General features: G+C 38.4%; 1 protein-coding gene across 9 annotated transcripts; it reads left to right on the forward strand.

Annotated features, from left to right (window-relative positions):
* Positions 1-11,164: 11,164 nt before the first annotated feature.
* On the forward strand, positions 11,165-54,461 carry ZFC3H1 (zinc finger C3H1-type containing). Of its 9 annotated transcripts, none has more exons than XR_005104288.1 (35): positions 11,165-11,927; positions 15,761-16,180; positions 19,112-19,176; positions 19,428-19,626; positions 19,832-20,058; positions 21,634-21,757; positions 23,387-23,484; positions 24,463-24,666; positions 25,342-25,506; positions 29,161-29,298; positions 29,701-29,819; positions 30,157-30,303; positions 30,877-31,051; positions 31,242-31,373; positions 32,073-32,621; positions 32,705-32,814; positions 34,121-34,252; positions 35,369-35,490; positions 36,067-36,168; positions 36,534-36,650; positions 37,543-37,726; positions 39,439-39,625; positions 40,050-40,241; positions 42,226-42,463; positions 43,600-43,705; positions 43,783-43,981; positions 44,454-44,548; positions 45,500-45,610; positions 48,216-48,320; positions 48,417-48,582; positions 49,299-49,399; positions 50,537-50,638; positions 51,229-51,268; positions 53,070-53,257; positions 53,427-53,502. XR_005104288.1 is itself a non-coding variant. In XM_037387672.1 (35 exons), exons 1-35 carry the CDS (start codon positions 11,180-11,182, stop codon positions 53,750-53,752), a joined length of 6,120 nt encoding a protein of 2,039 aa, XP_037243569.1. In that variant the 5' UTR covers positions 11,165-11,179; the 3' UTR covers positions 53,753-54,461. The 9 variants fall into 9 exon arrangements, 5 of the variants coding, with proteins under 5 accessions (XP_037243569.1, XP_037243570.1, XP_037243571.1 ...); XM_037387672.1 differs by lacking the exon at positions 53,070-53,257 and adding an exon at positions 53,615-54,461 and having other exon boundaries at positions 53,427-53,489; XM_037387673.1 differs by lacking the exon at positions 53,070-53,257 and adding an exon at positions 53,615-54,461 and having other exon boundaries at positions 19,118-19,176; positions 53,427-53,489.
* Positions 54,462-60,948: the final 6,487 nt, after the last annotated feature.

Here is a 60,948-nt window from a genome sequence, read left to right on the forward strand (position 1 = left end):
CTTATTTATTGCCAACCGTCTCTTCGGTACAAGTTGTAGGACCTGCTGTCCTGACTCGCAGACCTGTACTTGCATAGGAGAAATCAGCTCCCCTGAAGCAATCTGTGTTTACGCTGATTCCTGATATGCCTTTAGGGCTGTGCACAACTGTGGGCAGCTCTGGAAACAGCTCAGCTTCTAAACATCACCCAGTACTCCTATTTGAAATGGCTGCGATGTCAACGCTCTTCTGCAAGCATTGCTATTACTATCTCTTTTAGCAATTGTGAAATGCTAAACTCGTGTTTTTCCTTATGATGATATTGCACAAGAAAATGCCTTAACTGATCAATCAGCAAAGCCAGAGGGCCTTTTGGCCAGCACGCTCCTCAACACACTCTCATCAGCCTTTCCACAGAGCAGTCACCGCCTACTTCTCTTTCAGAACTGCCTGTTTTACAGGACCCAGCCCCAGGAGATGAAAAAGCTGTTTGGCTGTGCCAGTTACACCTCGATTCCTTGTGGCAGTCCCCAGATGGCCACCTTGTTGCAGCTCAGGTTCTCCTCCCTTACCTGGCTGGTGTGACCCACCTGGTGGCTCACACCAGCAAGCGGTGGGTGTCTGCAGCAGTACGACAAGATTGGTTTGCCCCAGATTTCTCTGTAAGGTCAAAACCAAGGTTGCAGCACACCCAAACCCATGGGCTTCCTTTGTAAATTTGTACATGGATTTTATACAGCTGTCCAAATGCTGTAACTAGAAATACATACCTGTAATCATAAACATTTCCTCAGGATGGGTAGAGGCCTACCCATGCAGAAACGGAAAAAAAATTTTGAGAGAATGCCTCATTTTGGGATACCTTTTGTACTACACAGCAATGAAGATATTCATTTTACAGGACGAGTTGTCCAGGGGGTCTGTAAAGCCCTAGGAATCTAACAGCATTTACACCATGGAGCTGATGAAAGGAAGAATTCTGTTTAAGAAATATACTGGCCAAAATTTGTGAAGAAACAAAATGGCCAAATACTTTACCTTTGGCCCTTATATACATCTGTGAATAAAACCCACGCACTATCTCCATATGAAGTTGTAATGGTAAAACTCGTAAGGTTATGCATGCCCCACCTAAGCCACCACATAAATCCAAGCTATAGATAACCGATGATGTTACATTGAATTACTGCGAGACTCTAAGGAAATGTGTGAGGACTATTCACTCACAAGTAAAAAAAATCTTCTAGAACCTGCCTGTGAACACGCCACTACTGGGAACCTGTGGACGTGGGTCTACACTGAGGTGACACACAGATGACTCAAGATTAATAGAATGGAACCCATAAAGACAGTCTGTCCTCCAAGAGCAGGAAGTTTTTACATCCTCACATAAAATATTAAAATACCTTTCTTCAGTTGGCCTACCGTTATGCTAAAGACTTAGATGTTTCAAAATGTTGGGTGTGTTCCCATATCCCTCATCACTCTAGTGAAGGTGTCACCATGCTTCCTATAGCATGTAATCTGTCAGTAAAAAGACCAGTATGGAATCTCCAGAGGGCAGAAATTCCTTGTCCAAGTGTCCTGGTTCCAGATGGGATAGAGTTAATTTTTCTTCTTAGTAGCTGGTGCAGTGCTGCATTTTGGATTTAGTATGAGAATGATGTTGGTAACAAATTGATGTTTTAGTTGTTGCTGGGTAATGTTTATACTAAGTCAAGGACTTTTCACTTTCCAGATGGCTGGAGGGGCACAGAAAATGGGGAGGGGACACAGTCAGGACAGCTGACCTGAATTGGCCAAAGGGATAAACCATACAATAGAACATCATGCTGAGTATATGAACTGGGGGGAGCTGGCCAGGGCCTGCGATCGCTGCTGAGGGATCGGCTGGGCATCAGTCAGCGAGTGGTGAGCAGCTGAATTGTGCATCACTTGGGTTTTTCCCTTTTGATTTTATTCCTCTCTCCGTCCTTCTCATTACAATTGGTGGTGGTTGTTGTTGTTATTATTATTATCAGTAACAACAATAATAATAATACATTTTCTTTTGTTTCAATTATGAAATTGTTCTTCTCTCAACCCATGAGTTTTACCTTTTCCCCAGTTCTCCTCCCCATCCCTCTGGGACAGGGGGAAGTGAGTGAGTAGCAGCATGGAACTTAGTTGCCAGCTGGGGTTAAACCACGACGCCAAGGTCATCCCCACTGACAACAAATGGGAACTGATCCAGGTTGATCCAATATAAATGTGCATGAAGCTCCAGCTTCTACCCACCTGGGATTAGTTGCCCCTGGGAACAGTGGTTACTTAAAAGCAAATGCAACATGCTACATGGGACAGAATAATTGAACCAACACTATCAGTTTTCAGAATGATAGTAGACATTTATTTGATAACTTACAGAACTGTGAGCTGACATTATCTTCTATGCATTCTTCCTTGGGAGCCTATTTAATTCATGGTACTTTAGTATACCTGTGGCTCCCATGGGACTGGTTTGGATCATGTTATATTTGGTATATAACCTCAGCTGTTCAATATTTGTCATCTCTCTCCTGTGAATATTCTCAGAAAAGGCAAGCTATCTCAGACCCTGAAAAATATGGGACTATTATGCTTCCCATGTATGAGGTGGCAAGAACCATTAAAAAAATTGGGTTTTAGCTATTATTTGAAGCAAATAGGTAGTAACACTGCAGATTCTTCTTAGAAATAATGACTGAAATGACCTCTAATTGTACAGTCACCCTTCAAAACAGGTTAACACTTGACTTTATGCTGACTCCTAAACATCCACCTTAACTGGAAAATAACGTTTTATCTCTATCCCAGACAATTCTGAAACCATCTGTGATTTGAGTGAACACATTAAAAGAGGCGGCCAAAGCAAAACAACCCAATAACTGGAACCTTTTCTTAAATATGTTATCACAGAGGTGCTACCAACACCACTCAGCTCTGGCCAGTGGCAGGTCCATCTTGGAGCCAGCTGGAATTGGCTCTGTCTAACATGGGGATGGCTTCTGGTATCTTTTCACAGAAGCCACCCCTGCAGCCCCCCTCCTGCTGCCAAAACCTTGCCACATAAACCAAATACAATGCAACAACAGTGAAACTGGTTTACTTGAAAAGCTTTTGTCAAAATACCCATGAAGTGAGGTAATACATTCTGTAGTATTTACACTTGAGAAATTGCTATTTAAGTAATATATGGAATTCACTTAAAGTAAGATGGCAAGTAATTTATTTCCTAGCTAACAAAATGCAGTCTCACTTATCCAGAAGTACTCACAATTCTGAAGGACACATTAAGATAAACTTTCTGTCATGGTCAAAAAGGAGGTTATTACTCTTATGTCCTGTGTCTCCAACAGCTCAAATCTTCACTTGTGACAGTAGAAGTAAACAAGCACCTCTTTTAACCCTTCATCCAAAAAGATGTTTTATAAATGCTGTTTTTAAGGTTGCAACAACTAAGTTGTAACTTGGTGTCCAAGACCAATTTTGTTCTGAGTATATGCTGTAGGAAACACTACTTTAAAAATGTTTATATTGAGGAGTTTTAAGAACTGAGGAACACTGCGGGACGTGATAGGATATTGCTTCTGTATGTTTCTAAAGTGCTTTTAACAAAAAGAAAGGTATTGTACCTTGATGAAGATGAAAACACTATAGTACAGTTTCACCCACCTCATTGGGGAAAAAAAAGTCTCATGAAATTAATGTGAGGTTTATTTTTTCCACTTCTTTCTCCTTCCAACATTTTGTTTGCAATCCAACCCATGGCAGTATTTACTTGCCAAATATGAAAGGTACAGTGGCTTATATTATTTTAAATCATGCTTATTTGAGCCCTTAGTTTCAGATTTTCTGTTTTAATGAATATTTGAAGTATTTAAAAAGCATTTAGAAAAAACATGAAATGACCAAAATAATGGAACATGTTGCACTTACTCATCTATATATATAGCTGCTTATCTTTCAAAGTGTAAAACATTACCACAGACATTTGATCTGTTAAATATCTCTAACACAAAGTTGGCTGTAGCATCCACATACTATAAATAATGACTGTCTTAATCTTTTATATCAAGATTAATTAAACTCCAAGATATTTTTATCAGCAAAAATACATGCATATGGTAGAACGGGAAATTAAAGGAAAACACTACAAGATCTTTCTAGTTCTTTATTTTGTTCAGCCATGTACATAGTTTAAAGAATTAAGGAACACCAGTCATCCCATCAATGGGTAAAAAAAGCATTACATACCACAGTCTTTGGGGTTGTTCTGATTTTGGCTCGGATAGAGTTAATTTTCTTCCTAGTAGCTGATACAGTGCTGTGTTTGGGATTTAGCATGAAAATAATGTTGCTATCACACCAATGTTTTAGTGGTTGCTAAGTAGTGCCTACCCTAAGTCAGGGACTTTTTGGTTTCCCGTGCTCTGCCCAGGAGCAGCTGCACAAGAAGCCGGGAGGGAGCAGAGCCAGGACAGCTGACCTGAACTATCCAGAGGGATTTTCCACACCATAGAACATCATGCTCAGTGTATAAACTGGGGGGAGTTGGCTGGAGGCTGCCAGATGCTGCTTGAGGACTGGCTGGGCGTCAGTCAGTGGGTGATGAGCAACTGTATTGTGCATCACTTGTTTCTCTTGGATTTCATTCCTCTTTTTTTGTTATCTCCCTTTTCACTACTACTACTACTACTACTATTATTATTATTATTATTATTATTATTAACTTTATTTCCATTATTAAACTGTTCTTATCTCAACCCATGGGTTTTACCTTTTTCCAATTCTCCTCTCCATCCCATTTGGGGGGTGGTGTGGGGGGTGAGTGAGCGGCTGCGTGGTACTTAGTTGCCAGCTGGGGTTAAACCATGACAGGTTAACTTTTGGCTAGATGTACAAATACAATAAAAGCACAAGCTTCAACTACACCACCAACTCGACAGAAAAAGCCAACAGTCGTCTTTGCTTTAAAGAGGGCATGAGTTCTATGGTTCAGTTTCTGACCTTGCTTGCTTACTTCTCCTCAACATGCCATTCATTTCTGTGAGTCCTTACAGAGAGGCTTGTGTAGAGTCTCAAGTAGCAATGCAGGATCCTCAGTTGTAAGCGTCTGGCGATAAAGGGTGCTGAGGTTCCCTAGAGGAAACTGCCACAAACATATAACAGGAGGAAGTTAAGTGCTACTTGAGTAAGTGTGTTCCATATGAAGTTATGTGCAGTGATTGTGTTCCTAAAAATAAAGCCTCTTCCAAAAGAAAAACACCTCTTGTGTGGACTTTGGGAAAGACAGAACTCACAGAACCAAGCTCTTCCATCAGACACTATCACTGCCTGAGATGAAAACCTAAAATCACATTTTAACACCTTGTGGATTTTGAAGAAGTAACTTTTCATTAATAGTAACTAATGAAAAAATTACTTTTCATTACTAGTAAAAGAAAAAGAAGTAACTTTTTCATTACTAACTGACAGGTACTGAATAATTAAACAGATTTTTCTCATCGCTGACGTGGATGTCTGAGAGCACATCAATGTGACTAATTCATATTTTATCATTAATTCACCATAAATACCAAAATAAAGATTACAGAACATTTTTGATTTGAAAAGCTTTTATAGTCTTCTGCAAAATACCTCATTTTAATCTCCTATTTCATATAAATACCTCATATTTATATCTTGTATTTTTAACTCATTCAAGGGAAGATTCCTTAAAGCATTTAAGATAATTTGCTCAGATCTATCTCTTGGTGAAATATAATTTGATTTTAAGCTTCTGATGAGGCAAATATTTTGATCTATCATTGTGCAGCTCTGCCTGCTGTTTGTGTGATTCTTTGTTCTTTTTCTCAATCTTACCATCTCCTCTAATTTTTACTTCATTTTACTTCATTTAATCCCTTATGTATTTTTTGACACCCCCGCTGCAAGTCATGGAGTGTGTTTACAATCCTCCTTGCCAATCTTCTATTATTTTCCCACAATGTAATTCTCAGGAATTCAAATACAATCTACACTATTTCGGCAGAATGCCTTCATCATAAAATTTGATGCTCTCAAAACCTATGAAGAAGCGTTTCACAGTCACACACTTTGTCCTCACCATTTCCCCCAATTCAATTTTTAACTGCTTCATGTTTTCTTGACTAGAAAAAAAAAATTCCTCATTATTTAGAGTCCGTAGTATTTAAAATTATAGTTGCTTGAATACCGAGAAGGTGACAAACAACAAAAAAAGGTATTGAAGTCTCTTAGTTCCAGAAAGGTTTATTGTAGTGCCATAAAAAAGTTATTACAGTTCAACCTGTCAGAAGTTTGGGTGGGAAAAACCAGGGAGTACAAATAAGCACTAACTAGTAGCACAGGTATACATGGTGCATATAGTTTATGTATCCAGCTGTGCTGGGTTGGCCCTTGCCAGCAGCTAAGCACCCACACAGCCACTTGCTCACTTCCCCCCACCAGCAGGATGGGGGGTGAACAGGAGGAACAAAAGCAAGAAAACTCATGGATTGAGATAAAACCCAGGGTAACAGGTGAGGCAAAGAGGAAAAAAAAAAAAAGCATCGCAAAAGGAATGACTTGCCACCTCCCATAAGCAGACTGATGCCCAGCCAGTCTGAGCAATGGTAAGCCTAAAGACAACTCCCCTACCATGCTTCTTCCTCCGCTGATTTTTAGTGCTGAGAATACATGGTTTGGAATGTCCCTTTGGCCAGTTTGGGTCAGCTGTGCTTCCCCATCTCCTGCCCACCCCCAGCCCACTCGTGGGGGAATGGGCAGAGTCGAAAACAGAGCGAGCCCTGAGGCTGTGCAGTCAGGGCTCTGCCACAGCCAAAAGAAACGTAACCCTTGTTTAGCCACAGACCCAAAACAGAGCACCATATGGGCTGCGATGAACAAACTCCATCGCAGCCAGACCAAATACACCAATACAAGTTCAATTTAATGTAAAGTGAATTAAGCTTAAACTTGGCTAGCTTGTCTTGGTATCAGATAATTGTAATTGACACTTAAAAAGCAGGAACGGAATAAAAATAATCACATATTTAGCCTCAGCCAAACACTACAGTACCAAAAGATGCTGAATGACTTTTATGTTCTGAAATGTGTCCCAGTCCTTAAAGCTCAGATTGTGCTGCTGAAAAACAAGCACACTTGTAAGCATTTAATTTATGTGGTAAACATGTTACTGATTTTCTAACTCAGACTTTGAAAATGTGATTTTTTTAAAATGTTTTATGGACCAGAAATGAGGCCACCTAAAGAAAAAATGTCACTGAGACCACTAACTCCAGTATTGTTTTACAACTCTGGATAAAGAGCCAGAGACACACATCATGAGGGAATGAGAATATGGTAATTTTTTGTGTCAGGGACACTCAGACTTTTACAGAAATAATACTGCTAGGATTAGGATAGCTGCACTAATGTTGTAGTTTACATTTGCAAAATATGCAGATGAGTCTTAGTTGCATTAAAGTTGTGTGACCACCCTGTGACCTTTGGTATTTATTTTTAAATACAGAACTTGTTACCAACTGCACCAGCTGAGTCCTGAGTTGCAGGAAGAGATCTTGAAGATACCTTTTAAATCCAAGAGTCTTATCTGCTTACGTACACAAATATCAGTAATTTAAGTACATCTTCACAGACATGCTATTTCTCTAGTGCCTTTTTGCCCATGTCCAGAGGTGCAGGTAATATGCAGGGAACATGATAAAGAATAAATCAAATTCTGTACTCCAGTATTAAGCACATGCTTTCCTGTATTTTAAATTATTCCATTTCTACTTTACTGAAAACATATTCAGTATTTGGCACAAAAATTTGTTCTCCAGCAACAATACCATCTCCTTTAAAGGCATACAGTGAAATGCAGCCAAGATTTTTTTTTTTTACTTTGTCTTAAATTTACACCTTGCAATGAAACCTCACAAAAACCTCTTCGTCTATTACCCATGCCATAAGGAAGGAAATTTCCTAATGTTTTCTCCCTGAATGGCAGCTCCCTCACAGTTTTTGAATGTTTATGTCCTCTTGTTCAAATGTGTAGACACCAAAATCACCAGATGAACACACTTTTTACACATGACATTTTACTCCCTTTACAGAAGAGAATTTAACACTATTCATTTCCCTGTTTATTAACAGTGATGAATAGAGTTGATGATTCCACTTCTTCCTGAAAATGTAGACATCAAATTACTTCCCTGATAACCCTAGACGAGAGAAAAAAAGCAGGCAGTATCAGATGACTGAAATAAAAGAAGGGACATATGATACCATAGGATATGCAAAACCACTGGAAGGTTCTCAGGATCTTCTTTTGTAGATGGTTAAGTATCTCAGCCAGAAATTTGTAATACAGATCATATAGCATTGTTGAATAAATTCAGCACACTTGTTGGACGAACTGTAGGCAAACACACAGTAACAATCTAGAGTGGGAATACCCACAGCAGGTTAATTTCCCATAGAGCTGCTGCTTTTTTGCAAATGCTTTACAGTTCTATAAACATATTCCTTCCCACTCTAAAAGATGCGGATATTTATTTCCTACTGGTGTGTGAAAACACTTAGAAATAAAGGTAACTGTACAAAGGAAACTGGAACCAGATACATACAAGGCTCTGGGATGTCCAAGTAGGCAAATGTCTACTGAGAGGGAAATTTCTGCAGCTTAGATGTAGTGATATTAAAAGTTCCTTATAACTACAGCAGGTCAGATTTCAGACACGGACAGAGACATCTAGCATTGTTTAAGAAACCTGTCTGACCTCCAGTTGCTACTTCAGAAAGTTTTCAGTAGGTTCATGTTCCTGTTTCAGCTGGGATAGAGTTAATTTTCTTCTTAGTAACTGGTACGGTGCTGCGTTTTGAATATATGAGAATAATGTCGGTAACACACTGATGTTTTAGCTGTTGCTAAGTTGTTACACTAAGTCAAGGACTTTTCAGTTTCTCAGGCCCTGCCAGTGAGAGGGCTGGAGGGGCACAAGAAATTGGGAAGGGACACAGCCAGGACAGCTGACCCAAACTAGCTGAAGGGATATTCCACACCACAGAACATCATGCCGAGTATATGAACTGGGGGGAGTTGGCCAGGGCCTGCGATCACTGCTCAGGGACTGCCTGGGCATCAATTGGTCAGTGGGTGGTGAGCAGTTGTATTATACATCACTTGTTGGTTTTCCTTTTGGATATTATTCCTCTCTCTCTCACTCTCCTTTTCATTAAAGCTGTTGTTATTATCCTTGTAATATTTTATTGTAATTATTAAATTTTTCTTCTCCCAACCCATGAGTTTTACCTTTTTCCTGATTCTCCTTCCCATGCTGCTGCAAGCGTGGGAAGTGAGTGAGCAGCTGTGTGGTGTTTAGTTGCCAGCTGAGGTTAAACCATGACAGTTCTGTGTCATATTTGTCGATGTTTTTAATACTGTGTGATATGTAAAATAGTGTAAGCCACCAATGAAGCATGATTTCTAGAGAAAACATCTATTTGAATAGAATAATTGATACAACACACTATTGTAGTATGTGGATACCTGTAAAAAAGGAAAAAAAAGCAAACTTGTAACTTGCTTCATTCTTCTTCATAAATGTTAATAGAATCCACACAGTTTTAAACAGAAGAAATTAGAGAAATTTAGGATGTGATATACAAATTCTGGTACTCTAACCAGAGTTTTGTATGAAGTCAAGTCACTGGAACAGTATCTGTTCTAAATCATGTTGTTTGTCCAGTTAGGTCAAAACAAGAGGATGCAAAGCGTTTTGAGCAAAGAAAAGTAGGTTTGTTTAGCACAAGCGATGCCTTCTAAAAAGTTCAAATCAAGTCTTACAGGGTTTTTCTTCGTGACTGACTTTACAGTATCACATTTTGGACTTTACAAAGCATATGCATTATAGACTCTCCCTGTTCTTGTTGGATCTAGAAAATCTAGAGAGAAAGGCAAAGAAGAAAAGTAAATAGCAGTATGATACTGAATTTTATTTTTGGTATTTGTGCTTTTGTAGCACACTATTCACAGAAAAAAAACCTCCTTCATAATTCACCCTCAAGAAAGGCACAGAAAAAAACCCCTTCATAATTCACCCTCAAGAATGGCACAGAAAGACAGTCTATCTCCAATTTGGACGTCCATGGCAAGTCTGCTGATATTTAGCACACATGATAATTGCAAAGAAAATCCCAGGAGCTGTGCTATTTTTGGAAGTCAAGTTTTAGGTGCTTTCCAGGACTTTGAAAGGCTTTATTTAAAATAAGGTTTCTCCTTTTCCCCAAGAAAACCATTGGTGCTCACCTGACAACACCCTGGTATTATGTGAAGTCCCTGAAACAGACAAGGTAGCACCAGAATACTCAGGTGAGTGAAACGAAAACAAATTATTTAAGCAGTTTATGTCATTGCTTTATCCCCTCTGATGCTTTCACTCGTGTCACAGAAACCGTTAGGGCCAATCTGAACTTCAAAGCAATCACCTGCCAGGAGAACTTCCCAGAAACATCCCTCTTTAAAATTTTCACAGCAGTTTTAACTACTGGGAGGGAGCTGGTGGGTTAATGATGCCTACCAGGGTGCTGGGCACCGCCAGAACAGCCGGTGCCTTTCCTTTAGAAGCCTGTGCACCGACTGGGGGGCAGCAGGACACGCCCCCCCCCCCCCCCCCCCCCCAACGGAGAAAGCGTCTGTGGCTCGGGGAAACCAGCACCCACATGAGCACCTGCTCCCCAGCAGCGCTGTGGTTGGCTTTGCGCCGGGCGATGCTAAAGGAAGTTGCCATTGCCACTCGTGTTCCAGCGAGCAGCGTAGCCCGCCGACATGCAGCCATCCACCACCGCTTCACCGCCCCACCCCTCCAGCCAGCTCGCTTCCCTTCAACAAGATGGCGGCCTTCCCACTCGCCTCCTATACCGACATGGCGGGTCGAACCCCCATTGGCGCTCGCCCCCGCCCCCGCCCCGCGATAGGCTGAGCCGCCGACTTTCCCCGCCCCCTGCCTACACAGCCGCTTCCCGAGTTGGAAACTACATTACCCAGGATACCCCGCGCGGGGGTGTTGCCCCGCCCCCCTTTTTCCCCCGCCCCCCCCTTTTTCCCCCCGCGTAACGCGCCTTCTTTCCTTGCCTGGGCAGAAGAGACGGGCCAAGGTCTCGCGAGAGCTCGCGATGGCCGGGGCAGAGCCGAGCAGCGGTGGGGGGTGGGGGGGCGAGGCGAGGCGCGGGGCCGCCCTGCGCAGGAAACGAAACCGCCCGAGCGGCCGAGGCGGGCCGCGCTCTGCCTCGCCGAGACCCGTTGGCCTGGGCCCCATGGCGGCCGCGGAGGCGGCGGCCGCGCCCGCGGAGGCGGCGCTGGATCCTAGCGGGCTGTCCCCGAAGGAAGAAGGGGAGCTGGAAGACGGCGAAATCAGCGACGATGATAACAACGGCTTCGGGCCCTGCGGCGGCGGCGGCGGCCGCGGCAGCTCCGCGCCCGGCGGCGGCCTCGTCAGCAGCAGGCCCTACTCGAGGCGCAGGCCGCCTCCCGGCCTCCGCGGGGGCATCTCCCTCTCCTCCTCCGGCCGGCCGTTCCCCCGCTCGCGGCACCAGCCCCCGCCGGAGATGGGGCACCTGCACGGCCACGGCGGGTATCGGCCCAAGGACTCGTTCCGCTCCCATCCGCCGCCCATGCCGGCGCCGCGGATGCCGTCGGGCTCGCACTCCGAGACGGGCCCCCGGCTCTCCTTCTGGGAGCGCAGCCACAATGCCCTGGACCGATTCCGCTTTCGAGGGCGGCCTTACAGGGGCGGAGGGCGCTGGGGTGGGAGCCGAGGCGGCGGCGATCGGGGAGGCAACCCTCCGGGGAGGCCGCCCGGAGGGGGAGGCGGCGGCGGATTCAGTAGCAGCCAGGGCTGGAGGGAGCTCTCGCCTCGAAAATGTATCCTTGAGACGTGAGAGGGAGCGGAGGCGGGGAGGCCGTGCTGCTGGGGTGGGCCCGGGTGTGTCAGTGCCGCGTTACGTGGCCGAAAGCCCTGGGAAGGGACGCTGTTCCCTCCCGCTCCGGCGCTGGGGCTGCCGTAGGGTAACGGAGAGGGAGGCTCCCCTCCCGGCCCCGGGCGCTGGCAGGCACAGCGGGCCCTGCTTCTCAAGGAGAGGCTGTTGGGAAGCCGGATTACTGCCGTGACCTGGCTTGCGACCTGGCCGATCTGCCCCGTGTAGGGAGAAAGAAAAAGCGTAGCCTGAGACAGAGCTTTAGTCGATTGGATTCCAGGTGGCTGCTTTTTTAGCCCGAAGTGTGAATATTGTGAAGCAGGGTCAGTCTTTGGTGTGGCGTTTTTCGTGTATGTAATTAGTGTCACAGTTGTAAAGCTAAAACCGTAAGCTTGTTAATTTCCCTTATTGGGCAATGAAGGATCCAGAGGTTTTTCATTTTCCCTTTCAGCTCTTCAGGGGCTGTTACACGTAGCTAAAACGAGCTTTAAAGCTAAACCAAAGTTGAACTGGGAGTGTATGCACAGAATGTGGTTTATATGAGAGTCTGGGTAACATAGGAAAGCTCTGTTTCACGGTAAAGCCATATGCAGCACTTCTTACAGGATGTTCTCTACTGATTGCTCTTACAGTTGCTTAGGTGACTTTTAATGGAGTTCTAGTATTACCTCCTTGTAGGAGTAGGAACTCTGGAAGTGATGGAAGAAGCTGTTCTCGTTTTCCAGCTTTGCTGTAGAGAAACGTAAAGAATGGACTCCAAGTGTAACTTACGAGCAGCCTGGTACTGAAACTTGAGGCAACTGCATTGTTGCCGAACTGAAAGTGTAGGCAAGTAGAAAAAGCACTGAGTGGGAGAACTAGTAGATAAAACCTATTCTCCAGAATCTTGCAGTGTTTTGTTGTCTTCCACACCAGTAGTCAAAGAATGTGTGTCGTTTGCTTGACTGTGCTGTTTGATCCCAGGAACAGGAATTTTTCCTACTTGTGCTGGCAATTAGGGCTTTGAAAGCTACTCATTGGATCCTTAGGTTATTTTAGATGCAAGATTATTTATCCACGTTACTAGTTTAAAAAAAAATGTGAATGGGATATGTAAGCTAGTGGTAGAGATGCTTTTATATAATCTCATTTGTTGAAGCATTACTGGAGTAAGAACTCTTCATGCAAGGATCTTCTCTTGAGAGGCAGTAAGTGATGATGTGACTTGCCCAGGGTCGCACACTAAGATGGTTCTAGTGCTGAAATAGATTTTAAGTCTCTTAATTTGCAGTGTTGCTCTGAGTACCAGAAAATGGCTACTTTCTGTGTAATGAGTAATTTCCAGGGCAAACATATTGGTCATCCTAAACAGACTTGCAGTGCTTGTTGGTATGGATAAAGAATCTCCTTTGTGCTTTTAATTAAAAGAACATTCAGAAACTGGTGATTCCATTTTCAAACCAGAAATGGAAAACGAGGAGCTCTTTCCCCTGATACTTTAAGATGCACTACTTAAATGTGGAGAAGGTTCTAATACTGTTGCTCTTTATTAAAGTGGCATTCAGTTGTTTATGGGTTGTGTAGTTAAGGATGGCCCAAGGTTTTCTCTCGATGTAAGTTTTTTTTTCTGTATTTTTCATATCCTTGCCACCTACAGGAGTCTATATTACAGTGTTCCTAAATACTAAGGTACCTCCATGTTGGTAATATTAATGAAGTAGGGGTCTAGTTCATGGATGTGTGACTTCAGAAGGGACCTTCTCATCAACTGGTGACAAGGAGGCTTGTGGCCTGGAGTGGTATTCCCCCAGGAGAGTGAAATGTTTAAGTGTCTACTAAGCTTTTTTTATTTATCCTTGAGTTAGTACTTCACACAGTGCTTTGTAGAAGTGTATGTATAAATGGAGTAAATGACACAGTGGAACACTTAAAGAATTCTTGTTACTTTTCTTTGGGCGTTAGCTTTTCATAGGCTTTTCTCTTTTAATTCCTAGCAACTTTAACATGAAGCTGTTGGATAGTCATTCTGCAGAAATTCTTGCGTAGGGAATTGTGGAATTTTGAGTCTGAAATACGGGGTCAAAATATGATTTTCTGTTTCCATTGAATTCTGAATTCTACACAGTGTACATTTTTTTTCTTCACTTTTAACCCCCCCAGTTTCTTCAGTTGGTCTTTCTGGTTGTAGGATGAATTTTCACTTGAACTGATCGAAGAAATAACTTGTTTTTATGTATATATGCTTGTCTGCCTTTCATAGCACTTCATGTAGTCTTGCAATCTGTGTGTAGAACCACATATAACAAAAACTTCTACATATGTGAAGCACAGAATTTTCTGATTAATACCGTTGTGGGAGCTCTAGGAATTGTATTATCCTGAGCAAAAAAATCTCAAAGCTTTGTCTTGTAACCCAACTCTAGATGACTCTAGTACTAAATAATAGTTAGACTTATTTTTATAAATGCTGTTAAATCACTTAATTAGCTTCAGATTTTCCTGTGACTCACAAAATCACTAATGTAGCTGTCTTGTTGGAAGCAGAAATGTGTTGGAAGTGAATTTGACAAATATGTTTATTACATAATTTAGTGTTATACTGCACACAGCTTTTAGTATTTTCAATGTATTTATAGATTGTTTGCCTTCTGGCAAAATACGTAGTTTATTTTTACTAGTTTCTGCTTTTTGTACTGATACCTAAGAAAGTATTGTATAACAAAACTGGTAGTACAGAAGTGGCTTTTGTAGAATACATACCAAGATTCTTTATATTTACATTAGAAGTTAATGTAGCAAAATTAAACATCCGAGTTACTGATACATGTGTGAGCAGAATTCAAATATAAAGTCAACGTCCTCTGGATTCAGTATGTCTGCATTCAGAGGATACCTATTTTAGCTTTTAGTTTTACTCCATTTATTGTTTTAGGAGGTGATGTTGATGAAAATGCATTTTGCATAACTGGGTGTGAGTCAGTTGTTACCGCAGTGGGGTTGATACTGATGGTCAAGTGAATCAAACCTGACTCGGTATCCTAAAAGATTTCCCCTTGAGCATGATTATTTTACAGGATAGTTTAGCTTTTCGAGTGTCAGGTTAAGGTAAGAGGAAGTGAATCTCTTTAATAGTGATACGTTTTATTCTGGTTGTGGTTGTTTAAGAATATTTCCATTGCCTGTGTTGGACAACATGTTGTCAAGAAAATCTATCCCTTGGGCATCCATAGACAACCTTTTCTGAATAATTAGTAATTCCCAAACCACTTTTAGTGTTTTTTTTTTAATGTTTTGATTACAAGTCTTTTAGCCAGTGTGTAATTGTGCTGTGGCTAGACTTGGCATTTTATGAAATGATAAAATGAGTGAGAATTAATTTAACCTCCCTTTTTTCAGAATGTCAGATGGGGAGTCAGTACTTGAGTTATGAACTGTGGAACCCTGACTCGCTGTCTGTGACAGCAAACATCTGAGCATTACAGCTGTTGTTTCTGGGAGGATGGTGTGAGCAAGAAACAAAACTTCTCAGCAATTCATGAAATTCTTGTCATAAGTAGCATATTTTAAATTGCTTGTTTGAGAAAATGTTTAAGCAAGCTGTCAGTATATACCAATGGATAAATCTTTTGCATGCTGCTCATATTTATAAGGGATATTTTTCAAGCTAGCCTTAAGGTAAAATTAAAATAGGTAAGAATGATCTTCAGTTCTATTTGTCATAATTTAGTCTTCAGTGGTAATATCACCACTATTTTAAGGTTATACATGTTCTTGTCTTAATTTTCTTGACCAGTAATTCAGCCAAAACTTTTGGAAGGTCTCCATCTAGAAAGCAGAACTACTCTTCTAAAAATGAAAATTCTGTGGAAGAAAGTTTTGAAGATCTGCTATTGAAGTATAAACAGATACAGTTAGAGCTTGAATACATTAATAAAGATGAAAGACTAGCTCTGAGCAACAGGGAAGAAAACGAACAACAAGATGATAATAGAACAGTGGATGCTGAGGACCAAATAAATGTAGAAAATGACAGTATTACAACGGATGCTATAAAAGAAGTATCTCCTGAGGAGAAAAATCCAGTTATAGCCTTTCAGGCATTTGAACTGAAACCTCTCAGACAAAAACTGCCTACTCCAGCTGAGAGGAGCAGATTAAAAAAAGGCAAAGAAGGAACAAAACAGTCATCACAAAAATCTGAAGTCACAGAATCCGGCCAAGGTAAATACTTGTAAAATTGTTATAGCTTGTGAAGTTATTTTTGCTTGCTGTTATCTTTCGGATTTATTAGGTGTTGGGGAAAATTTTACTTTAAAATACTAATTTTAGTTAAAATGTCAAATGTTTTAAGTTACAGATTTAATGTACTTAATTCCTTTAATTACATACATGTGATTGGAAGCATTTTTTTGTTTGTTTTTTAACTTACATGGTTTCTTAGGCTAACTGATAGTTTGGCAGAAAGCATAGAAACAAGACATGATGGTTTTGATTGCGGTTCACAACACAAATCATTAGCTTTCACTGAAAGTTTTTTCCCTTGTTTTATGCAGAAGCAAAATGTGGGTATTTTGTGAGATGAATGGATAACATTTAGAGACATCTTTTTCTGCGTTTCGCCATTGTTATGTGTTTCCTTCAGTGTAGCAAGACTTCATGAGATATTTTCACCAGAATTATTTTGGTCATTATTGATATTCACAAATAGTGAAGAAATCATGGGCCAGAAACAGAAAAGATTTGTAGAAGAAATGTAGCGGTAGAATAAGTATCTTGTTCAGCTAGTTCTCAAGTCCAGGCTAAAGAGCATAATTGCTCAGATGCATGAGCCAGTTAGCAAGAAACAAGTTACTGCATCCAGCTGAACTGTGTTAATAGCCCTTGAGCTTACTTTTAAGTTTGCATCAAAATAAGGCAACCAGCTCAAACTGGTTGTGCTTGAGCCTTCATCTAGTTCTAATAAGGGTGTGCTTGTAGATACGGCTTATCTTATGTTAGCTAATTAGTCAACATGTATGAACTATCAATTTGAGTGGGAAGTGACAAAGTAGTAAATGGATGGATTAAGGATACAGGTGAGTAAGTAGTAGGAATATGAAGAAAGGTAGCTCTAGAGCACTCATTCAGAATGATTTATACATGACTTCAGAATGAGAATTTAGAAGACAAAGTCTGTAAAACTGAAAGAAGAAACTGATAATTAGTAGCCAAACAACCTTAATTCTAGGTATTTTTCCCCTTGTATATTTCCCATTAATAGAAAAAAAATAGGTTCTGGTGGTGTTTAAGAGGTAATGTAGTTTTTAATGGGAGATATGAGGAATATTGACAGATCTTGACTGTAGAAGAAAAACCAGTAGCCTGCAGGAAGAGAACACAGCAAGACAGGAGTAAAAGAGCTATTAAAAAAGCAACACAATCTCTAAGTAAATCCAACTTTAAAACTTAGAAGCACTGAAGTTGAAAATAGATGGTATAGTATGCACATCAAGAACATCTTAATTTTTGCACACCACTCAAATGTATGACATAGGAATGATCTGGAAGCAGAAGTTACGTATGAGTGATGGTTTAAGATAATGTAAGACAGGCTTCCAAGGTAGAAAAACCCAGCTGATTTGAGTTATTGCAGATCCATGTGTAGCAAATGAATGTATACTGCTTAATTATGCATATATTGATAAACTAGCAAAACTTGGTTTTCCAATTATATTTATTTTTAAATGGTGTACTGGATGTTTCTCCAGACCCATTTAAGTTGAAGAACTTGTCTTAAAACTCGGGGAAGTTTTTGTCTCTTTCTAGAGCTAACTCTGTGTGGTACAGAGGCTTCACAGTATTCCCTGCTTTCCTTACCTTGTTGCCCATTAGTCTGTTCAGCCTGTACGATCCCCTTCTGGTTTGAAAGAGCATTTTGGTTTGTGTAATATGTCCCTACATATGTCCGCATCTCAGAAACGATTGTACCATCCGTGTCTCCCTACTTTCATCCTGTGGACTGGATGGTTAGGATCTTTGCTTAGTGTAAGAACTTTTTTGAATTTGACTTTAGAACACTTTTAGAACAGATATGGTATTAGATACTATTTTTCTTCCTTTTCTACGTGTATTGTTAAAAAATGCATGCATGTGCAAGCAGGAAGATCTTCAGTATTTACTACATACCATTTTTGTGGAGGTATAAGGTTTTGGTATATTTTAAACAGTGCCTTTCTGAATGTGGCTTTTCATGAAATGCTAGGAAGAGCTGTATGGAGTACAAGCTTATTTTCGACCCATTTGAATTGTGGGAAGGAATCTTTGAAGAAAAGGTAAAATAGGAATAGGTGTCCAAGCTTCTCACAAAATTTCCTTCCTTGTATACAGATAAACACTATAGATGCATGGTTATATTTAAATAATATAGTTATAATTTTTCCATCAACTATATTAATGGTTTTTAGCTAGAATCAGTACATTATATTATTATCAATAATTAATCGTATAATATACATTACTATGTATATTATACACAAATAATGTGTATATATTTATGCTATGTGATAATCAGGTTGATACGGCTTTTGGGCAGTCTTAAAAAATTAATATGTCAACATCTTAATGTTTAGTGGGAAAGCATTACTATTTTCTATTCCTTTCCATAGGATAACTCTTTTCTGTTTTCCTTTGACATCAAATAAAGCAAGTGTGTTCTTGCTGCAGCTTTGGGCCTTTATATTTAATTCTGCAGAAGATTGACCAGTTACTCAAAATAGTTGCCAGTGGAATCTGAGATGCTCAGGACAACAGCTGATATGAGATGGTAGCATAAAACAGATGGCAAGAAGTCATCTTTTCCCCCTGTCTCCAAATCTGTTTTCCTCTGCTTCTTGGGGAAGTACCTGTCAACCTTAAGGCAGAGAATTAATAAAAAATGACAGGTTGTGCCTTAGGATTGTGGCATAGTGATGATGTAGATTTCATCAGACATGCCAAGTTTATATTAATGTTTGTAAATGTGATCTTAAAGATGCAACTGCTATTCTGTTTTATACAAGGTACCAATGATACTGATAAAATATGTTTGTGTGGATTAAATTCTGCACATAATTTTAATGTAGCTCTGTCTCATGAGAAACAGCTCCCTCAAATATGTTATTTTTCTTTTGGAAGGTACAGAAGATAAAGAACAAACCTCAGGGCGAAAGCTTAGCAGTTCAGATGTAACATTTGAAAAGGTAAGAAAGTATTCCTCTGTAGATGAGGCATAATCACAGTACAATACTGCGATGGCTTTTTCCAAATTGCAGTCCAGAAATGTTTCAGTAGTAGAGTCAGTCTGTTCTTAAGGAATGACACTTACCAGTAAAATAGGATTTTTAAGCTTTCTCTTTGTGAAAATTTTGGGACTGCTGTCAAAAGACTTTCTAAAAAAAATAGTTAAATGATGTTTCTTGAGGTTTTTTTGTCTTATCCTTCTCTTCTGTAGAAGCTGCTTGATGATGAGGAGGAGATGTCTGAATTGCAACTTAGGCTTCTTGCGCTTCAGTCTGCTAGTAAAAAATGGCAGCAAAAAGAACAACAGGTGATGAAGGAAAGCAAGGAAAAACTAACAAAAACGAAAAGTGTAACACAGAAAGTCAAAGCCAGTACAAAAGCACATTCAACAAAAAAACCTAGTGCTACAGGTAATAAGTTTAATGTTACTGAAATGTTTATCAATGGCATGACTACTGAAATAAAAAGAAACATATTATGTTATGTGTAGCCTTGGGCAATGAGCCTTTAATCCTTTTAAACCCCTGTACATCTACTTAAGGCTCTTGAAGAATCTTAGGAGTAGGGGGAACAGTTAAGGTAGGGTGAAGTTAATCACAATCTTTTTATTTAAAGCCAAGCAAGGACTGAGGAAACAACAGTCGAAGACATCAAAGAAGATGCAGCAGCAAAAGGAACAAGATAGGCGTCAGAAAGAGGAGGACCAGAGGAAGCAAGAAGAGGAAGAGGAGAGAAGAAAGAGAGAAGAAGAAATCAGAAAAATTAGGGACCTCTCAAATCAGGAAGAGCAATACAATCGGTTTATGAAGCTAGTTGGAGGAAAGAGGAGATCGAGAAGCAGGGTAACAATTTTTTTTACGTGGTGTTCAGGTGTTAATTTGGGATTCATGAGTGATTTCTGTCTTGCCCCTCCTGGTTCTAGATTGTGTTGTCTTCCCCCTGTCCCCCCAAAAAAGAAATGCTCAAAGTATTTCAGTGTTGACAGTGTTTTAATCCCATGCTTGACAGGCATCCCTTTGTGTTTGGTAAGATGAGTTTTATATGAGTTGTACATCTGCAAGTCATTGGTAAAACGTTTTCTTCCTAAAGGTGTTTTGAACATTGTGATGAAAGAGCAATCTGTAATTTAACAGAAACCAATCAACCAAACTTTCTTGGCTTTCTTCTTTTAGACTGTAGTTTTATCTCCACACTTTCAAACCTTTTGTATCTATATAACTTCAGTGGCCTGCTTCTTTCAAAATGTCATCTGAGGTTTGGTTTCTTTGTAGTGTTTTTTAATTTGTCAAGGTACAAAATATGTTCAGACATGAAAGGAAGACAATTACTTCAGCCTCATTACAAGATGACAGGATTGTGTCAAATTCATGAAGGAATAGAGTTAGTGCAGTGGTCATCATGCTGCACTTGTATGCTGTCTTCACTCTGTCATCTTGAAGCTAGCAAAAGGCACTTGAATTGCTAATGTTCTGTCTCTAAAACGTTGGTATATTACAGAAAAAAATACTTAATTCAGCATTAATTCTTTCATCATGGAAGCAGTACAGCTGCTGCAGCTAGGTGCTTCAAGTGCTTGGAGCTACTGATGGTATAGGGAGAAATGAAGCTGCAGCGAAGGGAATTGAGACTCCCTACTTGAGGTCATATTATAGAAATGTCCCATTTGTAATGATGAGTTGAAAATTTGAGCTAAAAGTGTTTAACTGTAAAAAGTAGAAATTCTAAAAGCTACCAGTGTCTACTGTATGCCTCTGAAAGATAGAAATTGAGGAGTCTAAGAAGTCATACTTACCTGTTGTGCATATTTTCAGTGTTTGCTGAACATTGATTGGCATCCATATAGCATTAGGCATTCTCTAAACAATCTATTAGTTGACAGTCTCTGGCATGTTTCAGTTGGTATGTGGCTCCTTCTGGGACAGTAAGTGACTTTTACACCTGAAACATCAGCCTTGGCACAATTGGAACAAGTTTCACGTAAACACACAGTCTTTGTCATAGTGAAGGTGATCCTTGTGCAATTCGGTCTTGGTAACTGCTGTGACAGATTAACAGAAATAATAAATCATTTAATTCTCTTTCAGTGTTTCAGAAATATATAACCATGGCAATCTGCCAGGTAGATAATGATGTAAGAGTTGTTTAAAAATTGTTTCTATGTATCATGACAGCCCCCACCCCTCCTCCCCAAAGAGATCCAGTTTTCAGACTGGTAGTTAATTTGTCAAGTCATTACCTGTAATGGATTTGATTAAAAAGTGATCTTCGCTTTGCTCTTTTTGTACAAGTAAGTTGTATTATAAAGCAATTGGAAGACAAAATTGTAAGGGTGTGTTTCTAAAATTCACTTTTAATTGGCTTGTTCTGAAAGAATAACATAGGACCTGCTACATAAAATACACTTTTTTTGTGTTTAGTCTTCAGATACAGACTTGAGATGGTCTTTGGATAAGCAGTCTACAGATAGTGCAGGAGGCATATATCAGTATGATAACTATGACGAAGTTGCTATGGATACAGATAGTGAAACTAACTCTCCAGGTAAGACTTATTTAGTTTTCTTATATGGTGGTTGGTAAAAATAGCTAAAAAGTGGGAAATGAGTCATCATTTTAGAAGGAAAGTCTTCCTTTTGAGATGTGGCAGTTACAGAACTAACATTTTAAGGTGAGTTATTCTGTCTTGGTTTAATGCTGATTCTCTTTCCCATCTTTGCTGGAGTTGTATTATGAAGGTCTTAAAGGTTATACTGTTCCGAGTACAGACTTTATTCTTTACATTACCAAGCAGCTGTGTAGAAAGGGCCCCAGGGTGTTGACTGGATAGACAGAAGCTTTGCAAAAAAGCTCCTGGGAGTCCCAATGAACATGAAGAGAAAAGTGAGTCAGCAGTGTGGCTTTGGGTGGTAAAGGCAAACTGCATCCTGGGTTGTAGCACTGTAAATATTAATGGGTGGGTGGGTTTATTAAACACTGATGAGACTGCATCAGTCTTGTGGTTTCATGGTAGGAGAAAGTACATACTACGAATGTAGCAAAGGACCTTCTTGACTTAAGTCAAACTGGTTCAGGTCTGTTTTTCATAAAGTTCATTGGTGACTGGAGCAGTTAGTTTATTGCAAGATACTGGGAGAGCTGAGTTTGTGTTGAGAAGGCTGAGGAGGGCTTTTGCTGCTGTCTTCAACTGTCTAGTGGCCAGTTACAGAGAAGACAAAGCCAAACTGCAGTGTGTGCAACAGAAGGACAAGGCACAACATTTAAATAGTAGCACATAAATTCTAGTTAGATACAAAGGAAGACTTTCACAGTGTATGGTCAAAAACTAGAACAGATTAATTAGAAACATTGTAGAACCTCCATCTTCAAATATACTTGGAACTTGACTGGACGAGGACTTTAGCGATCTGACTTCAGGGGCAGCCCTTCTTTGAGCACCTGTGCTGGGACATATGCCTTCCAGAGGTGTCTTCCAGCCTAAATCATTTACTGACCCTGAGTTTGAGGTGACTTTAAGGTATTCAGGTTTCCTTGTTCCATCTCAACATTTGAAATGCTGAGAAAGCTTCATTAAGCATACTGCTTTATTGGCCATTTCTATTCTCTTGCTTTTTATCCTCCATCTCTTTTTTTTTTTTTTTTTTTTTTCCCTCCTTTTTCTCCTTTCTTGTCAGCCTTCCTCATTTGCTAGAATACTGCAGCTGCTGTTTTGGACATGTAAGCTACATGCATCTTCTCTTGATGCAGCATCTCAAGCTCTGGTTTTATGTATCAGAATTCAGTGTCAGCTGTGCATTTGGTGTACCTCTCTCCTAATCTGTATTGTATTTTTGGGAGCCAGGAATCAGGAGACTCTGTGTTCAGATACCTAGTTTAAGGTGGTAGATTGTTGCAAATTAAACCAAATGAGGGCTGAGTCATTACCTTAGTAGTACTGTTTGGCTGTACTTAGCATTTTGTATGTAAAATAGAAAAATGACAAGTACATGCTCTTTTTATATAGATATATGTAAGAAGTAACACCAGACATGACAATGCATTTACCTTTTGAATTGGTGTATAGTAAAAACATTTATCTCCTGCTGCTGCATTAAGTCAGTTGAAGTATAAGCATGAGTTGGTGTTCAGTGAGAAATCTGGCAGGTAATTACAGTCAATTGTTTTTTAATTACAGCTTCTTCTCCAGTGCAGCCTCCTTTCTTTGAGTGTCCAATAGGCTATTTTCCACCTTCAGTACCACCAATTTCCTTGCCACTGCCACCTCCAGTTCCAGTAAGTAACCTTGAAAGGGTGTTTTTGAAAATGTTGATAATTCTAATTTTGTATGTTATTTAAAATGTTAAAGTTAGGATTAAATTTAGATTCTGTTTTTGATACAGTTCTCTATTTGGTGGTTCCCTTGAACTATCTGATAGACTTGCGGTTGCTTTTCAGAAACTTTCAGCTATTTTTTGGCTGATTCAGTTCCTGTTTACTGAAAATTCTCCCTGTTGAACTAAAATTTTCTTTTCATTTAGAGCTATGCCGTTTCATAACGGAAAGCAAAAACTTACTGAAGCACGTAAGAAAAATAATGAATTGGCATTGTTAGTGCAGGGCAAGTTTGCCTCTTATCTCTAGGCCATGTATGCAGATATGCTTATTCTCTGACTTGTTACCTGGATGTGGGGAAACAACCAAAACAGTAGCTCATCACGGTCCTTTTTTCAAACTTTGGCATTTTGACTATATGCTGTCTTCTCATCTAAGAGTCCACATGGAAATTTAATTAGCATTTTTTTTCCCACCACTTTTCTTCACTGAATGATTGTTGTCCTTCTTAGTAAAGCAGTGGAAAGTTGCCACTCTGTGCCATGACATCCTCTGAATTTTTGGCTAAGGGAAAATGTAATTTTGTTAGCTACGACAAATTCACAAAACTATTTAAGGACTGTTTTTTTTCAAGCACTGTAAATTTATCTGGCCAGCCATATTTCTGTGGCTAGACTGTCTCTGGTTCTGAATTCTCATTTACGTTTAGTTTGTGTGTTTGGATTACTTTAGTATCCAAATGTAACCTTGTTGTTTCCATTATCATCTTTGAGTAATTATTGTTTAGCAGCAGCCTTTGACAGTGATCTAAATCCCCTGCAGTTTAAATTAGTTTTAAACCATGAAATAATTTAGGTCTTGTCCTCTGCTAAATAATCATAAAGTAGTAATAAACTGTCAGGTTTCAGCCTCTTGTGGTTTTGTTTTTTTTAATCTCAGCCTGTACCATCTTTGAGCCAACTTTATGTGGAGGGTATTTCTTGTGTTTCTCTTGAGCCACCTCCACCTCTTCCACCTCTTCCCCCTGAAGAGCCAGAACAGCCACCAAAACCTCCATTTGCCGATGAAGAAGAGGAAGAGGAGATGCTCTTAAGAGAAGAATTACTCAAGTCTCTGGCCAACAAACGAGCTTTCAGATCTGAGGTACTGCATTGTTTTTTTTAATGTAAACCTCTAGATGGCAATATTGACCAAAACTTCAATGTGATCTGTTAAGTGAGGATTACAGGCTTTTTTATGCTGCCTTCTGATCATTTAAAAAAAATAATCAACCAACTCAAACCTTTCATTACCCTTTGCCCTTGCCCCCAAAATGAAACAAAAGCTACCCTTTGAGTTGTACCTTGTAGTGTCTCTTATTTCTGAAAGAATTATGAAACTTCAAGGTACTGAAAATAGAGTATGTTCAGGGGAATAGGGATTTTATTTTCTGAAGAAAAATGTTTTATCAGCTGTCAGAAAACAAGATGCTTAACTTTGTTTCAACCTTATAGCAAAAGGCGTTAGAGGTTAACTGTTTTCTTTTTTTTTTTTTGGAGTGAGAAACAAGGTTTGTGGTTTTGAAATTTCAGGGTGTTTTTGACCTCATTAAAACGTTGCAGAACTTTTGCAGTTGACTTGTGAACGACTGGCATATTCTTGTGTGCCTTTTTTGGTATTACTGCAGAATTGCAAGATTTGTCTAATGCTTGGATAGTCTGCCTAAATCACAATTCCAAGTTCTAAAACATGTATGGAACAACCTTATTTATGTTTATGTCTTTTAAAGTAACAGTATATAGTGTGTGTTTTTATGACTGTATCTTTGTTTTTTGTTAGGAAACTTCAAGTAACAGTGGTCCACCTTCCCCTCCTGTTCTGGATAACTTTCAGTCTGTGCCAAGAAGCAATCTGTCTGCTGTCAGTATTAATACTGTGTCTCAGCCACGAGTACAAAATACAAAGTTCATTAGAGTACCAAGGCCTCCACGAGCAGTGATTACAGTAAGGAAATATTGGTGCTTTTTATCAATAAGACACTGAGTGTAAGTTGTCCTCTGTTCAAATGAACAGCAGATTTAAGATTTTCTAGTGATACAGCACAGAATGGTGGAGCTTCAGTTAAACATTTGAATTATTAGTGACTTTGATAATCCATATGCTCTTATAGAAACAATTTGATGCCGAAGTAAGAATTTACAGCTTGAAAGCATCAACATAGGCCAGCAGTAATCTGAACCAAGAGACATATAGTTCAACTAATTTCTTTTTCAGATTAGCATAGACTGAAGGGTGCTATCCAATATTAGCTGAGCCAGTCTAATCACTGTTGCCAAAAAAGGGGTGATCTTGCTCTTTCTTCTGCCTCTGGTCAAATCTCCCTTCTTTTAAACTGGGGTCTAGAGCATCAGTCCTGTTGCTGAACTTATTTAACGTGCTTAACTGGTTAGAAAACTAACTTTGGGAGGTGGGAGGTATTTTTCCTTCTAGGGGGAGTTGAATTTTTTCAGTGAACAGTTTGTGAGCATTCAGAGCCAGCACAAAAGTAGTGGCAGATGGCGTGTCTGTGGGTCAGGGTGGAAGACAGTATTCTCTTCAGGCAGCAGCAGACTTCATTACATTAGCTCAAGCCATATTCTGTAACTTGACCGAATGGTCATGGGAGGTATGCACAGCTTGCTTTTGATTTGTGATAGCTGCAGTCTCCTTGGATTGTTGGAAACGTGTTCTAAAAACATATTTGCCTGTGTCATGCCAGACTGGAAGCCCTCCTAATTTATGGCAGTGAACCATACACAGGTGGCCAGTTTGTGATTAACAATGCATCTTACAAAGCTTAGCTTGTTGTAGCTCTTTGCCATGCAGTTTCTCTAATGAATAGTATGATTGAGTCCATACCTTTGCCTTTCTGCCAGTGGATGCTGTCTCTAATAATTTTTTACTAAAATTTGGAGGAATACATAGTGTCTGTGAGTCTATTGTGGCACTGTCAAGTGTAATTGTAGCTGGCTAGCAGTTTTCTTGCTCATAAATACAGACCTTATGATTGCTTGGTCACCTGATGCCATAATGAAAGAAAAAAAGCTTGAGATGGTAAACATGAATGTTCTTTTTTTGGGCATTCTGAGGCCTGCTTTCCTTTCTGCAGGAGAATTGTGCTCTTAAGCCTAAAGTGGACATATCTTTTTTTTGGCTATACTCATCTTCATGATCTACTTTAAATTCTAGATATAGCTGGAATTTATTGTTCAATTTGGATATACTTATATCCTTTCTACAATAATTATGTTCACTTACATTTTTTGAGTGTTCTTATGTTTAAATACTAAACATATTCTGAAAAAAACCCTTAAATTACCACATATTCTATTGTCCTGAGACTTCATTAACTGCTGCTGCATGAATGAGGGAAAACACGTTACTGGGGAGCTGTTGGTTTGTTTTTTAGTAACATAATAAATATCTCTTACCAGCTGTGCTGTTGAAAGGCATTATGTAAATGTTAAAAAACCCTACAACTGAAATTCAGTACCTGCTGCTAATGATAGTTAGCTTAGTTAAAGGTGACAGATTAATACCTTGTATTTGAATTGGCTGGCTTGGCTAGTGTCTCTTTTTACAAGAATGGTTATGGAAACAAAGTGTTTTGTATTTGTTAATAATTTTTTAAAATAGAATATTTATATATAAAGTAAGTGTGTGTTTTAAGGAACTTATGGCCAAATAATGTTCACAGAAGCCTAGTCACAAGCTATTTCTGTCCTCTGAAAGCAATTTGATGTGAAAACGAAACCAATTACTCATATTAGTTTAAGCTTTTAGAAGCAATTTGTATTGAATGCTTAGGTTTTCTTTTAACTTTTGTAGTATTTGGTTTTTCTTACTAGAGCCTAAAGTGAACTCAGAATTCAGTTTTGAACTTAAGAACTGATAGTTTTTCTGTGAGTATTTTTGGATATATGCAGAAATCTTAAAATCACAAATGCCTAATAAAGGCAAATTATGGAGGCTTTTGAAATTAGTAGTTTTGGGGGCTTGGTAGCTTTTGAATGTTTTGTGTGCTGTACTATATTTCAGAAGAGGTTTTAAATTTACAAACCTTGAGATCTCTTATGTGGAGTTGAGGACCTCTGCATAGTGAAATAGCCTACAGATATTGGTTTGTTTTTTCAATGACATCTTGTAACCCTTTTTCAAAGTAGTCATGGACACTCAGGGGTCTGTTCACCACGGCTGGAAAATCAATTGGAACATTATGGGGAGATCCTTCATTACAGCTGTAGCTATGGTTCCCCTGCAGTAGCAGCTGATCTTACTGAAGGCATTGTGATGGTAGTCTGGTGTTCCTTTACTGATTGTTAAATGTTTTGCTGAATCACATAAAAAAAAAACCCTAGGAAAAAACACCTGGAGAAAAGCTGACTGACCCTTCCTGTTATCAGCTTTTCCTCTAGATGAAAAATGGGGAAGGAAGGCAGTTAGGGACTGTTTATCCTACAGAACTGTGCCAAAAGCAGCTTTGGCCTTTTAATACCAAGAGCCAGTGATAGGCGAGGGTTGTATCTGAAGATGAGAAGGGTGGGGTGCCTTGCCTGATTAATTTAGGTTTCCATGGAGCTACAGCTGGAGAATATTGGTGAGGCAAGGACCAGTGCCTTGTTTTGTTTTCTTGCACCTGTATAAGCTGGAGTTTCATCTGCCTGTGCTATGGTGGTGCAAAAATAATGCATCTGTAGTATGTTCAGTAGTAGTAGATGCAATCCTTATTTTAAGAAGTCTACAGAAAGAGAATAACAAAAAGAAATGATTATGGAAATTGGGTATTTAACTTTAAAAAGTAGGCGATTTTAGTAGGGTGTGTGCTCTAAAAGACACTTAGAGCACTGAAGAGGTCCTGTCCTGAGGTAAAAGTTAAATGTGTGACTGTAGTTGTCCAGACCTAAACTGGGAGATGGGAAGAGCAGTCCTGGAAATGTGAACTGAGCTGCTTCTTCTTGAGCCGTTAACTCCAGAGCATTTGAGCTTGATGTCGGCTGTCTGCTTGTTTCTGCATCTTTCTTTGTGCTGGAATTGGCAGTCATCTGATCTTCAGTGAGCTGTTTCAGTTAGTGATGTTGGCAAAAGGTGGTTAATGTTTCACTTGCTTTTTATGTGCTGTCGGTGTTCTGCCAATTTAACTGCCTGAGCAACTCACTATAAGGTCAGCTAAGTATAACTGTGGGACAAGAGGCATTGCAATTGTGTGGCTTTGTCTGCCACAGCATTTCTAATGCAGACTTGATTGTTACCTCAGTTACTTAAAAAAAATGCTTGCAAATGTCACATAATTTTCATTACAATTGAAATAATTCATGAAGTATAGGAATAAAGGGTTTAAGATTTGTGTGCTAAGGCCGTGGAAATGTAAATATGCTGCAGATACTTGGCAATAGGTTGAAAATGTTGGAGTACCTTTCATGTTAACAGTATCTGTCTTGTAGTGGAGGTGCACAAATGCTTAGGTGTGGTTTGTTTTTTTTTTTTTTCTAACAGTGTGGAATTGGTGTGTCATGATAACAAAAGGAGTTAGCCTCCTTTTTCTCTTCTAGTAAGTATGTGCTCAGTTGTATCTGTCTTTAACTTTCTCTTGCTATAAAATGTTTTGCATTTTCCCCACAGCTTCCAAAACACAAGTCTGTTGTGGTTACATTAAATGACTCTGATGACAGCGAGTCTGATGGAGAGCCATCTAATTCAACTAGCAGCGTGTTTGGAGGACTGGAATCTATGATAAAAGAAGCAAGGAGAAATGTTGAGGTAAACACTATCAGCATTTAATAGTTTATAATGATTTTGCTTTGTATATGGAATTTAAACTTCAGAATTTGGTCAAGAAATTCTGGATTGCATCAGAAATGGACAAGAGTGAGTAGGTTGTTCCTGTGTTGACCATTACATTGTAATTTGGATTGCACAACCTAATTCAGATGGTTTTTTTGGTTAAGATGGCATCCTGAAGACAGAATTTGTAATATGTTTTGGTTTAATTTTTTCAGTTAAAATTCAATGCATCTTTAATTACTACCAAAAAATATTGGTGTAAAAGATCTTACTAGGCTTGAACAGATTTAAGTTTGTGCTGAAATGGCTCTTAAAAGTAGTCATTAGTAGTATTTTAAACTAGTGTGACTAGTATTGACTTCAACCTCATTGTAACAGGCATCAAAAATCAAAGCCCCTCCGAAATCAGAAAAAGAAAATGATCCAATGAGAACTCCAGAGGCTCTACCAGAAGAAAAGAAGATAGAATACAGACTCCTAAAAGAAGAGATTGCCAGGTACAACTGAGTTTAATCGTTAATGTAAAGGACTATAAAGAACATACATTTTACTAGCCTGTGTTTGTAACTGGAAGGAAATTCTGAGTTTGAAAATCTTGCCATCATTTTCAGGTTTTTCCCCTGCTCAGTTTTTAGGAAGACAACATAGGAGTCTAGAGAAAGTCTTTGGATTTGAACTGACTTACACTAGTTGACAGCAGTTGTGCAAAGTTCTTTTTCTTTTAACTTGAAATGTTGTCCTTGTAATTTTTTGAAGGTTTTAAAACTTGGGTGTACACATCAAAATGAATGTTGAAACTAGTGAATGTCTTTGCTTTTGACATGTCTGTTTTAGTCGTGAGAAGCAATGCTTAATTAAGTCTGATCCACTGAAGAACAATTCATCTCCTGCAAATTCTGATGGTGAAGTTGATGGAATTGGGAGAATAGCAGTAGTGACAAAGCAAGTCACAGAAGCAGAAGCAAAGCTTAAGAAAAACAGGTATGCATCTCACTGTTGTAATTCTTACCTTGTTTGCTTAGTAGGATGAAAATAGGAAATAATCTTGTTGAACATGCAGTATTTGAATTTCAGGAAATGATTGGTTTTCTGTTGTCTGGAACTATTCAGTCTTGAATTCTATTGCTGTTCAAAAGGAATTGTGTTGTAAGTGCCAGTGTGGTGTTCAGTAACTTAAGTATTTGTCATGCTAACCATTTTCAGCTGTGTTTATGTTCAGTGACTAGAATATCATCTGTCACCTAGCATCTCTGAAGTATGAAAAAAAGAGTATGCTTTTCACTACTCAGTACACTTTGAGGGTAGCACATTTCAGTGGGGTATGCCTGATACATGTAAAGGAATGAGTGCTTCTGCAGAATAGGTATGCTGTTTGAAGCTTTTCCTGTATTTATAGTCTGATGAACGTTAAGACTGTCTGGAGAAACAATGTTGTTTATTGATAAGTAAAAAAAGAGCTGGGTTCTTAAATAACTAGGGTTTCGGAAGAACAGCAGTAGCTCTGAGAAACTTACCTTTGGAAAAGATTTCATTATGTGGCTTTTCTGCTTCTAGACTGCTGTTGATGAAGGATGAATCTGTCTTGAAACATTTGTTGCAACAAGAGGCCAAGAAGAGAGAGAATGTTCGAATTGCTGAAAATAAAATTAACAAACTGGTTGAACAGCTACAAGCAACAGAGAAGATACTGAATGCTAACAAGATGTTTCTCAAGAAGCTTCAGGAACAAGTAATTTTAATTTTGAAATGTTTCAGTTTCCTGGAGCTGGAGATCTTGAAATGGGAAGCCTGATTTTTGGAGGCTGTAGGCTTTCTTTGAGTTAATCATTAATTAATTCCCATGTCTTTTGTGATTATATTTTACTGTGTAGCCATATCAGAAAATTTGTATCTTACTGTATTATTTTCTTCTTTTTCAGATTCATAAAGTTCAGCAACGAGTTACAGTAAAAAAAGCTCTGGCATTAAAATATGGGGAAGAACTTGCTCGAGCAAAAGCAGTAGCAAGTAAAGAAATTGGGAAACGAAAACTGGAGCAAGATCATCTTGTAGTAAGTCTGCATGCTTTTAAACCATGCTGTACTTGAAAAGTACTAGTAATTTTGGTTAGGAAACTTAGTTCAAATGGGATTTCAGGAAAATATGAAAAGCACTGCAAGAATCTTCCTATTGATTTCCTATATTTTTGAGAATTCAACAGAAAAAGCATTTATTTAAAAAAGAAAACTTCAAAGTCTTCAATTCTGTGCCAGGGGAATGCAATTAATAGATAAATAATGAGAGGGAGCTATATGCCTGTGAATGAATGTAGGAAATAATTTACTGTCTGTAGACATAGGTGATCTGGTTAAAACTACCTAGCAAAGATGTTGAAGTGGAAGTCTGATCTTGCTTTGAAAAACAAAATAGAGAAAAACAAGGCCAAAATATTTTTGTAAATTATTCTTTCCTGCACCCCATGCCTCCCAACACTATTGTGTATACTTGTTCTATAACTTGCCTTTTAAAACGATCCAGGACTTCTGTTGAAGCCCTGTACGTTGTGTAGGGTAATTTTTATCAAAAAAATCTGCCATTTGCATTGTGGCAAACACTTGTGGGTTTCCTGCTGTCTGCTGAAATTTTCTGGCAAGAGTTTGAAATTTGTTTTTATAAACTCTGAATTAAATATCTTGCCCATGTTTCATTTACCTCCTGTCAATAGATCAGTAAATGTGAAAATGAAATAAAGGGAATTTTTTTCTTTCCAGCCAAGCAAAATGTTGAAATTGGAGAACTCCCCTGCATCAAGTCCAAAAAAGCATTCAGCAGAATTGATTGCACTAGAGAAAAAACGACTACAGCAACTAGAGTATGAATATGCTCTAAAGATTCAGAAATTGAAAGAAGCCCGTGCACTTCAAACCAAGGAACAATCAAATACTGCACCTCACACAGAAGAGGAATCTGAGTTTTCATTACCTCAGCCATCACTTCATGATCTTACACAGGATAAATTGTCTTTGGACAGTGAAGAAAACTACTTTGATGATGAAGTTCTGTCTAATTCAAACCGGGAACGAAGGAGATCTTTCAGAGAATCTAATTCTTTCACTAAACCAAATCTTAAACACATGGACACTCCAAAACAAGAAACTATAAACAAACTTTCTAAAAAGGCATCAGAGGAGCCTGAGCTGTTCCTTGGGTTGAATATCGATGAACTGAAAAAACTTTATGCTAAAGCTGACAGCTTGAAAGAGCTGCTACTGAAAAGTACTGCCTTTGTTGTACCTAAGGAAGATCTGTTGTGTGGTCAGGTAAAAGTTTTAAAACTAAAGGTGAAGATGGTCTTTATTAGCTGGTATTGCACTTACTGTATATCTGTTTATCTGTTTCCTAGGAAATTTCAGTGGACATGGATTTTGTTACATCTCAAAATAAACAAAGTGAAGTGAAACCATTTCCATTTGGACCGTATCATAGTCCTCTTCTAGTATTTAAATCTTACAGGTATGAAGACTGTAGAGCAGCTCTTTGACTTCTGCATATATGTGTTCTTGTTCAGGTATTCTTTACCACTCTTCTTTGGTATCCAGGCGTGTACAGAAAGACAGGTTCCTCTGAGAGTCTTTATTATCCTGAAACAGTTTTGTCTGTTGTCGGGAATGGGACAATTGTAGTTACTTTTCCTGTTATGCACGAGTCCCTTGCTTTTATGCAGTTTGCCGCTTTTACATAGTATTGCAGACTGTTCCCTGCAACTGGATTGTTGTTCGATATAGTAATTTAAAAAACGATAGTTAAGCATTTGAAAACAGGATTTTTATGTCCAGTATTAAGCAGTCTAAAATCCAGGAAAAAATTAATAAGTGTATTTTAATTATGCAGTCTTTAAACTTGGTTAGGAGTTACATTGTCTTGAGTTGAGATTGAGCCAGTCATCTATTTTTTTGGATTCCTGCTCAGTGGAAAGAGGCATAACCACATCTTAAAGGAGGCAGCTGCAAGTCTAATCAGTTTGACACATCTCTCTGCTGACTAGAGAGCCATCTAGCTCTTAGCTTCAAGAGTTACCATCACATGTTTGCTCCTACCCATTAAATTTTAGAAAACTGAAGTCTGGAATTTAAACTGGAGCAGTTGAATCCGACCATGTGCTTTGAGTTTTTTATTTCTATACTGTTAAGTAGCAAAAGATTGAGGATGCTAGTTTTACAGGAGTATTCATTTTAACTACTTGTAGGTTATGACTTCTATTCCTTAAGGAGCTAGCCATTCCAAAATTGTTATAGTCGAACTTCAGCTAAAGATTTAAAACAAGCATTAGCCTGCTCTGCTCGGATTGGTTTTTGTTTATGCGTTCTAAAACGTGATGTGAATTTTTTCACTCTTGTTTTCAGGTTAATCTTTAATGGTTCTCTTCATAACTTTTATTTGATATTAATCCTATGCTGACTAGGGCATGAGTGCAGATTTCCTAGAACTAAACTGAAATTCAGTTTTAGTAGTTTGCTTTCCCTACTGAATTGTTACTATGCTTTCTGTTTTTATATGAATGAAGATCTGCACTTAAGGCAGAAGAGAACGCTAGAACAGAATCTGTATAGATTGAGGACTACTGTTTTATTCCCTCCCTCTCTCGTTGTTTTCACCTTCCTCTTAACTCGCAGATCAGTGATGGTTTTGGTTAGTAGTGGGGTGTTGGAAATAATGAGATTTAATATAGAGGTAGCAATTATTTGTAGGAAGTTTTGTTTAGTAAAACTGATGTCTTACCATGTACACTGTGTCTTAATAATTCACTGTTTCATTTTAGGTTTAGTCCATATTTTCGAACCAAGGAAAAACTGTACCTCAGTTCAGTAACGTATAGCAATATGATTGAGCCAAAACAGTGTTTCTGCCGTTTTGATTTAACAGGCACATGTAATGATGATGACTGTCAGTGGTGAGTTTTTTAAAATTTGTTCATTTGAACTAAACATCTCTTCTAGGTGTCTGATTCAAAGCTGAAACTACACATGTTTTTAATTTCTTCAAAAGGTCTGAGTTTATGATCCTTTGCACAAATTCTAGAAAAGTTATTTTTAATGCCTTATTGCAGATATTTGGTTGGCAGGAAAAACTTTTAAGCCTTGAAGAAAGGAGACTCTTTAGATGCAAGTTTAGAAAAGCACTTTGGACTCTTAGAGAATATTTCACCTTTTGGTTGCCTTGTAATTCAGATGGGACTCCTCTTGCTTTATAGTGTCAGTGAAACTTCAGACCGTGATACCTCAGGTAGTGATTGATACTGTTAAGCACACTGAAGATGTATCATACTGCTAACTGAGATAAAGTGTATACCAAATACTATGTGATTATGTAAAAAAACAAAAACAAAAACCAAAAAAACCCAAATCCTCCCCACCAAAAACCCAACCCTCCACTACTGTAGTAGTGGAACGTGAGTGTTCGCTGGCTAAATGTTGTTACTTTGAAACCTGGTGTGGAGTTACATTAAAAATAGCTTGTTATGTTGAACAGTATATTTAAAAAGCTGGTACAAGAGCAAATGCATGGGAATTGGTCAGGAATAAACTCAGTTCGGAAACCTAACTACTGAAAAATGTAATAGGAGTGGACTTCAGCTCGCGCTTTTTTTTTTTTTTTGCTTTTTTTCGGTGGCAGACAGCTTATTGGATCAGCTTTTAGCTGTTACCATCAAACCACAGTTTGAATCTTTTTAAATGCAAGGTGATACCTTAACTACCTTGTTGGAACTGGAAAGTTCCAAATACTGTGTTTTTGTGTTGTATGTGAAATGAGTGTGTAAAGGTTTATTTTAAAGAGTAAGGCCATAGTGCAGTAATGAAGACTAGGATTTAAGATACTGATGCAGGCGTAAGTTTAGAGAAGACCCAGACATATTTAGCAGAAATTTCTAAGTGGGCTATTGTGTTTTTTGTGTGTCTAATTTTCTTCATGCTTCATCCGAGTGTGTACTGAAACCAGCTTTCTAGTTATAAGCCTTATTAAATTGTTGCTGTGATAAATACATTAATTGCTTCTTTGTTTGTTTTAGGCAGCACATGAAAGATTGCACTCTTAACCGTAAGCAGCTGTTTCAGGATATTCTGTCTTACAATTTAGAACTGATTGGCTGTTCCGAAAAAAGCACTGATGAGGAAATCGGCACTGCCACAGGTTTTTGAGTCTTCTGTTCACTTTTGTATGCAGAGATTAATTTCTGAAGGGAATGGCTTTTAATAAAGCTCTGGGTTGCAAGGACTTTTATGTAAAGCAATGTAAAAGATACAGCTACATGAAAAAACAGGTTTCTGCAGTTGTCCAATTAAGTCCTTTGCAGTTGGTAGTTACCTTGGTGTCTACAGAAAGGAAAAAAATGATTTACCTATGGAATATTTTCACTCAAAGCTTTTACTGGATTCAGGGGATTAGGGAGCAATGAGCATTGAATCTTACCTTCTCCCCTTCCTCATTTCTTTTTATAACTACTGGGCTCGTCTGTTTCAGTGGAGCTGGAATTTTATAACAACACTATTGTTACATATACATATATATACACACTATCCATGTAGGCAAGTTACCAAACATAATTTTTTTTAGTTTTTAATTTCTTTGTTCTAGTATGTTAAATTACCATACTTCCTGAAGCAGTCATGTTTCATGAATTCAGCATAGGTTGTGCTAAATTGGTGTTAAGTTCCCTATCCGTTTTCATATAGGTGTTTACCTAAGGTATAAATATTCTTGTTTCAGAAAAATATGTTGAAAAGCTTTTTGGTATAAACAGAGACCGTATGTCAGTGGATCAGATGGCTGTTCTTCTGGCCAGCAATGTCAATGAGAGTAAAAGTCACAGTAAGTAAAATGGTAGATTAAATACAATATAAACTTTTTCAGTTATATTAAGTATCTTGATGATTTTTGTAAACCAAGAGTGTGGTGGTTTTTTTTTTTTGCTTGGTTTATTTATCTCAGTATTATAAATTCTGCTTATGGTAAACTTAAGGCAGCAGAGTTTGTTTTAAGGCAGTAATAGTTTTGGAGTCCAGTCTGGAAAAGTGACTTATGCGCTTGAGCACAATAGATTTTAAATAAGTAGCATTGACACTTATACACTTGTGTTGCATTCACAGCATGTTTTTATCTAAAACTTTCATTAGAAAAGATGTTTTAATCTTGAATACAGAAAAGTAAAAGAGTTATTACTACTTTGTTTACAGCACCTCCATTTACAACATGGAAAGATAAAAGGAAATGGAGACCAAAGTACTGGAGAAAACCTCTGTTAGATAGTAGCAGCAGTGAAGAGGAACAGTTGATTGGACCTATTAAATATGGTAATCTGGATGAAAAAAGTACTGCAGGGAAATACCTACCAACCTCTTTCCAACACCTAATTTTTAAAGTTTTTCTTAGAAAAACCAGTTCTTTTAATAGCTCTCTTGGCTTCATATTTCCTGCGTGAAAACTCTATAAGATTTTGGATAAACTTTGATTTGAAGTTGTTATGTTAAAAGGGGTGTGGAAAAAAAAGTGCTAGTATAAAAACCCGTGCTAGTATAATGTGTGACTGGAAGCTAAGGTGAAATTTCTACTTGCCCCTTTCTGAAAGGAACAAAAGGAACTATTTTCCTAGAATGTTTAAGCTTTGCCCATAGATCACTGGGATTTTTTTTTAAAAAAATTTTCCCTTGCAGGTCTTCTAGCTTTATGTGTTCGGTTATCTCAAATTTGTACAGAGTTAGTATTTAGTGTTGAGGTCAGGAGTTAAAAAAAGCTGCTCTTAAATGGCATTTGAGACTTGGAAGCTTGCTAGAGTATCAGTAACCTGACAGTGTTTCACTTGTGACTCATGCAGCTGGGAGCTTTAGGGTATGTTGGTGAAGCCAGTAAAAAGGACTTTCAGAGACTCAGAATTGAGATAAATTTTCCTTTGTCAGATATGTCTGTTTCCTAATGCTGCCTAATGTACTACCTTAATTGGTATCTGTTGATCAAAGCAGCCTTTTACTGCTGTTTATTTCTTGCCTTTGTATTTGAAATGTAACCAGTTTTCTACAGACTTTATGGCTCTAACTTTTAGAGGATATTGAAATAACTGTATTTTGCTCTGGTCAGTGACTGTACTTGAAATATATAATGCACCCTTTTTGTGAGTTCTGATCTTGCAGGTCACTTGCGTTTTTGAACAGAAACACTTAAATTCTTTCTTCTTTTTTTTGTTTGCAGCTCATCCCACAGAACATAAAAAAAGAGCTCCCGCTCTTGATGCCGTGGTGACTCCAGATGATATCCGGTATTTTACAAGTGAGACTGATGACATTTCGAACTTGGAGGCAAGTGTCCAAGAAAACCCCTGTGATGTCCAACTTTGGATTAAACTTGCATACAAATACTTGAATCAAAATGAAGGGTAAGTCTGCTACGTTTTCTATTTGATTTTGTGCTTTACCCGTGCTGCTGTGATCGAGTTTCTGATGTTGTTTCTTCAACAATGCCACAAATAATTTATTACTTGAAAGCAGGTTAAAAAATAGATTAGACTTCCTACTGTATGCGGTCTAGTACGCAAGTAATAAATTACAATGACAGTTTATCTTTAGGTAGGTTCTGATTCAGAATGAATGTTCAAGGAAAGCAGTGTGGGAGAAGCTGTGTTTGAGAAGTGCATGGCTTAATGCATTACCAAGATTACAGTGGAATGTTGTACTTCCATTGATACACTGGACCAATAAACTTAAATCAGTTTCTCCTATACAGAGTGAACGGTTAGAATTATGTTTGAAATTACTTTAGTCAGAAAGCTTTCTTATAAGAACGGCTTTGTGATGCGGTTTTATCTCTGTAGAAATGGTCTAGTTGAGCACTCTGTTTCTTGTTTTGTAGTTTTTTAACTCTTGGATTTCTCAGGTTTTCCAGTTTCTGTTCCTTTAAATTATTCTGCAGGGTACCATGTTTTTATTGGCAGTCAGGTAATTTCAGTAGGAATCCTGCCATGATGGTACTGGCTTAAGTAGCTGCAGCAGTGAGAAAAGAGAATGGGGAGGAGCAGGTTTCTTTTAAAAGCCTTGTGTAAATGTGGATAATGGAAAATATTGCAAAAGATAAATTTAGCTCTGTCAGTAGCTGCCTGAACACTAGAAGGTGTAGAACTAGAAAGATCGGTACTCAAAAGAAAATGGTACTAGCAAGGGGCAGGGTGAGAAGAGCACATTTTCTAAATATAAGCATACTTAGAAAAAGACCAAGAGAAGAAGGGGGAAAATCTAATGGAAGGCAATGCATCTTAAAACAGCCACCTCCTCTACCCTCCCCTTCCCCAGTACTCTGAAGTAACTGAGTGGTTTAGTAGGTGGCAGTAGTGATAGAAGGGGTTGGGAAGGCATCAGCCTTCTACATGGTTAACTGTGTTAGTTTTTTGGGATGTGTGGTTTTTTTCCTCTCATAAATATGTACACAATTTCTAAAGATGTTCCCAAAATAAACATGACCTCAGAAGCTTTCTATGATTTTATCAAAGTTTGTTTGTGAATTAAAGCTCAGCTCTGTGGTTTGCAATATAGTCGGTTATTTCAGCTGATCTTGTGTTACTTTGCTGGTATTATGATAGTTATCTCAAAAAGTAAAATAGCCTTTTTTTCAATGGCTTAGAGGCAGATAAAAAATGCATGACATGCACAGAATCCTGAAATAAAAGCTTATATGTAGTGGCTGCAGAAAGTAAATCTAATACATAACAAAAATATTCTAACTTTACTAAGCTTTTGAAATTTCTGTTTAAACTTTTTAGTCTGATTTAAGTGCCTTGTATGATGGTAGCTTGAGACTTTTGCTTACAGATGAATCTTACCCTTTTTCAATTAAAATGGAATCTTACTTGAATTGACACTCTTTTCCTAGAAAACTTGTTTTTCCATGCACTGTGATGATTGCACCTAATAATGACCTTTGAAGGATGAAAACTTTCTAAAAGTTTAAAACTTTCATAGTAAAGGTCAGCATATGTGAAAAAACCTGATTTGACTGTATGTCACTTCCATTCTAGTTATAAGCATCCATTTTCATATTTGATATTGTGTGATAATGCTAACACAGTTGATGTGACTACTTTTTTAATTTTTACAGCTCATCGTCTGAGTGTTTAGATTCCACTTTAAATGTTTTGGCTCGAGCCCTTGAGAACAACAAAGAAAATCCTGAAATTTGGTGTCATTACCTCAGACTCTTCTCAAAAAGAGGAACCAAGGAGGAGATACAGGAAATGTGTGAAACAGCAGTGGAATATGCTCCCTCTTACCAAATCTGGTGGACTGTAAGTTAAAAAAAGTGTCACGTGAAATGTGCGGTTTTTACTGTTGAAAAACCAGTACATATGATAGGGAAAGCGTGAAATTAAAAGCGCTATAGCTTTCTGAAAAATCCTAAGTTGATCAGAAGATGAAGCCATTTGAAGTTCTGTTTGCAGGGTATTTGTAGAAACCATTGCTTTTCCTTAGGCATTATAAGTTATTGAAAAACAAGGTGCTACATTTCTTATTTTTTGTTACTTAAACTTGCAAAATTTACTTCAACTATTTGATCTTTAATATTTAAGCAGTGGATTTTGAGGTTTAATTTGAAAAATTGGTGTGAGAGGGGGAAATACAGTTCCTAAAGTGGTGAAAGATGTCAAGCTTAGAATCACAATCTTTGGATAACTAGTATTCTTATTATTAATATGAATTATTTCTCTCTAGTTTTTGAATTTGGAGAATTCCTTTGATGGAAAAGACTACATATGTGGGAGGATGCTACAGTTCCTAATGAAAGTGACAGAGGGAGAAGAAAACCCAAATCTCCTGTCTTTTCAGCTGCTGGAGACTCTCCTGTACAGGGTTCACTTAAGCCTGTTTACTGGAAGACATCAGAATGCTCTTGTTCTGCTGCAGGTAACTTCTAGGTTACCACCCCAGGAATTTTCTTCATACCTTCACTTTTCTAATACCTGTTGCTCCGATAGTGTCAACTTCAGAATAACTGTTCCTTCCCTTATTTGCTGAAGGAATTCTCCTGGAGCCTTCTGTTTTGAAATACGATGCCATTGTAAAATTTGGATATACTCTGGGGGGCTTGTTACCTTGTTTTGCTTTGCTTGTGTAACTAATAGCCTAGACCAACTACGTGTCAAAATAATTCCAAGAGAATTGCTGTACTACTTTATTTCTGGCAAGCTGTGTAATGCATTTCTGCAGGGAAGGGCCTGTGAGGAATGTATTGCCTTTGGTACTCGTATGTTTATTGCTACAGAAATTATCAACCGGTAGCTCTTGGGGAAGGACATAGTATGTTATTTATCTAGGAGTGTTGCCCTCCAAAATCTGGAAGACTGTTAAATCAGGCTCTGTTTATCCCATCAGACTGTATTGATCCCATGAACTCCAAAATCTTGGAGTTATCTCGGGCTTTTATTACAACTGGAGAAAGAATTTAGGACACTTACTGTTCTGTGAACGATAGAAATGGTGAATGAAGGTGAGAGAAATGGAGTGCCGAGTGCTGCTGTGGTTTGAATTAAGGTTGGTTCATTCTTACCAGCAGGTGGCGCCTGTTGCTTGCGACACCCTAAAACACTTTTCTCAGTTGTGTAGTTCAAGGCTGTAATGCTTTTTTTCTAGCTCCAGTTTAAATAGAAAAATGTAATGCTGTGTTGATTTTCTCCAGAATCTATTCTAAACACAGCAGTACATGTAACTCTGAATGTTTGACCGAATGAACAAAAAGACAGGGAGAAAAAACACAATTGTGTCAAATTGATGTGGAAATCCAGTGTATATGGGAGAATAACATACACTGGTTTCCCTTACTTTCCCCAAAGCATCATTATAAAAGCAAACATATTACTGTATACATTCTGAAATGCATAGTTGAAAAGAATGTCTTGGGGAGAGATTATTTAACCATATTTAAGAGAAGTTAATTTCTAACTAAATGCTAATTCAGAGTAAGTAGCAACATGTCGCTCAGAAGATTTGCTTTCAAGTTTTCAGAAGCAAATATTTTGACGGGTGAGTAAGTGGCATTTTTGAAAATTCAGGTTTTGCCCATTACAGGACAAGCGTCCTGCTGAATTTTGCCTAACTTTCAAAGGAATGAAAGTACTTGCAAATTACATTCTTTGAATGTACTGCATTTATCCAGAAAAATGTTGGCACGTCACTGGCTGTGAGATTCTGTTCTGTTTTAGGAGCAGTTGTAATTAGGCTTTGTTTAATTGTATGCTCTAATGATTTTATTTGGCATCTGCCAATTTACTGGGCTATTGTAGTTTTGTATATGACTGGTAGGAAAATTTTGAAGCAGTATCCTTGTTTTCAGTAATGATTCCAACATTTTTTTAAACAATATGTATACAGATGGTGGTGCTTTCAGTAGACCTGGATAGCTCTAACTTAGTAGCTGTAAAACTAGAACTTAATAAAAAAACCCAAACCCCAACAAACAAACAAAAAAAACCCCCAAACCCACAAGCCCCAGTAGGGTATAGCAAGTTGAATCCAGTTTGTTAATGAGTTGTCGCTAGAGCTAACTTATTATTTCTGTGCAACTGGAAGTAATTGCCCAAGAATTAAGCAGAAAAATGGAGCACATGTTGGGGGATGCATGTCTTCAAAGTCTTATCTCTGTTCACTTTTCCAAATAAAAATCTTCTATACAGTTTTTCTAAACCTTTTATTAGGAATTACAAATATGATTTGAAAACAGTCACACATTTACATAAGGAAGATATAAAAGTGATGTAAAGAATTAGTTCCTGTTACTTCTATGGAAAAGATTTGAGAATATTAAAACTTACTTTTCCTGTTTCCTTTTTTCATTGCTAGATCTTAAAGATTTTATGGTTGAAATACAACATACATTTTTTGATCTTTACAGAATGCTTTAAAATCAGCAAATGAAAAGATAATATCGGAACGCCTTACTGCAAGTGACCGGTGCTTGGCTTGGCTGGCTTACATACATCTAACTGAATTCGGCATTCTCCCAGTCAAGTTCTATGATCCAGCTAACGTCAGTCCTTCAAGGATTGTGAACAAAGAGCCGTTTTTAATACCATGGCAGACAGTTCAAGATGTGAAGACCGATCCTGATACGCTGTTAGCTATGTTTGAAGGTAAGATGAAGGGGGTAAACGACTTAATATGTTACTTGCTTTTAGAATTTCAAGGCAGCGCAGTATTGCCAATGACTGTGTTAAGCCATCGGGATTCATCCAGTGAATATTTCATGTTTATTTCAACAGAGCAGTTCAGAAAGTCTGTGTTCTTGGGTAATTAATACATACACTGAGTTTTTCATCTATGGTTCAAAACCATAGCCTTTTCTTTGAACTATGATATTCTATTAAGATAAAGACCAGTGGCTTGTGACAGTACGACATTGCTTCCATAAACCCAAGAAAACTAGCTTTATGGCAAGCCAAGCTTCTGTTGTCATTCTCTCCCTTATCCTCCCTCCCTCCATGGGGTATATCTACTGGAAAGTTTCTTTCCTGGAAGATTAGTGTTGCCTTAGAAGAGGCAGGAAAATCTATGTGTTTGTATTCATTCAAAGTTTTAAGTAAACTGATTAATTTTTTTAAACATGTAAAATGAAGATACTAGAAGAAACTGAATTCTTGACTTGTGGTGCTGCCAGAGGTGGACTTCATAATAGCAATGTATAAACGTCAGTACTTGGTGTGTTAGCCAGCAGTAATATTGAATTGCCACTGAGGCTGTATCTATGCTGCAAGTGGTAATGCAGTGTGGAAATACTCAAGGATAGACTGAGTAGCCCAGCTGTGGGAGTGAAGGTCTCTAGCCATGATAATGGGGTGTTCATTGTTGGGTAGCTTTTTATTATGCTGAGAAGAAATACAATATCCTATACTAGCTTTTGCCTTAATAACTTTCAGCAGCTATGCTGGAAATCCTGGAATATAGTTTTAAATATAGTGATACGCTGCTATTTGTAATATGGCTTTAACATTTTGTTGGCAGGATGTTTTCTGTTTTTTAAATGAACAAAGGATGAAACTTGTGGAAGACTTTGGTCTTTGCACTTTGGTGATAAGTGTTAAGAAAGCTTTTCCAAAGATTATCAGCTTCCTTTTTTTAATAATTTGCAAAAGCAGCACTCTTAAATACCTTTCCACACTTAAGTATTTTCATTATTTTAAATGAGACTTTTTTATTATGTTAAGTCTTATAAATAACTTTGACATTGCTTCAGGTATAAAGGTATTGATTTTATACTTTTGTTTTAAAGATGCAGTCAAAACATGTACTGATGAAAGCCTTGAGGCTGACAAAAGAATAGCTATCTGCTTTCCTCTCTACAGAAACATGATAGCTTTGCTGAAACTTCTTGAAAGGTAAGTTGTTTCAAGACATTTTTAATTTGACTACTCAACTCTGCTGTCTTGAAAACTTACCTTTACTTTTCTTTAAGGTGGGAGTCTGCTACAGAACTTTGTAGATCTTTATTGGAGCTCTGCCCTAACAACTGTCAGCTCTTGGAGAGTTTGGCCACCTTGTATTTGCAGATGGAGCAGAGTGACAATGCCTACAAAGTGTGGATTGGAGCTTTTGAGAAGAATCCTCAGAATGCAGAAATTTTTTATCAGTTCTGTAAATTCCTTGTTTCACAGGTAATACTCCACTCCAAAACTCACTTTGTTGGTCTATTGGCTTTATGAAGTTTGGAGTTTGTGTGTTGTTTCAAACACTTATCAAATCGATTAATCTTTTTGATATTTTTTGTAATATCTACTACTCTTTAAATAGATGGGAAAAGTACAATTGGCAAGATTAGTGACATGACTAAAGATAACTGGAATTAGATAAAATCATAAATATATAGGACAGATTGTTTTAATCCAGTGTTAATATCCTTAAGCAAGAATAATAGACTTTAACAGTAAATGCTTAATATGTTTACAGCTTTTTTTCTGCTACCTGCTGACTGACCCAGTTAATCTTCATTCTTTCAAGAATGAAGGCAATGGAGCACTGCAGAGATAGACACACCACTTGTTACTTATTGTGCTTAAATTGTTCTTGTCATTTTCAGGTTAATGTTTAATTTTTATTTTATTTTTAAAAAATAAAACCCCAAAACAGGAAAGGTCAAGCAGTATTCTTCCACTGTTGCAAGATTTTGTGGGAGCTTTCTTTGAGAATACATGCCAACAGCATGGTCCCATGGATCTCTTAAGGTACACCTAGAATATTTTTTTCTATTTAAATTTTGATAATACTGGCATTTTTTTTGGAAAAAAAGACAGTCAAAAACTTTTAAACTCATCTGGTTTTAGCTTGGCATGTTTTTCTAAAACTTCAGTGAATTATGATTTGGTAGTTTATAATATTTGTACTTGTTGTTTGTGTATATACACTGAATTGTAAAACCAGAAGGATCTGAAGATGAAACAGCCAGCAGGTTTGAAGTCTGGATTTGGGCAATGAAAATCAATTGTGTGTGCCAAAGTTGTGTTGTGTTGTTTTGTTTTGTCTTCCAAAGCTGTGAGCCTAAAATTGCATCCCTAAAAAGAGCTCAATCCAGGGTTTGAGCATGCTGTTAATCAGCAGATTATTATTACTGCTGAAAAGGCACAGGTTTGTAATTAGCCAGCTGATTTTCTGCTTGAATTTTAGCACCTAATTGAGAGACTTACTGAAGTTTTGAAATATGCAGCTTCCCTATAGTCAAAACAGATGCCTCTGAAGGCCTTCAAAGGAACACCTACTTTGATAAAGCTTATGCAGATGTTTGAAATGTTTTTATTTCCAAGTTAGGTGTTAGATTTTATTTGTGCTTAACACTCGTTTACATTAAACTTAGTACTGAGAGTGCAGCTTAGCTGATTGTATATAGGTGATTGTACTTGATTTATTTTATGTGGGGTTGGGGAAGTCTGAGATATAAAGCAACATTTAACTTTGTACATAATGAGGAACTACATGCTTTCTGTATTCAACTATTTTTATATTTCAGTATAATGCTTTTTATATAAATTGTATCTGGATGGAGTTAAATGAAAATCTAGGAAAAGTGCATGTTTTTTTCATGTCCCATGACCTGGACTTCAGAACTAAATGTTACTTCTGCACAGGACTCTTCCATGTAGAGGGATATTCCCGTTTACTACTACTTCTTTCTCTTGTAGATATCTCTTGAATTTTCCAATGCCAATTGAATTTACATCACCTCTCTATAAAGAACATCTTACAGATGATGTTGTAAACCAGCAAATCCCATTTCTGTGGCAGATCTACTGGTGAGACTTTATGAAGTATTTCTGAGAAACAGCTATTGGGTCTCAGTAAATTGCATTTTCAAAAGCAGAACATTTGTTACTTGCTTAAGGGTATATCGCTTTGGGTTCTCTCAGTAAATGATCTGCCATTCCTTAGAGAACCTACCTGCCTGCTGCACGACAGAGACAATTTTATGGAACTGTGAATTGCACACAAACTTAAATTTTCCACTTGAGAAATCTTTCAGAATTTCTGCCCTATGGAAACAGTAATAGGTGTGTTCATCTCATGAAATTTTCTTTGTTGTTTTACTTTTGTTTTAGGTTGCTACTGCTAGTAGTGTTCTTTTTTTCTCCTAGCTTTCAGTTGTTCCCCTTTTATTTTACAACAGTTTCCCCCGCTATGTTTAACTTAGTTTAGCCCTCGTCTCCCCACCTTTGCTGACCTACTCTTTCAGCTGTTTTTGGAGCTACTATTAACAGACTATAAAAGTTGGAACTAGCCACTGTAGCAAATACAGCAAAGTGACCTTTTCCTTTGCAAGGGACTGCAAAGGTGACAGATCTTTGTCAGTTATATGCAGGTTTTTTGTTGGGTTTTTTCCCCCTGTTTCTCCCACCATTCCTTTTGATAGCAGCAGTATCCAGGATTGGCAGGCACCGAAGTATTGGCCATTGGTAACTTCCACTAGTATAACTGTGGTTGCTGAGATGTTGACTTAAGCTGCTTAAGTTTGACACTGAGGTCTGGGTTTGTCCATCTTCACAAGTAGCTATTTGGCTTTTCAGATCAGTAAAAGGGCAAAGATGATAATACTACAGATACTGAGTGAGGATTCCTCAGAACTCCTTCAACACTGTTGCTTATAGTTTTTAATTGGTGGACAACTTACAAACAGGTAAAATGTGTGGTTTTCAAGAATTCTTATATAAGGTTTAGATTAAGCTATCTTAATGTATTCTTTTTATGTTGTCCATTAATACCAATTTAAATTATTTTTTTTATAGAAAATATTTTTTCACAAGTTCAATTTTAGGTTTGGTAGTTGCACAGTAGAAACATTGTTAGAAAGACACTTGAGGTCACAGCTTAGTCACTTGGGGACCTTAACTTAAGCTTAGTCACTTGGGGACCTTAACTTAAGCTTAGTCACTTGGGGACCTTAACTTAAGCTTAGTCACTTGGGGACCTTAACTTAAGCTTAGTCACTTGGGGACCTTAACTTAAGCTTAGTCACTTGGGGACCTTAACTTAAGCTTAGTCACTTGGGGACCTTAACTTAAGCTTAGTCACTTGGGGACCTTAACTTAAGCTTAGTCACTTGGGGACCTTAACTTAAGCTTAGTCACTTGGGGACCTTAACTTAAGCTTAGTCACTTGGGGACCTTAACTTAAGCTTAGTCACTTGGGGACCTTAACTTACTTACGCTCAGATGCTCTTGTATTTTAGTATGTGCTTCGAAGGAAAATTAGTGCTTTTGAAGTAAGTACCTAAATTACTTTCAGAGCTAATAATCGAGTGTCTTTTGTGGTTGAGTTTTGGTACAATGAGTGCCTGTGTATTTGGGCCTATGTATCTGTCTTTCATTTTTTCAGCTACAGAGGGCAAAAGACAAGTTCAGTTTTACCAAGTGAAAATAGAACGAAATCAGCAAAGCCTCAAAGCTCAAGGAGTGATTTTTTACTTGAAAAGATTGCTGTATGTCTCTTCATACATGTTTGCATACACATACGCACACACTGTTCTAGAAAGAGTAGCAAATGGGTGATACAGCTTGTGTTCCTGGGCAAAGTGGGAGTAGAATCAGGCAGTCTGATTATGTGACCATAGTCATGGAGGGTTCTGTGGCAAGTTAGCTACATCAGGCCTATCTTATTTTATATTCATGTATTCTTCCTCTTCGTGAGGTGTGTTTTTCTCTGTGACTTACTGAAAGTCTTACCTTTTTTTTTTTTTCACTGTTACTTTACATTTTGAAATAGGGATTATTCGCTGAATCTTGGTCAAACAATGTGTCTGCCTCTCTCTTTGAGGTCCTATATGTTGGTCTGACTGTATGTTTCTTTGAGGAAATGTGGAACAAAATTAAGGTTGTAGGTTTTTTTTTAACTGTTCTTGTCAGGGCTTTTTCCCTGCCATGATTAGCATAGTTCTACCCCAGATCTCCAGTCGTATTTGTTCCAAAACACTTATTTTATTGCAACAGTTTCTGATACCATTTCTCAAGTGGTTTTAATCCAGCTTTGAAATTTATTGTTCCGGAGCTTTCCAAACTCACTCAGGAGTTGTCTCCGTTCTGTAGCAGTCAGAGCCATCTCTATTAGAAGGCTTAATAAATAAAAGGGTACTCTACACGATTAGAGGACAATTCATAATATTTAATTTCCATTTAAGTTGAGCTGCATTTTAAATTAATGGTTTCTGTGTTACTCCTTACTATCTGCAGTTGAGACTTATCAGTCAACTTCTTAAAATGGGTAAATCAGTCCATAATACTGCTAAACTGAAAACACTGTTTTTTCTTGCATCTCAGAATGGGGAAGTTCTTCATTGTTTCTTACTCTTAATATGTAAGAACATCCGTTGTTTTTGACATAACCATTTTCAACTTTTAATATTAACAGTTTGTGCCAGTCTCTTCACGCAAGTGTTGGTGAAGCACTGGATGCTTATGAAGCAGCTCTGGGGGCAGTAATGCAGCAGGAGACTGTTCAGAACATCTGGCTGGAGTAAGTTCTTAAGGGAGGAAGGTAAATTAATTTCAAAACTATTAAGTGAAGGCTACCAGAACCATCTTTTTTCTTTTTTTTTTTTTTCCCTTCCAGTTACCTTGTTTTTATCAATAGCAAAGTTGTTGGATCCAACAACAAAGCTCAAGAATTCAAGCTTTTCACTGACCTAGTGAACAGATGTCTGGTTACAGTCCCCACACGATACCCAATTCCTTTTAGTACTGCTGATTATTGGACCAATTACGAGTTTCATAATAAGGTAAAAAATGTGTCTGTGGACAGTTTTTAATTAGACTGATGACCTTTTAGCAGCTACCTGTATAACTTACCTGTTCAAATACAGCACTAGTAGTATATGAACACTGAGAGACAGGAATTATTAGAAAAAGAAAAAAGTATGAGAAGAATGGTGTTCTGAGCAGAAGAGTATCTAGCAGTGACCTTTTGAATAAAGGGTGTGTAAGGCAAAGAAACTTTATTATGGTATATTTTAATACTGTGACTACAGCCGTTAATGAAACGGCTGTTAATGGAAAGAGAAAATGTGTAAGGGAGGGAAGAGGTGGTCGAGCAAGATGGGTCTGCAGAGCTATAACGCTGGCAGATGGAGAACAGTTTTTAAGCTGTCAGTTTTGATCATAGAGATTACAGTGGTTGAGAAACAGAAGAAATAAAGTAGAAGTAAAACCTAGTTGAGCACTTGTACAGACAGAATAAAATTTTTAGAAATCCTGGGTCCCAATTTGCTAACATCCAGTGCATTTCTCTCACTAAAAGCAGGCTAGAAGGACTAAAATATGTGGTGTTAGCAACTTGACACTAACTTTTTATTACACAAAGTGATTTCTGTACTCTTGAGGGATAAGGTTTGTAGGTAGTAACTTAGTCATAATGTTTATGGTTTGTCATTCCATTATTCTTAGCAAAATCAGACAGTGATGAAGTAGATTAATGTTTGTAATTCAAATTCTGCAGGTAATTCTCTTTTATTTGAGCTGCATTCCAAAATCTCAACATTCCAAAACCTTGGAACGGTTTTGTTCTACCATGCCTGCTAATCCTGGACTTGCCCTGAGGTATGTGAAAATACTTGTAATAAAGACAAACAGCTGTTTAACATAACTACTGGGTTTTTTATGCAAGACATGCATGCTTTGCTTTCTACTATAAAAGTAAAACTTCCTCTATTGCTGCATGTTGCTTGAGGCACATTGTGCCTTCTGACACCATCTCAGTCTGTCTTCTGTTTGACAGGGTTCTGTTCTATCTACAGAAAGGTTATAGTTACACAGGAATTAACAGCATTTTACATGATGAGTACAGATGGTCAGAATTTCAAGTGTGCAGAGAAATGTCATATATATATTAAAATCTTGTTGCTACTCCATGATGTATTAAAACTATAGTTCCAGCATAGAACAAATGAAAACGGATGCACCAGTGCTACCTTGTCTTAACTTGAGATTTATTTAGCAGAGAGAAACCTTTCTTTATTTTGAAAAAAATCGTACAGGAAACAAAGAGTTAACGTAAGCTTCGCATTGATTCTTACTTGAATGGTATGTCCAAATGTACTCTTCCAGGATTAGAGTCCATGTTTTACCGTATTCAGCTGCAGTGAACTCACGAACATTTGATTGAATACTTTTGAAAAGTCCCCAAACACTTACTGCTGATCATCAACAGTGACCCCAAAGAATTCCAAGCAAGACTTGAAATAAGTGTGTGTGGTTGGGGGCATGGGGAGAGTATGACACACCTGCCTTTGGTACATGAAGTTGAATGGCTGCATTTTAAACCAAGTTGCGATTCTGTCTAGATGGAACTTGCAGCTCCCTTAGACAGTGTTGATACTACATGAAATGGGTGAGCAGAACTGACTGAACAGTATCTTCTAGCCACATGCCTATAAAACTAGTTAGCCTCCTTTCAAATATGCAGTTACCTTGTGCATGCTGAAAATGGATCTTGTGTCAAGATGATATTTCCTCTAATTTCACGCTTCTTCATTATTCTTTGAAAGTATCTTTTTTGTTTTGTTCTGAGTGTGTGTTCAGTTAATACTGTATATGGTGGCTTGGTTTTTTTCCTACTTGGAACTCTTGGCTCAGATTAGGTATAATACACTTTGCGTAATGTGTTTGTATCTTTGGATTGCTTTTCTGTTCCCAGTGATTAGAGCAGTGTTCCTTTCTCATGAATGCCTTTTACAGACTGCTTCTGCGATACTGGGAGGAGAGCAATGTTCAAATTCTGAAACTGCAAGCCAAGATGTTTACATATAATATCCCAACATGCCTGGCCATCTGGAAAATGTAATGCAACAGTCATACATCTGTTTTCATAGATATTGCTTTTGTTTATAAGGTTTACATCACAAAGGTAAATCTGAAACGTCCTTCCAATTGGGCTTGTACTGGAAGTCTCTCTTTCATTAGCTTATTATTTAAACAGTAACTGTTAGAACAGACAGAGGGACTGTCACTTCTTTAAAATGAGAAATTAAATTCCCTCTTGGGGAAACTTACGTGAATGGATATTATGCAGATAAATATGAATGATGTATTTACAAGTTGCCTTTTTAATTCAACTATTGACTTCTGTCTCCCCTCTCTACCCCCCCCCTTTATATATCACAATAGCAGTAATCTTCATTATCCAGTGATGCTGAACTGATCTTTTTCTTCAGTGTTTGTTCATAATGGGGAACCACTGAAATGTCTTGCTCATGTAAGGTTGTCTTTAAAAAATGGCTATTTTTATCTTTTCACTGTAGATTAACATCATTGGAAGTTAGTCAAGTTTCTTAAGGAATTTGTAATTCCATTCCACAGTCAGTGTTCTGCCAGTAATGGCATTTAAAATAATTCAAGAATAAATATTTTTATATATTTCTTTTCCTCAGAGCCATTGCTGCCGAATGCTTTCTAATGGGACAAAGAGAAGTAAGTCAATACAGCTTACTAAAATGAGTAATTATAAGATTTTGTAGAACTTTTCATACCTTGGCTTTATCTGAAGCAGTGGTTGTCTCTTAAACCCAGCGTTTCTAGACAGTTGTAATACTCTATGTATAAACACTGAAGCGTTTGCCTCAAGTGTAAGAAATGTCTTTTGACAATCAAGGTAGAATGGATTATATTGCGAGTAACTGTGTGCACTGTTTGTGTGTATCTTTCCCTTACTGGGGGGGGGGGCTGTATTCTTCTTCCGCTTTATTTTTCTTCTTACCTGGAGGAGATAGCTAGCACTTCAAAATACAGTAGAGTGAAGGAAGCATTGTTGTGCTGGAAGATGCTAATGACTGTTTTTACAACTAGTTGGAAGGGTGGGTCTGTCAAGCCAGTGTATGTAGAGAGTTTGAGTAGTTCTTAACCTCAGCAAAGACATCAGTTCTTTTTCTCCCCCAAAAATAGCAGGCTTGTTCCTTGGTACTTTGGGGAGTGAAATATTTTTATCGCTCTATATACAAATACAAGAGGTTTATGGCACAGCAACTGAGTCACTTTTCAGTTCAAACAGAATGGATCTTCCTGGTATTGTTGCTGTCACCTTCAAAATATCCTTCTGCCTTTGGAAAGATGGTGTATTGGGGGGCTTACAAGGCCCTGGGTTTGTGACTCACCACTGCTTGTGGTGTTTCTGAGCTGCTACTTTGCTGTGTCTTGTTTTGTGTCATTCCCATAGTGGCTGATTCTCAGCATCCTTCTCTTCTGTCAGTAGTCTTTTTTTTTTTTTTTTTTTTGAAACAGTATTAAAGGTTTAAATGAGCCATAGTTAATAGCATGGCTATTGTTAGACTGACGTATGAAATCTTTTCTGTCCTTTTTTTACTGTCTCCTAGAATGTTTAAAAAGAACATCCCCTAAGCAGACAGTTATTTGGTTTGTAAGATCAAATAGTTCAAAGTCAGGAGATATCAAAGGCATGGTTGCCTATTCAACCTTAATTCTGTCTCTGTGTTGATGGTTTGGTGTAATCTGTAATTAGTCGCAGATCCCTGCTTCAGTCATTGTATTAGATGGACTACGTTTTAAGGCGCTGCCTATAGCGAGGCTGATGACTTAAGATCCCTGCTTTGTTTGGTTAGAAAGTTAGAAAACATATTTCAAATGAATCAGAAACAGGGTCCTTAAAGTGAACAATTAAAATGAAGGCATTTGTAGTACATTGTAGCTGGATTACACCCAGAAGAAATCTTGTGAGTTTCTTCTGCAGCCACTTGACTAACTATACAGTGTGGAATAAAATCACTGAAGTAGGCACACACAGTGCAGTTGAGGTTTTTTGTGGCCATTTAGTTTGGGATGTAGTGAGCACTTACAGCTGTTTACACAAATCAGTGACTGCATCAGATAACTGGATTTTCTAGTAAACAAATAGGCTATTGTTTAAAAACTTACTTGTGATTCAGATTCTGGATTTCCTGTTCCCGGAGAACCCATCATTTTTCCTTGCAGAGGTCATGTAAAGGTTTGCTAAAATAATGTAAAAATGGGTATGAGTATTTAAAATGCCAACAAATAGCTCCCCTAATGACTTTTTGATTAAAGTTGGTACTTTAGATACCAGTAGTTGAAGGAGACTAGAGTCTTGCATCCAACATTTTTGTCCTGTTTCCAACCATAAAGTAGTAAAACAATTTTTTTCTTTTTATGAAGTTGCAAAGATTCATAATGATTGTTAAAGCACAGATAGATAGATGCTGAAGGAGAAAAGCCTATGAAACAGTTACTTTCATTGCAGGGTTGGGATGGTAAGCAATAAGCAAGACCTTGAGACTACATAATGAGTGGTGAAAGGAAAATATTCAATAAGCTGCTTCATTCCCTGAGTGTGTTCCATCCTGTGCAATGAATGAGGCAAGAATCTTGTGAAGAAAAATAGAATGTCCTCGTGTAGTTAATCGTGTGCATGCAAGGGTCAGAATTAAGGTCAGATATAAACTTGCCTTTGCTTTTAGTAGCGATTTAATGCTTGACTCTTAAACTTTTTTTAAAAAAAGATTTTTAAAAACTATTGCAAGACATTACTGTGCTTCAAAATACTCATTTTGAGTGCATGAAATTGTGCTGACTTTTAATACTTGTGTTTATTTTACAGGTCCATCATTTATATCAGAGAGCCCTTCAGAAGTTACCTCTATGTGCAACACTGTGGAAAGATGTAATGTTTTCTCCTTATGATTTAGTTTGAGGTTTCATATAAATTTTCTGCATATCCCATATCCATAGATGTGGTGATGCCCAAGCTTTGGCTAAATCTTATGTCTGCTTCCCCATCTCTTACAGCAACTCTTGTTTGAAGCATCAGGAGGAGGTAAAACTGATAACCTGAGAAAACTAGTTTCCAAGTGCCAAGAGGTTGGAGTCAGCCTAGATGAGCTTTTAAATTTAAACACTTACAGAACAGAAAGCAAGAATCACTGAACGCTGGGTACGGTCAGCCATAAGTCCTATTAAATGCCAAAATCAGTTGAATGATTCTTCAGGCTGATCCATGCCTAAGATCTGTGTAAGGCAGATGAGTATTGCTGAGCATATCGAGTCTCCAGTCTGCTTTCCTTGAACCTGGAAACAATTAACGTGACCCTCCTCTGGAAAAATGAACTCCCTGTCTGGCCTTGCTTCTGGGCCCTGCCAGATTCTCATAACGTCATCTACGTAAGTATAGTTAATCAAAATGACAGACATTATTTTTTTATGTTTTCTTTTTATTTTCTGTTTTCTTTATTTTGCTGTTCCTGATTCACTTGACACTCTCGCTGATGCCTGAGAGATCTGTGTTTGGGATTAATTTACTGGGCTGTGTTTACAGTAAAAAGCAAGTAGTCCATTTTGGGGTTTTCCTTTTTTAAACCTTTTTTGAGACTTTTTCATTACAGGATTTAAAACAAAAGCAGCCGCTCTTAAGGAAAGTGTAACTGCCGTGGCCACAAGTATGCTTCTTGCACTTGAAGGCTCTAAGAGGGTTGCTTACTGCCCTTTTCTGCATTGGACTCACGGCAGAGACTATTAAACTTGAAGATTAAAGAAACTATTGCAAATGCCAGTGCATCAGAACCTAAGAGTGGTCAATTATGTGCAATTTTTTGTAAAGAAATTTTAATTTATAATAAAGTTTAACAGTTTAAAGAAATTTAAGATTGATCTGTTTTGTATTGGTACTAACTTACAGTATTACAGGTGTTTTTTACAGAGATATTTTCAATACAAGCTGACCTTTTTATTTTTATTTTTTAAAAAAATAAAATTAAAATCTGTTGTGTTTTGTTATTTTGACCAAAAGGTAGGTGAATGTGGTTGGGCTGCCTGTTGTGGATGCAGAGTAACAATGACTGCATCTTAATGGGTTTCTTCTTCCCCTTGCATCATGGACACCGATGTTTGTTATGTAACTGCTATTCCTGTTATTAATACCACTTCCATGATGGATAGGACATTTTACATTTTGGCCTTTTCACCTTTAATGAAATGAGGCCCGCTTCCCAAAGTCCCTGTGTGTATATTGCAGAGAGATACTGCCAGCCTGCTGAACCAGTGATGGGGTGGCTCACATGAGGTTGGTTTTCCACCTTCTTTTTCTACCTGTGCGAAATCATATAAAAAGATGGTTGTAGTACCTTTTGTGTAGATTTATGAAGATGCTACAAAGACAGGGAAGGAGTGGTCTTTATGTTGGAGAATGAGGCAAGGTGGCTTGTGACATACAGTTTGAATTAAGTTTCAAAACCCTTACGTTAGCTGAAGTTACACGTGACAGAACTGTCGTTAAAGGAAAGTGGGAAATACGGGGTTTCGTCTAGGGGAATGGAAGGTGATTCTGCACATTAAGCCCTTTTAGCAGACAACTGTTACTTTATAATTCATGCTTAAATATAAAACTTCAAATACCCACTTAAATGGGCAACTTTTCCTACAGGCTACAAAACCAGTATCAGAAAAGCTGACTTTTCTTTGTTGTAATGGAGTGGTATCCTCATTTCTTCAAACTTCTTATGTGGTACAGCTCACTGAAAAAGGTGGTGATAAAAGTGCAGTATTTAATTTTTTTAATTAAAAACCTCAAGTATGGTAAATACTGGCTTACACATTTGCCCAAATATTTTTTCAAAACTTGTCTTTAAAACTTTCCTGATAAACAGTTGATATTTCTCTGCAGCAACACCTGGAGACCTGCAGTGTTTTAGTGGGGTACCATTTTACCTATTGTACTGTTAGAAATTAGACAAGCTTAATGCTGTCGAGGGTTACAGCACTCCGTGCTCTTACACATTCCCTAGCTTAGGCTTGTCTTACACTTCGGACTGTTACTTTGCTATCTTTCTTGCCTTGCTGTACAGTGACTTTATAACAAAAGGCAGTGTGTCTTGTTCTAAGGAGACCTTAAGCTTTACATTTTTGTCAAGGATTAATCGTGTGTACTCTGCATTAATGACTTCTTACACACTTGGGAGATAAGGGGAGGGGGGACCAAAACCCCACAATAATCTGTCCTCTGTTGACCTTAATCCATATTGTTTTAATTAAAATACTCCTGGTTTATATGTGGTGTTTTCACCCAATTTTGCTTGGCGTGATGGTATGCTGAAGTGGCTAATTGTAATGGGAATTGTTCATTCAGGAGCTGGATTGAAGAATGAGGAAGCTGTATAGTCTTCAGAGCAGCAGAAGCACTTTTCACAAAGCAAGAAACAAAAAATACACTGCTGTGTGATGTAGAACTGCCAGGAAGGATTTAGTTGCTTCCACAGGGCTGCAGTTACCATTGAATCCTTTCTGTGCTCTGCTATTCTGGTAGCTGCAAAGAGAGCATTCTGTTTATGAAACTGACAAGGGGGTTTCTTTGTCATTTGCAAAACTGCATTAATTCATCACCAGGAGGAATGAAATTTAACAAAAAGTATTAAATCAAGCTATTAGTCTTCTAAATTAGTAATCTCACCTGATCGCTAAATAAATTCAGATGATGGGCAATAGTGGTGAATAACTGGGAATAAAGGATAGCTCCAATCAAGCAAAACACTAGCTGCTTAAGAGAAAAATAACTTCAGGAGGAAAGCACGTTAATTTTTAATACCAAACTATGTTGCTACTTGTTCTATGCTCAGAAGGACTGCTTCATGAATAGTGACCTGATTATTTGGCCTTTAAGCCTTTCTGGAAACAGAAGTCTAGGTCTTTAATAGTACTGCACCAAACTAGTATTGCTACAGTATTTTCACTTCCTGGTTATTGCAAAGACACAGCAATGTGAACAAAAAGATTGAGCTGCATTTATTAGGAAGAAAAATACATGGGAATTATGTATGGATTAGTATATTCAGTGAAGATCTACATGAAGGTAATCAGTTTTAGTAATTTTTGTGCTCATCAAGACAATGATTGATTTATGGGATGGCATGCTGTTTACTTTTCACAAAAGTTCTGTTTTAACCTAGTTTTGTTATAGACTTGCTCTCCACAACTACAATGCGAAGGCATGTTGGAAAGTAAGTTCAGAGGGAAGCAATAAAGGGAAGTAAGCAGAAAAGTTCTAAAGAATTGCTTAGGTGAGAAGGTAGTTTTAACCTTTCTGAGATTACTGAGACTTGTCTTTTCCTAACTTTTTTTAAGTTTTGGGTTAAGAAGTAGTATTTTTCTGCAAGATGTCCTCTTTTTGCTGAGTTCAAGGATGAGCCTATTTGTTCTAGGCCCGTTGGTTAATTGTATTTTATATAGCAATATTTATTGGGAGTTAGCAACTCTTTAAAAACAGATGTGGATTCCCTTTCATATTCTACAGGCCCTGTTTCAGGTGAAAGATTTGAAAACTTGTGTGTTTTGTGTTTCTGTGTAAAGCATTAAAAAGATGCAAGAATTTTCAGTGTCACAGGGATATTACCTAAAATGAGCGAGCAGGTTTACCTGATCTCAATAGTAGCAGAGGTGTAAACCCTTTAAGAGAGGTAGAAGAGGCTGGCAAACTATAGAGTTGCAGCGTAAGTATACAGGAAGGTGAGGACGTGAAGACTGAAATGGAGAAGGCTGCTTCAATTGGACAAGGGCGGTATAAACTGAACCGCACGCAATCGGCCTGCTAGCTATAGGTGTCAGCTGGGCAACTCTCGTTCTGCTGCTGAGCTTGTGAAAGCTTTTCGGAAGAGCACCGTAGTCGTGTTAAGAAACCTGACGTACTGGCCAGCTTGCTACTGGCTCTAGCTGTTGCCAGCTGCCTCTGGTAAGTCTTGGTGTTCTCCTGAAAGGTGATGGGCAGCTGACGCTCTTACAATCAGAGGTCACTGCCTGGGGGCCTACTTGCCCACCTGTAAATTAGACAAAACGAGGTTTTACACTGATGTACAAACCTCTTCTGTGTGCTTCTAGAAATGACTTGTTTTCATTGATTTATGTTAATTTCATTTCTGTCATGCTGCTTGTGCTTGGGTGTCCTTGTGCCTCCTGGTATCCAAAGTGTAAAAAGAAGAAAAGGCTTGAACTGTTCCTAGTGGCTGGGTTTGTGAGGCAGATCCCTGGGATGTCCCTTTCCCTTTACTTACGTGAGTCTTCAGTTCATCTGCAAGTTTCTTAAACTTTTGTAAGGGGAAAAGAGGAAAAGGAACAGTGAGTAAGTCAAATGAAAAAAAACAGGAAGAAAGATCTCACTGTGAGTTACCTCCTTGTAAAGAACATAAGGAGCATTTATTTTTTCAGCAGTGCATGTTCTAAGGTTATTCATAGCTTCAATTCCACTCTTCTGTTTTCCTTGGAGTGCAGCATTGTCAGGTGCGTTATCCCCACCTCTTTTCTGTTTCACTTTTTTCGAGGTCCCGCTGAATGACTGGCTTTGCTCTCAGCTTGAGGCTGCTTCTGAGCCCTTACTTTTCTCTGGGGTTCGGAATAGAAGGAATTTTCTCCAAGGTCTCAACTGATCAGAGTCTCAAAGCTAAGCAGCCTTCAGCCATGAGAGCAGACCTACCAACAAACATGATCTTCATCACATTTGTACAACTAGTGCTGTTCTGAAACACTGGGCTACTACTGGGAGGCCCAGAGGTGGATGGCTCTGTTGGTGTTGCATGCAGTTGTTCTGGATAACTCTGCCATGGCTTTATGGGTCTGGAACATTTGGCATGGGTATCTGGGGGTGCAGAAAAGGGATGGGCTCCATCTGAGGCAAATCCCTAGTTAGCTGAGTGGACAGATGTTCCTGTGGGCAGGGACATCTTTCACTAGATCAGGTTGTTCAAAGCCACATCCAACCAGACGAACGCTTCCAACAATGGGGCATCCGCAGCTTCTCTGGGCAACTTGTTCCAGTGCCTCACCACCCTCATCATAAACCATTTCTTCCTTATGTCCAGGCTAAACCTCTACCCTCTTGTAGGTCAAAACTGTTGCCCCTTGTCCTGTCGCTACAGGCCTTGGTAAAAAGTCTCTGTCTCTCATAAGCTCAAGTTCTTAAGCCCACATCAGATGTCAGTGAGACATTTTGACTCCCAGCTGTTGGCCTCCACATGTAGCAAGTTGTTTTGCAGCAGCATCCAGGCTTTTGAATTGAGGTCATAGGTCATATAATTGCACCTACCTGGTTTTTATTTCTGCTCGTAGCCCTGAGTTAATGCTGTTCCCACATGAATTGCATTCTGTGCTTTGATGGTAGATCCTTAAGCTGCTTTATCTTGCCCTTTTCATGCTTCTAGGACATACTGTGAAGACAGGGACAAGTTTTTTTATCTTTTCTATCTAGATTACAAGCCTTGAGTGGAGGGAGGGAAAGCAAAGCTTTAGCTTAAGTCATTATTTTATTGACAGCTTTTCTTGGTTGGGTTATAGAAAACTGCAAAGATACTAAACATGTATTCACAGAAAGAATAGGACTCTTTACCCAATTAATCTGTGCTGACAATTACAGTGCGTCTGTGCTGACAGTTAATAGCCTGCTGCCTTTTTTTTTTTGAAGTACTGATTAATGTTGAGAGTACAAGAGGTGTTACTGCTCAGGTTCTGATATACAGCTCTACTTACAAGCATGAGTGAATACTGGTATTCAATATTAAAGATTTCATAACCAATTTCTGTCATACCTGACAACCCACTTAACAGCCACTGTGATGTTGCCCTCTCGTACCAGGTTAGGTGTCCGTAAGGAACCTTGCTTGCAGGAACAAGGCTTGCAGGGGTTGAAGTATGGACTGGATGAGCAGACAGTGAGGTAGGCTGAAAACTGGGTCCAGAGCGTGGTGATCAGTGGTACAAAGTCTAGCTGGTCAGCCGCCGGTGGCGTAGCCCTGGGGTCAGTACTGGTATTTAACATCTTTGTTAACGATCTGGAGGATGGAGCAGGGTGTACCTGCAGCACGTTCACTGATGACACGAAATTGTGAGGAGTGACTTATATGCCGGAGGGTCCTGCTGCCATCCAGATAGATTTTGACAAGTTGGAGAAATGGGCCAACAGGAACCTCATGAAGTTCAACTAAGGGAGGTGCAACACCCTGCACCCGGGGAGAAACACCCCCAGGCACCAGTATAAACTGGAAAGCAGCTTTGTAGAAAAGGCCATGGGGCTCCTGGTGGAGACCAGGTTGAACATGAGCCAGCGATGCTTCCTGTGTAGCCACCAGCCTCCTGTACTCCCACCAGGAAGAGCACTGCCAGCAGGCTGAGGGAGTTGATCCTTCTCAGCGCTGATGAGGCCACACCTAGAGTGATGTGTCCAGGTCTTGCTCCCCAGCACGGGAGAGGTATGGAGCTACTGAAGAGAGCCCACTAACTGGCCACAAAGATAATTAAGGGACTGGAGCACCTCACGTATAAGGAAAGGCTGAAAGAGCTGGGACTCTTTAGCTTGAAGAAGGTTTGGGGGAAGATCTTCCTTTTTTTTTCCTCTTTTTTTTTTTTTTTTTTTTTTCCCCTCCAGACTTTGACTGTGAAGTCACGAAAAATCTTATGCAGCCTTGAAGATTCTCCATAATTATCACCCTGAGGGCCTGGGATTAAAATCCTTTGAAGGATTAATTCTTATTTTCTAGTCCTAAAGATCTGAACAACAGCTACACGGTGAGAAACATGCGAAGCAAATCCAATGAGAAATAGCAGAGGTCTTCCTTGATGCCTTTTTTTCCTCATTCTGCCTGTTGTTCATCTGCTGATAATAACTCTGGCATTTGATAGATAAATTTGCTGATAAATACTCTAGCATTTGATAAATATAGTGGCCAAGTCTCTGTAAGTAGATGCCACAACAGCCTGAAACTTTTGCCTGTTCTTCAGCCCTTCCTGCTGGAAAGACTATCCATGCCAGACAAAAACTTCTGGAATTTCCATGCCACCTCTTGCTGATGGCATAATCTGCATTTATCTGACAAAACTGATGAACTACCTAGCATCCTTTTATTTTTTTAAAAAAGAGTATAGCCTCGTTTATATTTTGCTTACTAACTGTAACAAATTGAACGTTCCCCCTTCACCCCAGACTCTAGGTGTGTAGCCAGTGCCAAAGGAAGCCTTCCTGAGACAAGCAGAAGTGATCTCCTGGGACAAGCAGAAGTGATCAGGTTTGGTGCACTCTGGAGCTGGCTGTTTTAAGATTGCAAACCGTGATAACTATTACAGAGGGGAAATTATCCTAGTAGAGTTAATGA

Source organism: Falco rusticolus, chromosome 5, assembly GCF_015220075.1.
Source record: "Falco rusticolus isolate bFalRus1 chromosome 5, bFalRus1.pri, whole genome shotgun sequence".
NCBI lineage: Eukaryota > Metazoa > Chordata > Aves > Falconiformes > Falconidae > Falco > Falco rusticolus.

Excerpts from the sequence above, each read along its gene's own strand:
- ZFC3H1 (XM_037387672.1), top strand. The coding sequence starts at position 11,180 with ATGGCCGGGGCAGAGCCGAGCAGCGGTGGGGGGTGGGGGGGCGAGGCG. Across the intron at positions 16,181-19,111 it reads AGTCACAGAATCCGGCCAAG|GTACAGAAGATAAAGAACAA; the intron begins GTAAATACTTGT and ends TTCTTTTGGAAG. Across the intron at positions 49,400-50,536 it reads AATCCTGGACTTGCCCTGAG|ACTGCTTCTGCGATACTGGG; the intron begins GTATGTGAAAAT and ends TGCCTTTTACAG.